Below are 72,089 nucleotides of genomic sequence, written 5' to 3'. Positions count from 1 at the left end.
CTACAATGCATTTGTGGCAAAAAATATAATTCATACAAGTGTAGTGCAGGAAGATTTGGAACAAATTGATGCAAACGAACTGGAGGAACAAATTAATGCAAATGGCAAGCTGCAATGTTGGCATTTAGAAGCAAGAGGTTGTATAACCGAACTGGGAGATCATCCTTTTCTAGGCCAAATGATCGAATAGGATTTGATAAATCAAAGGCAATATGTTACAACTGCCAACAACCAGGACATTTTGCTAGAGAGTGTAATCAATCAAAGCAGTTTGGTAATCAAGTCAATCAAAACCAGTTCTATCAAAATCAACAACATAATTACCAGGGATCTCAATAGAGAAATAAGATGGTTAATCAAAATCCTTACCAAAATCAGAACAGACCCCAGCAACAACAGGTCCAGCCTCAAAGAAACAATCAACTACAGATTCAGAACAACCAAAACAGAGGAAATACCAATGTGGTGAATCAAGCAAGAGACCAGGGAAATGTTGTTGTTACAAGGGGACCACAGGATGGGGATTTCAATTGGAGCAACCATGCTGCAAAAATGGAAAAGGCAAATGTTGTTTTTATGACAAAGGTGCAACAGAAATGAGAATATTCTAAATCAAAGGTACATTCGGAACTTTCTATTTCCGATCTTCTATTAACCATTGATGAACTAAATCAGGAGATTGGAAAGTGGAAATCGGAGTATGGAAGGAAAGAGTCTATCCTGAATGCATTTGAGTCAAATGAAGGCACATATGAAAATCAAATCAAGAGTCTAGAAGAAGACTGTATGCAAGCCTACATGACTCGATCTAGAATGAGTGTTGAGATTGATGGTTTAAAGAAGATGTATGCTGAAGAAAAACTCAAGAATGTAGAGTTATTGACACAAATGGACTTCTTAAAGAAATTGGTGTCAACTGGTAACATTGTTGGGTATGTGGAAAAGATGACTGAAGAGGAAAAATACAAGAAGGTACCACCATCTTTTTGTGACAAATATCCACTGAAGGTAGATAAGGAATGCAGGAATGAATACTTGAAACAGTTCAAGAATGTGTTTGAGGACAAACCTGAGATTGTGAAACAATATGAGAATGTAACTATGAGCAAAGATGAAGAGTTTGTCATGAAAACGAATGAGATGTCAGAGGAAAAAGAAGTGAAAAAGGTTGGAGAAAGAAGAGATGGAGTGAATACTCCAATGAAGGGAGCATATGCAGCTGCAGCAGTGACAAATCTTCAAATGGCAAACAAAAGAAGAAGGATTTAAACAAAAGAAATGATAACAGAATTCCAAACTTGCCAAAAATAACCCTTAAACTCAAGAAACATTATGAAAAAAAGAGGAAAGAACATGTAGTGTTTAATCTTTGTGACAGATCTGAGATCATGAAAAAGACTGATGTATCAAGAAAATCGTCATATGATCAAACCCATCCTCCAATCTATCCAGTTTTTTCAAACCATGAACTCTTTGACATTGGGGATGTTGATTATGTGCCTATGAGAAGATATGAAATAAAGCAAGAGGTAAGCCCTTCAAGAACTCCATCTAAGTTGAAGAAGATTGTGTTTGTGAAAGAAAAGTATCCTCTAATACCTGATATCAGCAAGCTTATCAAGATGGACTTTGCCACTTCTTTATGCCCCAAAACCTCCTTAGGTTTTGACTTTCCCAAGCCCAGTGACAAGATTAAGGACAAACAACTAATTGAAGACATGGGAAGCTTTGCAAAAGTGTGGTGTAAGAAGTGTGATGCCTACGGATATCACACTGATTCCTGTTGGTTGGTGGAAGAGACATTCGAAATTCCTGATATTGTGAGTGGATTTGACATGAAGGATTAAAAGGAAATGTATGAGAAGTATCTGAATGGAGAAACGAAATCTTCTAATGGAGAGGACAACAGATTGACCCTGGAGAAAAGGTTAAAATCTGTGCTGAAGATCAAGAAAGAACCAAATGTCTCAAACAAAACTGTGAAGAGCAAAAGGTCTAGTGATAAAGGAAAAGCAAAGTTGAGATCTGATGTTCTAAATGGTGATGAAAAATTCTTGCTAAAACAAGGATTTGAACCAAGAGGTTATCAGTGGAAGTCTAAGCAAGAATTGAATGAACGGAAAGACTGTGTGCTTGATCAAATTGAAAATAGCATCAAGTCACTAGTTGTGTCAGACTCGGATTCGGATGATGAATATGAAATAGTCTATGAAGATCCACTTCCAACTCCTGTTGAAACTCAAACTGACTCTGATTTGAAAACTGATGTAGTTTGTGACTTAGAAAGTAACTGATACTTTTGTGTATATTTGTTCAGGAACAGTCCATGAATTGTAATGATATATGGTATTTGAAAACTGATGTAGTTTGTGACTTAGAAAGTAACTGATACTTTTGTGTATATTTGTTTGATCCTCAAGCCTGAATTTGTCATTCCACCTGAGATGATCATGATGATGGCTCCAAGAAATGGGAACCTCTATGAGCTGAGAATGAATACAACAATCTCAAGAGGTGGTTCATGTTTTGTCTCCAAAGCCACTGAGAATGAAACAAAACTGTGGCATAGGAAGTTGTGTCATGTCAATCTGAAGAACATGAACAAGCTGGTGAAAGGTGAATATGTTGCGGGTGTACCTACAAGAGAATTCAAACTAGAAGAAAGATGTTCATCGTGTCTCAAAGGAAAGCAACATAATTCATCCCGTAAGAGCAAAATGAAAAATTCAATTGATGAAGTGCTAGAACTACCTCACATGGATCTGTTTGGTCTTGTAAGTGTTCCAAGCATTGGAAAGAAGAGATTTTGCCTAGTTATAACTGATGATTTTTCAAGGTTTACATGAGTCTTCTTCATGGGAAGCAAGGATGAAACTCCAAAGCTAATCAAGACCTATGTGTTGAAAATGGAGAATCAACTTGAGAAAAGGGTGACGGTGATTAAAATGACAATGGGACAGAATTCGAGAATGGACTTATGGAAGAATTCTGTACTTCTAAAGGAATATTTCAACAGTTTAGTGTCGCAAGAACTCTTGAGCCGAATGGTGTTGCAGAAAGAAGAAACAGAACATTGATTGAAGCTGTAAGGACCATGATAGCTGATGAAAATCTGCCAGTTACTTTTTGGGCAGAGGCTATCAACACTGCTTGCTATGTGCAAAACAGGGTTCTGTTGAACAAGACTCTATATGAGATAATCTTCAAAAGAACCTGATGTGAAGTTCTTGAAGCCTTTTGGATGTAGATGCTCGCTGCTGAACACAAAAGATTATCTCAACAAAATTCCAATCAAAATCATTGGAATGCTTCTTTTTGGGCTATTCATTCCATTCAAAGGCTTACAGAATCTATGTCAAGGAGCACATGGTGGTGATTGAATCCTCGGATACTATATTCAATGAAAATCACTTTAACAATGTGGAAAGACCCAAGTGGCTGTTTGATTTGGTAAAGATGTTCAAATCATTCAAAATCTACAATGAAGATTTTGTTGACAACATGTTCATCACAAGCATTGAAGAGAAAGAAAAGCAAAGGCAAATTGACCTGGACAAGCTGTGGTCAACTGTTGCCTCAGAAAACCAAGGATTCAACTTCGAAAGAGGCAATGGAAGACCAACTGAAACAGAAGTGACTGATCAAGAAGCTGCAGTCGAAGTGTCAAATGAAGGACCAAGTGAAGTGGAGAATGAACCACTGATGATTCAACAGCAGAGTCAACCTGAAGAAACAGACAGATTTAAGGACAAATTTCAGTCTTTGTTTGATTCTCTTCAGATTGGAACTAATGAAGCATCCTCATCTGCAGATACTCTACACCAAGAGACTACTGAACTTGAAGTTATGCCTCAGAATGAAACTGCTGATGTGGATATGACAAATCTTGAATCAGAAATGAGTGCACATCAGATTGTTCAAACGACTTCTATTGAAAAAAATCATCCAGTAGAAAACATAATTGGTGACCTGCATGAAAGAAGGAAAAGAACTTCTTCTGAAAGAGCAAAGATATGTCTTTATGCATGTTTTCTATCCCAAGTTGAACCAAAGAATATCAATCAAGCTTTAAAAGACAACAGCTGGGTGGAAGCCATGCAGGAAGAGTTAGCTCAATTTAGAGACTTACATGTTTGGGATTTGGTTGACAAATCCTGAGGAAAATATGCAATTGGCACCAAATGGGTTTTCAGGAACAAAAATGATGAAAGAGGAATTTTCATCAAAAACAAAGCAAGGCTGGTAGCTCTAGGGTGCTTAGAAGAAGAAGGAGTAGACTTTGAAGAAGTTTTTGCTCCAGTTGCAAGACTAGAAGCAATCAGAATCTTTCTAGCATATGCAGCATCCATGAACATCAAAGTCTATCAATTGGATGTCAAGTCTGCATTTCTAAATGGGAAGATTGATGAAGAAGTGTATGTGACACAACCACCTGGATTTGAAGATCCAGTCTATCCCAACAAGGTGTACAAGCTAAGTAAAGCATTGTATGGATTACATCAAGCTCCTCGAGCTTCATATGATGTGCTGTCAAATCACCTGTTGGATAATGGATTCTGCCGTGGAGCAATAGACAAGACTCTGTTCTACAAGAAATGGAAGAAAGATCTACTGCTTGTACAAGTGTATGTTGATGACATCATCTTTGGTTCAACAAATGAACAGATGTGTAAGGACTTTGAACAAGTGATGAAGTCAAAATACAAAATGAGTTTTATGGGAGAAATGAAATTTTTCCTTGGACTACAAGTACAGCAGAAAGTAGATGGCATTTTCATAAATCAATCAAAGTATGTTCAAGATGTTCTCAACAAATTCAAGTGCCAGGATTACAAGATAGTGTCTACACCAATGGACACACATGAGAAGATGGTACCTGATGAAATGGGGGAGCCAGTGGACCAGCATGAGTATAGGGCCAAGATAGGATCATTGATGTATTTGACAGCATCTAGGCCATATATTATGTTTGCCGTCTGTGTCTGTGCAAGGTTTCAAGCTAATCCAAAAGTCTCCCACATGTTGGCAGTGAAGAGAATATTCAGATTTCTTAAAGGAAAAACAGACTTAGGAACTTGGTACCCAAAGAACCCCTCGTTTGACTTGATGACCTACACAGAGAGTGACTAAGATGGTTGCAACATGAGTAGGAAATCAACTTTAGGAGGCTGCCAGTTTCTTAGAAACAGGCTGGTGTCTTGGCAATGCAAGAAGCAGACTACGGTGTCTATCTTAACTGCTGAAACTGATTACATTGCTGCTTCTGCCACTATATACAGGTTTTATGGATCCAAAACCAACTGCTGGACTATGGTCAGAATTTCTTACTTACTCCTATCTTAATTGATAACACTGCTCCCATGTTTATTGTCAAAAATCTAGTACAACACTCTAAGACTAAGCACATTGAAATTAGGCATCACTTTACTAGGGACTGCAGTGAAAAAAGCTTGATAGAAATGAAAAGGGTAGATACATCTGACAACTTGGCTGATATATTCACCAAACCATTAGATAAAACCAGGTTTCATTTTCTGTTAAAATGCCTAGGTATGATAAATGCTGATGAAATTTGGTTGATGATGTGTGCCTAAGTGAGCTACTTACTAACTATCAATTTGATGCTCACAACGATTGATTGCATGATTTGTTGAAATATGCTTAACTGACTATTATGAGTGTACAATCATGCTTGTTAATTTTTATGTGTGAAATATGACATTTGATGACTACTCATGTTTTGGGTGCTTGAATGTGTGCTTACTTGATATATATTATTACTTTTAAGTGCTCCAAGCATGAATCTGTGCTTGAACTTGCTTTTGTTGCTCCTCAAGCACAAGAAATATGACTTGAACATCTTCTAGGTATATCGAGCACAGATGTCATGATTCTGATGATCGAGTATAGATTTATGCCTCGAAAATCTTCTTAAGTAATTCGAGCATAGATCTATTGCTCGAGCATAGTATTATTTGTTTAACTTGTTTCCAAGTGCTACGAGCACATGTGAGTGTTGCTCGAGCACAATGAGTGAGTTGGACTTTATTGAAGTTCATCAAGCACAAGTTTTGAAATGATGTATTCCAAGTATGCTCGGAAGGATACTTGTGTGCTCGAGTGAAAGTTCATTCAAATTGTATGAGTTTGCTAGTTGTGTGAAGGATTAATTGTTGTTTGTCAGTCATGTTTCCTTAAATGACAAACCGTTTTTCAAAATCAAGAATAAAAACAAACTTTCAAAGAGAGTGATTTGTTAAATAGTTCTAATGTTTTTGATCTTACAAACAAAGTTTTTGGTGATCTCATTAAGAGAAAAGATAATATTATTCAGTTACAAGATTTGAAGAAGCTTAAAATGTTTTAAATAGAGATTGAATCCAACCTTTGGGAAATGATAGTATATTGGTTAATCTCCTAACCCATGGATTATAGGCTTAAAGAACTTCTGATCAGTAACTTGACATTTTGTATGGTATCCTTTCATTAGTGTAGTGACATAAATGATACAAATATAATGATCATGCTAAGTCTGACGTGGTTACACATTTGAAGAACAAGGTACATTTCCTTGCACATCTCCCCGAATGATGGGCAGAAAGGTAAGTATCTAATCATACACGAGCCCGTTGATGTCTTGGCCTCACAAAATTATTTTAAAGAGTATTTGAGCAGCCACAAATATAATGCTATGTAATATCTTAACAAAAAAATATATATTATTATATATATACTAGTAAAATAAATAAGTTATAACATATCAAGACTTTAATGGGCACTAAGGGAACTACAAGGGTGGGGCATACAAATAAGTCCTAAACACCCTGAATGTAAGGCATGTAAGTCCGAATAGCAAGTAAGTCCAACGTTCAACCTTAAAGTCTGATATATATAAATAAATATACATATAGATAAATAAAATCTGCTCAAATTATCAAAATCATTTTTGACCAAGGCATCAGGGGGTTGAAGTCAAATTGGGGTGCTTGGAGAAAGCTAAATAAGCCTTAAGAAGAGATTAGGAACAACCTGAAGTCCAAAATGTAGCCATTCTAACTAATGCAACTAATTGAACTCTAAGTATATCACAAAAGTCATAAGAATCATGCTAAGTGCTACTACCCAAAGTCAACCTGACCTAAGTTATAATAAGGCCGAAAATGAAATGGTGTGAAAGTTTTTAAACAATCTGATCCCATGTTGAGATCTTTCTAAAATGATTTGAAATGAATTTTTGACTAAATTTTGATCTCTTATTCACCTTAAATTTATGCTTAAGTCGCAACAATGTTTTCAAATGACTTATCTTCTGAATTTAAGAAAGGTTTGAGTGTGGTATCTGTCTAGCCTGCTAGACAGATGATGTTTTTGTCTTTAAAATAGAATCTGATTTGATCTGAGTGATTTCGAATATATTCTAGGTGTTAGAATGTGGTTCGAGCTTGCTTTCACTTGTGAGTGTCATTTGTTGCTCTTCGAGGACAATGATATGCTTTTAAAACATTGATAAGTGTTTCGAGCATAGATATCTCATTTGTTGCTCTTCGAGCACAATGATGTGTTTTGATAACTTTGATAATTGTTTCGAGCATAGATATCTCATTTGTTGCTCTTCGAGCACAAAGATTTGCTTTGAATACTTCTATTAAGTGTTTCGAGCATAGATATCTCATTTGTTGCTCTTCGAGCACAATAAAATGCTTTGGAAACTTTGATAAGTGTTTCGAGCATAGATATCTTTTTTGTTGCTCTTCGAGCACAATGAAATGCTTTGAAAACTTTGATAAGTGTTTCGAGCATTCAATGATCATACAGTTAATGTTTCGAGTATGTGTTTATACTTGTTGCAAGCATTGTTACCTTGTTCGAGCATACAAATAGACATGATGAATTTTTTAAGTTGTTCGAGCATTCTTGTTCACACGAGCATACTGAGATCATATCTTTAGGTTGTATCTGATTTGAGAAAATCTCGAGCATGACCTTATGCTCGAGCATGTGTGGCCACTTTTTGGGAAAGTTTGATGTTGAGTCTTGAGCATAGGTGTACTCGAACACAGTTGAAATATCTAGGGATAAACTTTTTCTTAGTTTAATCGAGTATACTTACTTTAGAGCAAACCATAAATGAGCATTTCTTTTAACGTATCCAAAAGTTTTATTGTACGTCGAGCATGTACTAAGATAAGTACTCGAGTACAGTGGGAGACAACTGTTTATTTGGTCGTATACTCGAGCAAGGGTGGTACAGTTAATTTGAATTAAATGACAACTGTCGTGCGCTAGACGACAAAATGGTACCGTACCATCCAAACATTAGGTATAAAAAGGGGACTTGGAAACTTTTTCAACTATTTTTGTTTCCCACTTTCTACCTCAAACGAAAACCCTCTTGCTCGTGTATCTCCTGCTCACTCGAATTATTATTTGTGCTTGCTACTCTTTCGAACTTAGCCATTAGCTCTGTTTCGACCTTGGTAGAATATCGTTTATCGTTATCGTCACCCCAAGTTACGAAATTTATATCGTCACTTTACTGATTGATTACTTGATTTGTGTAGGTACACATACGACTACGGAACAGGTTAATGAAGACGATTTTCTTCTTTAAATAACTAGCAACCACTGATTCTGTGTTTAAGGGTAGTGACTGTTCTTCTATTTTGCAGAACTAATGGCATTGAAATTCAAAAAGCGACATAATATGTGTGCCCGATTGGAGGTGGACGATGTAAATAGGGAGTTGGAACTCATCATCAACTTTCTACATAACTCCAATCTACAGGTGGCATTAACCGAAAGCTCAATCATATACAGAAATCACATCTCAGATTTCTTGGGCTCAGCCACCTACGTCAATGACATCAATGGGAAGAGAATTGAAGCCTCTGTCCTAAATCAAGATATTGAAGTCACTGAGGCATCAATCAGAGAGGCACTACATTTAAACGACAATCATGAGGTGCAGCCGTCGTATTCGGTCCCAAGACTTATGAGAATCTTTCAAGAAACCATGGGATATCAAGGTGGTGTACATGAGGGACAATTTCAGAAACGAAGCTTTCCATTGATCTATAGATTCATCATACATAATGTTATTCAGTCCCTGTCTCCAAGGAGAGGGACTTGGATTTTATTGAGCAGAGAGCTTGCCACCATGACTGTAGCCATCTTATATCAACAACCATTCAACTTCTCAAGATTTCTCTTCAATGGTTTAGTTTCAAACACTGAGAAGGAGGTGGATCAGAGATTTTTAATGTACCCAAGATTTCTCCAGATTCTCATCAACAGATCTTTGTAAAATCTGCTACTGACAGGAGAAGTTCTCAGATTACAAGACCCTAATATTTGTCAAAGATTGAAGGATGCAAGGAGTAAATTTACTGATAATGAAGATTGGGATACACTCCCCTGGTTACTTGTTCCGGGTTTTGGAGTAATTGATGTACCACTCACACCGAGTCATGATGAAGATGAAGATAACAATGATGAAGGTGAAGATGATGCAGCTGTATGAGGAAATGATGATGATAATCCAGATGATGGAAATGACGTGCTGCTAATCAGCCTATTATTGAACCAGTTGCTCCAGAGGCTGTAGATGTAAATCTTAAGAGTTATAATGTTGGGATGAATGAATCTGTTGATGATCCTGTTGGGAATGAGATGGACATATTTACAGATGCTGGATCTAACATTCACATGGAGGATCCAGAGAGTGATAGAGGACCAACAATTGAAGTTACTAAACCGGTTGATGATCCTGTTGTGGGTCCTAGTAACATGGAAACTGATCATATGGATGATGATGTTTTTATAGCCAATGTGGTATCAAATGTGACTGTAACTATTCAGCAGATTACTCCACCAGATTCACCAAACCTGCAGAAAACAATGATGATATTGACTCCATTGATTCTGATCCTGCTAATGATGATATTCCCTCATCACATGCCACAACATAACCACTAATTTCCGAGCCTGAAACAATCCATGATACATAAGTTCCAAGTCCACCCAACTCTCCTATACAAGAAACACATATCTCATCACCACCTTTGTAACCACCAGCCATAACTACCGAAGAAATACACCTCTCCACACCACCAACCTCACCTCTAAAAGAGACTATACCTATTGTAACCATTCAAACTTCCCAAACCATTCCTAATGAACCTGAACCCTAGAAACTACCCTCACCAAGAAACCTCCTCACCCGAACCATTCTCAGAACCAGAACCTAAACCCTCTCAAGAAACACCACAATCAAGCACAAACATTTATGACATCATTTATTAAAATGCAGCTTTGGAATTTGAAAACATTATGCTGAAAGAGAAAAATGCAATTCTGGAGATAAGGAACAAAGCACTTGAGACTGCCCTAAAATAGGATTTGTTGAGAATTCAAACCCTAGAGCAGTCTGAGGATGAAAAAAACCTCAGATGCACCAAAACAGGGGGAGAATACTGAAATCGTAGAAAATGGCCTAAAACTAATTTAAAGCATATATGACAGTTCAAGTGATGAAACTGCAGAAGCTGGAACCTTAGGAGTTGCTAGAGATTAGGGGGAGTTAAAAAAGAAAGAGAATGATGAAGAGACCCCTGATCCAATTGCCTAAAGAAAATTAAAAGGAAAAGGGGTGGCTCTAACTGATGCAGACCTTCTTCCAAAAGCTACTCAAAAAGTAATATCTGGTGAGGAAATCTTGGAGAAGGGTGATGATATGGATAAAGACATGGCTGAAGTAGAATCTTTGAAAACAGTCATGAAACTCATAAATGAAGATCTGGCCATAATGATTATAGATCGTGTTAATGAAGAGGAAGTTCCTCAAGAGGTGCTGGAGGCACTGATTGAGATGAAGAAGAGAGAAGAGGAAGAAGAAAGGTTGAAAGAAGTAGCTGATGAGGCTATAAGGGCTGCAATGGAGGCTCTAAAAGAAAAACAGTTTGATTGCACAAACAAATGATAAGCCCGAGCCTACATAATCTGAACCGGAGCTTGAAGAACCTGAATCTAAATTGCCAAAAATACAAGAGCTCGGTTTGGGTCTAATAAACCAAGTAGCAGGTGAAGAAGAAATGATAGAACTGTCCTATGGATCTGTTGTTAAATTGGTTGTTTTAAAGACTATGACAGATATTCTAAAGAATCCTGCAAGGCATGATCCTGACACTGTGAAAGCTGCTGAAAAGGCCCAAAAGGATTATGAACAAATAAGCAGTATACCAGAACTAAGAGTAGAAGAGGTAGTTGAGACTACAGAACCAATAATCAAGGAGATTGTTCATGATGAACAAGAAGATGTGACTCACGAGCATATGGCAACTAAACCAATTATCAGTGAGCAAGAGACTGAGGATGAGGGGGGACTGAAAAGAAAAGAAACATCAGAATTAGAAATCCCCAAAGCCAAAAGACAAAAGTCAGTCTATAAAAGAAGACAAAAATCCAAGTTTGTGTTTAAAACACTCAATACTCAACCTGAAGAACCAATGATTGAGGAATTATACAACTTGGATCAACATTTGGAAGAAGAAGAAGATGAGGAAAGGATAAAGAAAAATGATGATAAAGAAAAGGAAGACAGAGCCTACCTTCTAGGCCTTAAATATGATGAGAAATATCTACAGACACTGTCCAAAGAAAATATTAGACAAGAGGCTGATGGGTGGAGAAGTGGGGAGTCAAAGAGAGAATTCTTGATAAAGGCTAGACACAAGCCTGCCTTTTTAAACCAACAATCATTTGACTCAATTGACAAAATATACAAGAATGCTCTAGTAGATGCTGCTACAAACTTTGTAGAAAAGGTAAGCAAGAAGAAGGAGAAGGGAGAGAAGCTGTTGAAAGAATCTGACCATAGCAAAAGACAAGGTGAAAAGAAAGTAAGAGATGAGACAGAGTATGAAATTTTGAAAAGCATGCACAAAGACATAAAGTTTCTGTTGGGTTTTAACAAGATTATCAAAGTAATACAATCCCAATTTTACAAAAAACACAGCTGAAACAGATTTAAATCTTGTTAGTTTGTGGTGCATAAAACCGATTTTACACATGCAAAACCCAAGCTCGGATCAATATACGAAATACATACTATCAAACAAACGCATGTCACTATAAGTCCATGCATGTTAAAGCTACCTTTCAAATCCAAGGAAGAAAAAGAGATGATGATAAGGAAGGTAAGAACTTGAATATGAAGCTCCTCAATCTAGCATACCCCAAGCTTTCCAACGAACACCACTTTTAGCTAGGATTTAGTAACACTTGACAATTCCTCCTTGTTCCTTGTTCTTGGCCGTCCTATAGAGAAAAAAGAGGGAGAGGATTTCTCTTCTATTCTTGTTTTGTGTTTTGTGTTATCTTGAGAGAAAAGAAAGAAAGAATGAAAATAGTCTTTCAAAAAATGGCACCACCCAATTCCACCAATGAACTTCCATGCTTGTACCTACTGAAGAAAAATAATAATATAAAAATGAAGATGCAAGAGAGAAGGGAGGGGGGGTGGCCACCCTCTCACCCTTTTTCAAAATCATATTATTATTATTTTTTTCTTTAAACAAGTTTTATAACATAAAACTCACAATATGTTATTTTCTAAAATAAACATAACACAATGTAAGTAACATTCTTGGTAACCATTTTCACATATTGTTATTTAACCAATTTAAATAACACTATGTAATGTTCACTCACAAAATGTAAATCATCCCATATGATTTATTTGTTACACAAGTACAATGTATTTAGAAACCCTTTTTCCAAATAACATAAGTTTCAATATTTATTTACTTATGATCATATCATATATAAACAAATATTATCGGTGTTTGTCTAGCTTGTTATTGGGTATGACCCGACTTTGATCATGACGTACTAGCCACATCAATAATAATATGTGTCTTGGGCATACCGAGTCCAACAATCTCCCACTTGCAAAAGATAAATAGAAGATTGATGCAAGTTGCAAATACCGCCTAACTACGGTTTACTACCCCTAATACGCATGACGAAGTGCCATTCAATTACATCATCCCCTTCAAGTCCCTTGCTTGAAATGATTTAGGTGAATCTATCATTTATCCTTTTGCCTCAGATGTCATGTCAAATCTAGAGACACAGAGTGATCATTCTCTGTTGATTTAACTTATCAGGCCTTAGACATCTTACTCTCAACGAATAAGAGGGACAAATCCCCTTTTGACTACATACGTCTCTCACAATCACCTTGTACTAAACATGATCTTAGCCTTATGTACTGTCATGTTTCAGAGCAGTGAAGAACTAAGTCAAAGCATATTATTCGGTGAATATCAAGACCCAATATGTATCTCAGGTCGGAGGATACTATGACATTCGCCTTTACTCAAATTTACTTATGATCAATCACAAGGATTCCATGTAGTAATATTTGAGAGCGGGTCAGTCCAATATTTATATCCCATAAATATCTATGAACCTTGGCAGCAACCCTTGCTCTATATTCATTCCTTATGAATATCCACCAATCCAAGTTCATAATAGTCTTACCTTCATATTTGCTCCCACAAATATGAGCGACTATGGACATTTAGAATAATTAACTTATTCATTGATTTAAACATGCTAAAATGGAACATAACTCAAAATGTCATAATCATAATCCATAATCAAATGAATTAGTCAAAATAACAATTGTTCTGATATCCAAATACAAAATTCGATCATATCCAATCACTAGAATATTGAAGTCCTAGGGCACAAGTATGACCCTCATTCTTTGGCCTTTCAAGGAGCTTCGTGAGTGGATCCGCAATGTTTTGATCGGTGTGAACTTTGTGAATACATACTTTTCCTTTCTCAACTTCATCCCTTATGTAATTGAACCTCCACTCAATGTGCACGAGGTTCCTTAATTTGAGCAATCGCACCTCGTTGTCACAAAAGATCTCTAGAGGGTCCTGAATGGTACGTACCACCCCCAGGTCGGCAATGAATTTTCTTATCCACGCAGCTTCTTGAGCTGCCAATGAGGCGGTGATGTATTCCGATTCCGTGGTGGACAATGCTACCACATATTCTTTTGAGCTCTTCCAAGAGACTGCCCCACCATTCGTAACGAAAACATATCCCGATTGTGAGCGAGAATCGTCTCGATCGGTTTGGAAACTCGCTTCCGTGTAACCCTTTACAACGAGTTCTTCCTCACACGAACCGTATATTAGAAACATGTCCTTAGTCCTTCTAAGGTATTTCAATATACTCTTAACCGCCATCCAATGGCTACTTCCCGGATTATCTTGGAATCTACTTGTCATGCTTAAAGCGTATGATACATCCGGTCTAGTGCATACAACTGCATACATGATGGATCCAATAGCCGACGCATATGGGATTCCATTCATCTTCTCTTGCTCATCCTTTGAGCTTGGACATTGAGATGCACTCAATATTGTTCCCCTTTGAATAGGTACCAAACCTCTCTTAAAGTTCTCCATCTTGAACCTTTTCAAGATTTTGTCAATGTATGCACTTTGGTTTAAACCAATAGATCTTTATTCCCAAAATATAGGTTGCTTCACCAAGATCCTTGATAGAAAAACAACTTCCAAGCCATACTTTTACACCTTCCATGGTTGGAATGTCATTCCCAAATAGTAGTATGTCATAAACACACAATACTAAGAAGGTAATGATGCTCCCACTAGCTTTCTTATACACACAAGCTTCATCACCATTTTTGATGAATCCAAATTTCTTAACTTCTTCATCAAAATGGTGATTCCAACTTCTAGATACTTGTTTCAATCCATAGATTAATTTCTTTAACTTGTATACTTTGTTAGGATGTTGTGGATCGACAAAACCTTCAGGTTGAACCATATAGACGTCTTCCTCAAGATGCCCAATTAAAAAAGCGGTTTTGACATCCATTTGCCACATCACATAGTCATAATATGTGGCTATGGCAAACAATATCCTAATAGACTTTAGCATTACTACGGGAGAAAAAGTTTCATCATAGTCAACCCCTTGAGTTTGAGTGAAACCTTTTGCTACAAGTCTTGCTTTATAAGTATCCAAGTTTCCATGCATATTGGTTTCTTCTTGAAAACCCACTTACTTCCAACCGGTTTGGAATTAAGAGGTGGTACAACCAAATCCCATACTTGGTTATCACGCATGGATTGCATCCCAACGTTCATGGCTTCAAGCCATTTGACACAATCGGATTGTGACATTGTATCACGGTATGTGGTGGGTTCATCCGAATCTACCACATAGCATCCGTCCATGAAAAATCAATATATTTCGGGTGGATGACTAATTCTACCGGATTTGCGAACGTTTTCTGTGTTTTGATCAACCATTTGATCATTATCAACAACATCTTGTTGATTGCTAGTATCAACCAAACGTGTATCGTCTTTTGGTTCTCGATCCTCCTCGAGTTCCATCGTTCTACTAGTACCTTCCATAAGGAATTTAGTTACCAAGAACTCGGCCTTTCGAGCAACAAATACCTTTTGCTCAGTTGGATTGTAGAAATAATATCCCATGGAGTCCTTGGGATATCCTACAAAGATACAATTAGTGGACCGACTATCAAGTTTGTTTTGGGTGTTGTTCTTGAAATAAGCCTCACAACCCCATACCTTTAAATATGATAACGATGGAGCCCTTCCATTCCATATTTCAAAAGGTGTCTTGTCCACTATCTTGGTTGGGGCCATATTTAGAATACGGGCCACGGAGAGCAAAGCGAAACCCCAAAATGATAGAGGCAATGTGCTTCTAGCCATCATAGATGGAACCATATCCAATAGAGTTCAATTCCTCCTTTCGGACACACCATTGTGTTGTGGTGTTCCGGGTGGAGTAAGTTGTGAGATGATCCCACAACTCCTAATATGATCTTGGAAAGCATCACTTAGGTATTCTCCTCCTCTATCCGAACGAAGTACTTTGATGGTTTTATCGAGTTCATTTTGTACTTGATTTTGGAAGACTTTGAACATTTCAAAGGCTTCATCTTTGTGTCTTAAAAAGTACACATACCCATAACGACTATAATCGTCAATAAAATTAATGAAGTATCTTTAACCATTCCTTGTCATTGCCTTAAAAGGACCACATACATCCGAATGTATGATACCCAATAAGTCTTTTGCCCTTTCGTTTGTTCCACTAAAGGGGTCCTCGGCCATATTTCTAAGTAAACAAGACTCACACTTATCAAATGAATCATCTTCACTTGATTCCAAAAGACCATTCTTTTGAAGTGTATGTATACGATCTTTGTTTATGTGACCAAGGCGACAATGCCAAAGATAAGTCTTACTCAAATCCATTTTAAGTTTCTTGGTGCTTGATTGGTACAACATGTTATCAAAGGATGTGTTATCATGAACTAATTCATAAATGCCATTAGACGACATTGCTTTAAAATAAAGGACATTATCCATGAAAACACAAATACTTTTGTCTACAAACATTAAATCAAAACCACATTGGCTTAACAAAAAAACGGAGATAATGTTCCTAGTCATACTAGGAGCATACAAAACATCAATCAAATAACTTCCAAACCATTTGGAAGCTTCAATGTGTAGTCTCCTTGGGCTTCGACAACAACCTTTGCTGCGTTGCCAATGAAGAGACTAATATCTCCTTTCTTGAATCCATTATTTCCTTTGAACCCCTGCAATAAATTGCAAATATGAGTTCCACATCCGGTATCCAATACCCATATGTTATAGGAAATAAGATTAAGATCAATATGAATCATGAAAGTTGCACCCGAGGTTTTCCTCGCATCCCTCTTAGCTTTCAACTCTTTGAGAAGGATTGGACAATTCCTCATCCAATGGCCAATCCCCCCACATCCAAAGCATGGATCCTCCGAGCTAACCTTAAGCTTCTTTGGTTTGGGTGGTTCCACTTTAGCCTTTCGCTTGAACTTACCCATGTGTTGTCCCTTGCCTTTGGCAACCTTTGCCTTGGGTTCCGGGTGATGCCTCTTCCTATTGCCTCCCTTGTTGATCATGAGAACGGGTGTCACAACCCGACTAGCACAATGCTGAAGCGTAAAACGGGAATGTAACAGACACCTCTGGTATCAACACATTGTTTCTAAAAAAACATTACAAACTAATTTACATTATATTACATTTCTTTGTTCTATCATTGTTTTACAGTCTAAGTGATACAAACAAAACTAGTTCGTTAACTATACGTTCTTACTACTAACACCCTTGCCTCTATTCACATAGCATCAACCGCACACCTTGCGCAAATAACAGATCACCGAATCATTCCGATTTAGGTACACCTGAAAATCAGTTTAAAACGGGTCAACTACTAGAGTTGGTGAGTTTCACGAGTTTCAAGAAATCAGTAATGAGTATTCACAAGTCAACACCTGTAATCATGAAATAAGTATGTACGTATGTAAATGATGTAATTATGCTAAGCTACAGTGAAGCCTTGACTGTATGAGCTGCGTGCATCCATTTCCCACGCTCCATCAATCACTTTGGCCCCTTTCCGCCCACAACATGCCCCGGTAGCTATGTCTAACACTACATAGCCTGTTTGAATAAATATGGTCATGTGCAAACGGCGCTATGTGACACAGCAACCAGGCCGATTCTGTTTGGGTTTGTCAAACCAATAGTACCATTCACAAGCCACCGGCTCGAAGTAAATCACTATGATCGTGGGGACTTTCGTGTGTTAGCACTTAGATAATTCACATCAGTATATGTTTCAGGTATGTATATGTAATCAAACATGCTTTTCACCCCAAAAGTTCGTAAAACAGTTTAAAAGTGGGGTCATGAAACTCACGGTTTAGTCGATAATCAGTACTGTATCAGCTCGTGGTTTGTTTGGTCTGCTATCGGTAGTTCCTATAATCAATACTATAATAATATTAATATTTTAATATTATTACAATCTCAATACTAATCTGGGCTGTATAACTAATCTGGGTGTAGCTGGAACGCCCAGAAAGTGGCAATAGGCTTAGGTTTTGATGTTGTTCAATGTCTAATACTTAGAACTGAACTTGGCTCAGATTCCCGTTTTCCCAGCTGGGCCAGGTTGTTCGTTTACACGTTCAGAAAACAGTTATGGGAAAATAAGCTTGGGTAAATGTATTGGTTAATAAAATGATTAAGTTATAAAAAAGGATCACATACTGGGGTCCCGGATTAGCCACAGGGCCCGTTTCCGTTTATTCAGTTTGATTTGAGAAGAAACGCACACAATCCACTCGGATTGTCCAGGTTTCTCATGGAAAAGTTCATTTTCACTTAATTAGTCCAAAAAATATGATTTTTGATCACTCTTGGTGTTTTGATATTCCCGCAGGTTCGTTAGTCGCAAACTTGCCGGTTTTTATAAAAATTGAATTTGTTTAATATTCAAATTAGAATAACTAATTAACCGTTAATCATTAAATTATAAAAATTTAACCACTTATCAAATAAAATATATAGATTTTCATATAAATATTTCTGGAATTTATTTACTGATTTATTAATTTATAAAAATTCATTTTATCAGCTATATTTCGCTTGAAAATCGTCCGTTTACCCCAAACAATTTCCAAAAATTCCACAAAAATTCCTGAATGCTCAAATCAGGTCCCAAATCAATCTGTATCAATTCTAAAATGTAAAAAGTTCGTGCAATATTCTTTTCAGCCCAAATTCGGCCATAAAAATTCACACGAATGCATATAAACAAAACACCTTTAAACATCTCCAAATGATCCCAAAAATCATATGTGATCAAAATACATCAAATATGAGTTTCCAGAAAATGTTCATAATTTGTGAAGTATTTTAGCTATTTTTCCCAAATAAACGTCCCAATTCGGTAATAAATTCGCTAAATATTCTCGGATGTTCGAAAAATTACCAAATTTGAGTAGGGACTCATTGAGATGGTGCCTGATGTCCCTGAAAAATTTCAAGTCATAAAAATATGCACATCACAACCTTAACCTAAATAGCCCGTAAGCGAGTGTTTCGGCATTACCTTAGCGGGTTTGGCTCGTTTCCGTCTTTTTAATCAAGTTTTCAGGTTCTTGTGCTTCTAAGCAAGCTAGGTACAAGTCCTATATCACAAACCAAGCAATTTTTCTTCAACATAACAGCCCTTAGCTTAGGGTTTCGGCTAGTTCACAAAAACGAACTTTTGAACTGTAAAAACGCCGTTTCAACCCTTTAATCCGTGTTTATAGCCAAAAAAAACTATCAAAACAGGTTCCTTACCGTGTTTATGATCAAAACATGTTAATAGACCATTTTTAGGATTTTTACACGGTTAGAAATGATTTTTAGTAACCAAGACATGTTTTTATGGTATTAACTAAGGTTAAACAAGTACAAAAGCTACTTATTTAAGCTCCTTACCTTAGGGTTTGAAGGTTTTCTTGAAAATCAGCTTGCAGCTGCTTGGACCTCAGTTTTTATAAACCAAAAGGAATAACCAAACTTCGAAAACAAGTTTTATAAAAAGAATGGGGGTGGGGGTGGGCTTTCCGATCGAAACCCCATGGGCCTCCCCCATGGGCTGTTTTGGCTCAATAATCTGGTTTCACAAGCCCAATAACGAAAAGACCGGTCCAAATTTAGTTCGGGTTCGGTTTTTGGCGTGAAAAACTTATCGGGTGCGTTAAACAACGCGAAAACAAGTGTTTTTCGGCTAGTTTTGTGTAAAATTATAAAAACATACTATATGTTTGTAAAAATCAAAAATATTTTCACGGATTGCTTAAAGCATTTCAAATAAGTGTTTGGTAAGTCTTTTTCGGCTTAACGGATGATACAATGCTTGGTTTGTAACTATCTTTCGCGTTTAAATCTATAGCGGGTAGTTAAACGAGCATGTTTTCGTTTAACTTGTTTGCTATCAAACAAAGACCATATTTCTAATATTTTAGCTTGTATAGATCGTATATCACTTATAGATGGTCCCCCGAGATATCTGGGTCATAACCCGACCCGTTCGATTAATCGTTCGTTTGTTACGCAAAAGGCGTTTATTTGCTTAATCGGTAAATACGTACTGAGGTGTATACTGTACACTTGGTGCCATACAAATATTGCCTCCAGATCTTGAGCGCAAAAATAACTGCTCCCAGTTCCAAATCATGGGTGGTATAATTCTTCTCGTGCACCTTTAATTGTCGAGAAGCGTATTCTATGACTTTGTTTCTTTGCATAAGTACGCACCCTAAACCTTTCTGGGACGCATCACAATAAACTACCAGATCATCAGTTCCCTCTGGAAGACTTAGTATCGGGGCTTGGCATAGTTTCTGTTTTAGCAACTGAAAAGCCGCTTCTTGATCTTCTCCCCACACGTAAGCGTGATCTTTTTGAGTCAAAAGGGTTAAAGGTTGGGCTATGCTTGAAAATTTAGCAATAAAACGCCGATAATACCCAGCTAAACCCAAAAATTGGCGGTTTTCTTTTGGTGACTTTGGGGCTTGCCAATTTTTGATGGCTTCAATCTTACTCTGGTCTACATGGATACCGTGTCGGTTAACAACATGCCCTAGAAATTGTACTTCTTGTAGCCAAAATTCACACTTTGACAGCTTGGCATACAAATTTTCCTGCCTCAATAGCTCCAAAATAGTTCATAAATGATGCTCGTGTTCCTCCTTGGTTCTCGAATATATCAAAATGTCATCAATAAACACGATAACGAATTTGTCGAGGTACGGTTTACAAACTCGATTCATAAGGTCCATGAAAACTGCGGGAGCATTAGTCAGTCCGAACGGCATAACTAAGAATTCGTAGTGGCCATAACGAGTTCGGAATGCCGTTTTAGACACGTCTTCCTCTTGGATTTTAACTTGATGGTAACCGGAACGAAGGTCAATTTTCGATAAATAGTTTGACCCTTGAAGTTGGTCAAACAAGTCATCTATTTGTGGAAGAGGGTATCGGTTTTTGATGGTAACTTTGTTTAATTCCCGGTAATCAATGCACATTCTAAAACTTCCATCTTTCTTCTTTACAAACAATACCGGTGCTCCCCAAGGAGAATAACTGGGACGTATAAAACCCTTATCTAACAACTCCTGTAACTGGTTGGATAGTTCTTGCATTTCAGAGGGTGCCAGTCGATAAGGTGCCTTAGCAATAGGGGCTGATCCTGGAATTAAGTCAATGCGGAATTCAACCTGTCGGTTCGGTGGTAATCCGGGTAAATCGTCAGGAAAGACATCAGGGTATTCACGTACAACGGGAATCTCTTCTATGCATTCCTCATCAGGGTTCTTTATAGTCACGTTTGCCAAGAATGCCATACAACCTTGGCGTAAACATTTCAACACTTTGAGATGAGACACAACAGGTAAAATCGAACCAGACTTCTCTCCCTGTACCATAAGCATTTCACCATTCGGAAGTGGAATTTTAACCGTCTTGTCAATACACACAATCTCCGCCTTATACTTGGTAACCAGTCCATGCCAACGATTACATCAAAACTTCCTAACTCTACCGGGAGTAGGTCAATAAGGAATGGGTGGTCATTAAGAATAATGGAATAGTTTTGGACTATTTGGTTGACAGTTATAGAGTTACCGTTAGCGAGTTCTATAGTATAGGGATTTGTTAGTTCACTAACTGGCATATTACCCAGGGACACAAAACTAGAGGAAACAAAGCTTCTATGGGCACCAGTATCAAATAACACAGAAGCATATTGATCAGAAACAACAAATGTACCTGTTACAACGTTCGGGTCTTGTCGTGCTTCTCCAGACCCGATAACAAACGCGCGTCCCCGAGACGCACTTGAATTCGATGCTTGGTTCGGTCTAGTAACTGTTCTAGGATTCAACTTGGGGCAGTTTCTTCTAATATGTTATGTACTGCCACATTCATAACAGGCACGGTAGGTTGTTGCGACTGAAGTTTGTTGGATAGGTTGTTGGCGGATTGGCTGAGGTCTGGGTGGCGGTGGACGACGAGGTTGAATTGTTTGGGTTGGTCGGCTCACAATTTCTGCACCTGCTCTGCCATTAGGGGCATAATGCCCAGTTTGACCACATTTCTGGCATACCGGGAATCTGCACTCTCCCACATGATGGTAATTACATCTGTCGCACTTTGGCAAGGGTCCCTTATACCTGTCTTGCTTCGTATCGGAACCAGTTATAGCATAATTTTTGATTGTCGGACGTGCACGTTTGCTTGATTGTCCTCCTTGTGCTCTCGTCCCGTAGTCAGTTCGTTTCATACCCACTGATTCTCCGGTCATTCTCAATACTCCCCTTCTTACCAAATCAAAAGTCACAATTCCGACTTGGGTCACAGCATTCTCAAATGATGTGTGCCCCACGGAGTTAACCAAACTCCTCACTTCCGGGGCTAAACCCCAAATATAACGTTCAACTCTTTTATCTTTAGGAGTTACTAACCATGGTACTAAGCGAGCCAATTCATTGAAGCGGTTCGTGTACCCCAAATGATCCGCTCCTTTCATTTCCAAACTCCAAAGTTCGTGTTCTAACCTTTGTATTTTGTTCTTTAGGCAGAAATGTTCCAGCATCAGTGTTTTGAGTTCAGCCCATGACATGCGGTTAATTGTATCTTGCCCTTTTATCTGTACCGTAGTGTTCCACCACATTAATGCGTGATCAGTAAATGTAGAGGCAACATACTTGACAATGTTTTCGGGTGGACAATTGCTGATATTGAGGACAGATTCAGTCTTTTCGATCCATTTAATCAGCCCGTTTGGCCCTTCAATACCTTTGAAATCAATTGGTTTACAGGCCATAAAGTTTTTGATCGAATATTCCCTTCGAGGGGGATTAGGGTTGTTATTGTTATTGTTTGGGTTCGGTAGGGGATTATTGTTGTTGACATTATTTGCATCAGGTGGGGGATTATTTGGATTGGTAGGGGCATTTGTATTAGGTGGGGGATTATTATTTGTAACTGTTTCATTGTTGGTTGGGGGAGCATTATTGTTTTGTTGTTGGTTTGTTTGCATATTTGCATTTACACCGGCAGTTACTTGTGTTACGATAAGTGGGATCACTGCCTGCATTTGCCGAGCAATCATCTCGGCTATTTCTGCCTCAGTCATAGGGTTTGCTTTTTCTTTGGGGCCATTCTATAATGATAAACAAATATAAGCCAATTAGTACTAATTCCAGTCTACGCACTGTGTGATAATAATCACAATAAATGCTGTGCAGGTAAACCAAATAACATACTAACATTTTACAAATTGTTCTGTACATTGATAATAAAAGGTATACAGACTTAGCCTGATGAAGGCCAGTGCTTGCATGTATATATCAAAATCTGTCACTAAGTGACTGTTAGACTTAACCCTATAAGGGTCAGTGCTTGTAATAATGTACAAAATTGTGCTCCACGTTAACATAACATACAACTATGTACATACATGGAGTATCAAAAGATCATGTACACATTATTGTAATATTCCGCATCTATCCATACAGACGATAGGCTAACCACAAACATAAAAATAACAGCACCGTAATCACCCAGTAACAGTTCCACAGCCGAACTGTCACCCTATCCAAACACCAGTGGTGGTAGGCATCTGACTGCTGCAAGTTCAGTACTATCTGATGTAATGTCGATAAGTACTGGGTCACATCCCTCCTCTCCTGGTTAATGTTTGCTATGGCTATCGAGTGGTCTATCACACGGTCAGTCAGGACAGCCATCCAAGAGTTGTTTCCTGCGTTTGGGAGGTCAGGGCTAGGGGTAGGTATACTCAATGAACGGGAAGATGAAGTATCTGCCCTAGGGCGTGAAGGTCCTCCCCGGTCGTGGGTAGATCTGAATGGAATCGAGGTAGGGTCAATCGGGGTTACCCGAATATGAGCAGTCTGTCGGACTCGCGCAGTAGCTGAAGTCGTCGACGACAGGTGTATAGGTGGAGTGGGTGATCGGGCTACTCTAGCAGGTGAACGATACTGACTGTTAACTTCGTCTTGATCCCTGCGTGGTGACCTGGGTGGATAACTATAGCATCTATAGCCAGATAGATCAGGCACATTCCTGGGTAGCTCTCTTCAGATAACTTCTTCTTCCACCTCTTCCTTCTCCTCCTCCGTCTCCTCTTCTGGGTCCTCCTCTTCTGGATCTTCCTCTTCTGAATCCTCCTTTGATTCTTCCTCGGGATCCTCCTCAACAGAGATTACCAGTTCTTATTCCGGTACGTACTCGTTATTCCTTGACTTGACTCTGCACAAAGGTTAGTTATAAAAATAATATCTATTGCTAGCGCTAACTATTGTCGAGGGGACTATTTAATTAAACCAATTTAATGTTAATTATATTAGAATATAATATTAGTTTTATTAAGATTTTAATTATTATTATTATTTAAATCAATATTGAATATAAACGAATATAATATTCATAGTAAAATTTACCGTTATCAACAGTATCGTACGTACACGTATTCATACACCTTGTTAAACATAAGCACGTATGAGTGTTACATATATATATATATATATATTTTCACATTACCTTTTATACACATATGTTGTCACTTTTACCTAACCACACGTTCCGCGACTTCTCCCCGAATTCGCTCGTACAAGCAAGTCTGTTATTATGTTCCGGACCACAATAACTCACTTGCCCTACAAATTCATCCCGACATCCATCAGTATATAATATTAATTTATTATTTAATTATTTTCCCAGAGTTAATTAAGCCTACGGTTATATTTTAGGTACCTTAAGTGATAACCTAATCCTTTATATAACAGACACCAACTTCTCTCACACCCCGACTAGAACAATGCGGAAGCGTAAAACGGAAATGTAACAGACACCTCTGGTATCAACACATTGTCTATAAAGAAACATTACAAACTAATTTACATTATATTACATTTCTTTGTTCTATCATTGTTTTAGAGTCTAGGTGATACAAACAAAACTGGTTTGTTAACTATACTTTCTTACTACTAACATCCTTGCCTCTATTCACATAGCACCAACCGCACACCTTGGGCAAATAAAAGATCACCGAATCATTCCGATTTAGGTAAACCTGAAAAGCAGTTTAAAACGGGTCAACTACTAGAGTTGGTGAGTTTCACGAGTTTCAAGAAATCAGTAATGAGTATTCACAAGTCAACACTTGTAATCATGAAATAAGTATGTACGTATGTAAATGATGTAATTATGCTAAGCTACAGTGAAGCCTTGACTGTATGAGCTGCGTGCATCCATTTCCCACGCTCCATCAATCACTGTGGCCCCTTTCCGCCCACAACATGCCCCGGTAGCTATGTCTAACACTACATAGCCTGTTTGTATAAATATGGTCATGTGCAAACGGCGCTATGTGACACAGCAACCAGGCCGATTCTGTTTGGGTTTGTCAAACCAATAGTACCATTCACAAGCCACCGGCTCGAAGTTAATCACTATGATCGTGGGGACTTTCGTGTGTTAGCACTTAGATAATTCACATCAGTATATGTTTCAGGTATGTATATATAATCAAACATGCTTTTCACCCCAAAAGTTCGTAAAACAGTTTAAAAGTGGGGTCATGAAACTCACGATTTAGTCGATAATCAGTACTGTATCAGCTCGTGGTTTGTTTGGTCTGCTATCAGTAGTTCCTATAATCAATACTATAATAATATTAATATTTTAATATTATTACAATCTCAATACTAATCTGGGCTGCATAACTAATCTGGGTGTAGCTGGAACGCCCAGAAAGTGACAATAGGCTTAGGTTGTGATGTTGTTCAATGTCTAATACTTAGAACTGAACTTGGCTCAGATTCCCATTTTCCCAGCTGGGCCAAGTTGTTCGTTTACGCGTTCAGAAAACAGTTATGGGAAAATAAGCTTGGGTAAATGTATTGGTTAATAAAATGATTAAGTTATAAAGAAGGATCACATACTGGGGTCCCGGATTAGCCACAGGGCCCGTTTCCGTTTATTCAGTTTGATTTGAGAAGAAACGCACACAATCCACATAAATATTTCTGGAATTTATTTACTGATTTATTAATTTATAAAAATTCATTTTATCAGCTATATTTCGCCTGAAAATCGTCCGTTTACCCCAAACAATTTGCAAAAATTCCACATAAATTCCTGAATGCTAAATCATGTCCCAAATCAATCTGTATCAATTCTATAATGTAAAAAGTTCGTGCAATATTCTTTTCGGCCCAAATTCGGCTATAAAAATTCACACGAACGCATATAAACAAAACACCTTTTATCTTCTCCAAATGATCCCAAAAATCATATGTGATCAAAATACATCAAATCTGAGTTCTCAGAAAATTTTCATAATTTGTAAAGTATTTTAGCTATTTTTCCCAAATAAACGTCCCAATTCGGTAATAAATTCGCTAAATATTCTCGGATGGTCGAAAAATTACCAAATTTGAGTAGGGACTCATTGACATGGTGCCTGATGTCCCTGAAAAATTTCAAGTCCTAACAATATGCACATCATAACCTTAACTTAAATAGCCCGTAAGCGAGTGTTTCGGCATTACCTTAGCGGGTTTGGCTCGTTTTCGACTTTTTAATCAAGTTTTCAGGTTCTTGTGCTTCTAAGAAAGCTTGGTACAAGTCCTATATCAGAAACCAAGCAATTTTTCATCAACATAACAGCCTTAGCTTAGGGTTTCGGCTAGTTCACAAAAACAAACTTTTGAACTGTAAAAACGCCGTTTCAACCCTTTAATCCGTGTTTATAGCCAAAAAAAACTATCAAAACAGGCTCCTTACCGTTTTTATGATCAAAACATGTTTATGGACCATTTTTAGGATTTTTACACGGTTAGGAATGATTTTTAGTAACCAAGACATGTTTTTATGGTATTAACTAAGGTTAAACAAGTACAAAAGCTACTTATTTAAGCTCCTTACCTTAGGGTTTGAAGGTTTTCTTGAAAATCAGCTTGCAGCTACTTGGACCTCAGTTTTTATAAACCAAAATGAATAACCAAGCTTCGAAAACAAGTTTTATAAAAAGAATGGGGGTGGGGGTGGGCTTTCCGATCGAAACCCCATGGGCCTCCCCCTTGGGCTGTTTGGCTAAATAATCTGGTTTCTCAAGCCCAAAAACGAAAAGACCGGTCCAAATTTAGTTCGGGTTCGGTTTTTGGCGCGAAAAACTTATCGGGTGCGTTAAACAACGCGAAAACAAGTGTTTTTCGGCTAGTTTTGTGTAAAATTTTAAAAACATACTATATGTTTGTAAAAATCAAAAATATTTTCACGGATTGCTTAAAGCATTTCAAATAAGTGTTTGGTAAGTCTTTTTCGGCTTAACGGATGATACAATGCTTGGTTTGTAACTATCTTTCGCGTTTAAATCTATAGCGGGTAGTTAAACGAGCATGTTTTCGTTTAACTTGTTTGCTATCAAACTAAGACCATATTTCAAATATTTTAGCTTGTATAGATCGTATTTCACTTATAGATGGTCCCCCGAGATATCTGGGTCATAACCCGACCCGTTCGATTAATCGTTCGTTTGTTACGCAAAAGGCGTTTATTTGCTTAATCGGTAAATACGTACTGAGGTGTATACTGTACACTTGGTGCCATACAAATATTGCCTCCAGATCTTGAGCGCAAAAATAACCGCTCCCAGTTCCAAATCATGGGTGGTATAATTCTTCTCGTGCACCTTTAATTGTCGAGAAGCGTATTCTATGACTTTGTTTCTTTGCATAAGTACGCACCCTAAACCTTTCTGGGACGCATCACAATAAACTACCAGATCATCAGTTCCCTCTGGAAGACATAGTATCGGGGCTTGGCATAGTTTCTGTTTTAGCAACTGAAAAGCCGCTTCTTGAACTTCTCCCCACACGTAAGCGTGATCTTTAATAGTCAAAAGGGTTAAAGGTTGGGCTATGCTTGAAAATTTAGCAATAAAACGCCGATAATACCCAGCTAAACCCAAAAATTGGCGGTTTTCTTTTGGTGACTTTGGGGCTTGCCAATTTTTGATGGCTTCAATCTTACTCGGGTCTACATGGATACCGTGTCGGTTAACAACATGCCCTAGAAATTGTACTTCTTGTAGCCAAAATTCACACTTTGACAGCTTGGCATACAACTTTTCCTGCCTCAATAGCTCCAAAATAGTTCATAAATGATGCTCGTGTTCCTCCTTGGTTTTCGAATATATCAAAATGTCATCAATAAACACGATAACGAATTTGTCGAGGTACGGTTTACAAACTCGATTCATAAGGTCCATGAAAACTGCGGGAGCATTAGTCAGTCCGAACGGCATAACTAAGAATTCGTAGTGGACATAACGAGTTCGGAATGCCGTTTTAGACACGTCTTCCTCTTGGATTTTAACTTGATGGTAACCGGAACGAAGGTCAATTTTCGAGAAATAGTTTGCCCCTTGAAGTTGGTCAAACAAGTCATCTATTTGTGGAAGAGGGTATCGGTTTTTATGGTAACTTTGTTTAATTCCCGGTAATCAATGCACATTCTAAAACTTCCATCTTTCTTCTTTACAAACAATACCGGTGCTCCCCAAGGAGAATAACTGGGACGTATAAAACCCTTATCTAACAACTCCTGTAACTGGTTGGATAGTTCTTGCATTTCAGAGGGTGCCAGTCGATAAGGTGCCTTAGCAATAGGGGCTGATCCTGGAATTAAGTCAATGCGGAATTCAACCTGTCGGTTCGGTGGTAATCCGGGTAAATCGTCAGGAAAGACATCAGGGTATTCACGTACAACGGGAATCTCTTCTATGCATTTCTCATCAGGGTTCTTTATAGTCACGTTTGCCAAGAATGCCATACAACCTTGGCGTAAACATTTCAACACTTTGAGATGAGACACAACAGGTAAAATCGAACAAGACTTCTCTCCCTGTACCATAAGCATTTCACCATTCGGAAGTGGAATTTTAACCGTCTTGTCAATACACACAATCTCCGCCTTATACTTGGTAACCAGTCCATGCCAACGATTACATCAAAACTTCCTAACTCTACCGGGAGTAGGTCAATAAGGAATGGGTGGTCATTAAGAATAATGGAATAGTTTTGGACTATTTGGTTGACAGTTATAGAGTTACCGTTAGCGAGTTCTATAGTATAGGGATTTGTTAGTTCACTAACTGGCATATTACCCAGGGACACAAAACTAGAGGAAACAAAGCTTCTATGGGCACCAGTATCAAATAACACAGAAGCATATTGATCAGAAACAACAAATGTACCTGTTACAACGTTCGGGTCTTGTCGTGCTTCTCCAGACCCGATAACAAACGCGCGTCCCCGAGACGCACTTGAATTCGATGCTTGGTTCGGTCTAGTAACTGTTCTAGGATTCAACTTGGGGCAGTTTCTTCTAATATGTTCTGTACTGCCACATTCATAACAGGCACGGTAGGTTGTTGCGACTGAAGTTTGTTGGATAGGTTGTTGGCGGATTGGCTGAGGTCTGGGTGGCGGTGGACGACGAGGTTGAATTGTTTGGGTTGGTCGGCTCACAATTTCTGCACCTGCTCTGCCATTAGGGGCATAATGCCCAGTTTGACCACATTTCTGGCATACCGGGAATCTGCACTCTCCCACATGATGGTAATTACATCTATCGCACTTTGGCAAGGGTCCCTTATACCTGTCTTGCTTCGTATCGGAACCAGTTATAGCATAATTTTTGATTGTCGGACGTGCACGTTTGCTTGATTGTCCTCCTTGTGCTCTCGTCCCGTAGTCAGTTCGTTTCATACCCACTGATTCTACGGTAATTCTCAATACTCCCCTTCTTACCAAATCAAAAGTCACAATTCCGACTTGGGTCACAGCATTCTCAAATGATGTGTGCCCCACGGAGTTAACCAAACTCCTCACTTCCGGGGCTAAACCCCAAATATAACGTTCAACTCTTTTATCTTTAGGAGTTACTAACCATGGTACTAAGCGAGCCAATTCATTGAAGCGGTTCGTGTACCCCAAATGATCCGCTCCTTTCATTTCCAAACTCCAAAGTTCGTGTTATAACCTTTGTATTTTGTTCTTTAGGCTGAAATGTTCCAGCATCAGTGTTTTGAGTTCAGCCCATGACATGCGGTTAATTGTATCTTGCCCTTTTATCTGTACCGTAGTGTTCCACCACATTAATGCGTGATCAGTAAATGTAGAGGCAACATACTTGACAATGTTTTCGGGTGGACAATTGCTGATATTGAGGACAGATTCAGTCTTTTCGATCCATTTAATCAGCCCGTTTGGCCCTTCAATACCTTTGAAATCAATTGGTTTACAGGCCATAAAGTTTTTGATCGAATATTCCCTTCGAGGGGGATTAGGGTTGTTATTGTTATTGTTTGGGTTCGGTAGGGGATTATTGTTGTTGACATTATTTGCATCAGGTGGGGGATTATTTGGATTGGTAGGGGCATTTGTATTAGGTGGGGATTATTATTTGTAACTGTTTCATTGTTGGTTGGGGGAGCATTATTGTTTTGTTGTTGGTTTGTTTGCATATTTGCATTTACACCGGCAGTTACTTGTGTTACGATAAGTGGGATCACTGCCTGCATTTGCCGAGCAATCATCTCGGCTATTTCTGCCTCAGTCATAGGGTTTGCTTTTTCTTTGGGGCCATTCTATAATGATAAACAAATATAAGCCAATTAGTACTAATTCCAGTCTACGGCACTGTGTGATAATAATCACAATAAATGCTGTGCAGGTAAACCAAATAACATACTAACATTTTACAAATTGTTCTGTACATTGATAATAAAAGGTATACAGACTTAGCCTGATGAAGGCCAGTGCTTGCATGTATATATCAAAATCTGTCACTAAGTGACTGTTAGACTTAACCCTATAAGGGTCAGTGCTTGTAATAATGTACAAAATTGTGCTCCACGTTAACATAACATACAACTATATACATACATGGAGTATCAAAAGATCATGTACACATTATTGTAATATTCCGCATCTATCCATACAGACGATAGGCTAACCACAAACATAAAAATAACAGCACCGTAATCACCCAGTAACAGTTCCACAGCCGAACTGTCACCCTATCCAAACACCAGTGGTGGTAGGCATCTGACTGCTGCAAGTTCAGTACTATCTGATGTAATGTCGATAAGTACTGGGTCACATCCCTCCTCTCCTGGTTAATGTTTGCTATGGCTATCGAGTGGTCTATCACACGGTCAGTCAGGACAGCCATCCAAGAGTTGTTTCCTGCGTTTGGGAGGTCAGGGCTAGGGGTAGGTATACTCAATGAATGGGAAGATGAAGTATCTGCCCTAGGGCGTGAAGGTCCTCCCCGGTCGTGGGTAGATCTGAATGGAATCGAGGTAGGGTCAATCGGGGTTACCCGAATATGAGCAGTCTGTCGGACTCGCGCAGTAGCTGAAGTCGTCGGCGACAAGTGTATAGGTGGAGTGGGTGATCGGGCTACTCTAGCAGGTGAACGATACTGACTGTTAACTTCGTCTTGATCCCTGCGTGGTGACCTGGGTGGATAACTATAGCATCTGTAGCCAGATAGATCAGGCACATTCCTGGGTAGCTCTCTACAGATAACTTCTTCTTCCACCTCTTCCTTCTCCTCCACCGGTTCCTCTTCTGGGTCCTCCTCTTCTGGATCTTCCTCTTCTGAATCCTCATTTGATTCTTCCTCGGGATCCTCCTCAACAGAGATTACCAGTTCTTCTTCCGGTACGTACTCGTTATTCCTTGACTTGACTCTGCACAAAGGTTAGTTATAAAAATAATATCTATTACTAGCGCTAACTATTGTCGAGGAGACTAATTAATTAAACCAATTTAATATTAATTATATTAGAATATAATATTAGTTTTATTAAGATTTTAATTATTATTATTATTTAAATCAATATTGAATATAAACGAATATAATATTCATAGTAAAATTTACCGTTATCAGCTATATTTCGCCTGAAAATCGTCCGTTTACCCCAAACAATTTCCAAAAATTCCACAAAAATTCTTGAATGCTTAAATCATGTCCCAAATCAACCTGTATCAATTCTAGAATGTAAAAAGTTCGTGCAATATTCTTTTCGGCCCAAATTCGGCTATAAAAATTCACACGAACACATATAAACAAAACACCTTTAAACTTTTCCAAATGATCCCAAAAATTCATATGTGACCAAAATAAATCAAATCTGAGTTTCCAGAAAATTTTCATAATTTTTGAAGTATTTTAGCCATTTTTCCAGAGTAAACGTCCCAATTCGGTAATAAATTCACAAATATTCTCGGATGGTCGAAAAATTACCAAATTTGAACGGGGACTCATTGAGATGGTGCCTGATATCCCTACAAAATTTCAAGTCATAAAAATATGCACATCACAACCTTAACCTAAATAGCTCGTAAGCGAGTGTTTCGGCATTACCTTAGCGGGTTTGGCTCGTTTCCGACTTTTTAATCAAGTTTTCAGGTTCTTGTGCTTCTAAGAAAGCTAGGTACAAGTCATATATCACAAACCAAGCAATTTTTCATCAACATAACAGCCCTTAGCTTAGGGTTTCGGCTAGTTCACAAAAACGAACTTTTGAACCGTAAAAACGCCGTTTCAACCCTTTAATCCGTGTTTATGGCCAAAAAAACTATCAAAATAGGTTCCTTGCCGTGTTTATGATCAAAACATATTTATGGACAATTTTTAGGATTTTTACACGGTTAGGAATGATTTTTAGTAACCAAGACACGTGTTTATGGTATTAATTAAGGTTAAACAAGTACAAAAGCTACTTATTTAAGCTCCTTACCTTAGGGTTTGAAGGTTTTCTGGAATATCAGCTTGCAGCTGCTTGGACCTCAGTTTTTATAAACCAAAATGAATAACCAAGATTCCAAAACAAGTTTTATAAAAAGAATGGGGGTGGGGGTGGGCTGTCCGATCGAAACCCCATGGGCCTCCCCCTTGGGCTGTTTTGACCCAATAATCTGGTTTCTCAAGCCCAAAAACGAAAAGCCCGGTCCAAATTTAGTTCGGGTTTGGTTTTTGGCGCGAAAAACTTATCGGGTGCGTTAAACAGCGCGAAAACAAGTGTTTTTCGACTAGTTTTGTGTAAAATTATAAAAACATACCATATGTTTGTAAAAATCAAAAATATTTTCACGGATTGCTTAAAGCATTTCAAATAAGTGTTGGTAGTTAAACGAGCATGTTTTCGTTTAACTTGTTTTCTATTAAACTAAGACCATATTTCTAATATTTTAGCTTGTATAGATCGTATATCTCTTATAGATGGTCCCCCGAGATATCTGGGTCATAACCCGACCCGTTCGATTAATCGTTCGTTTGTTATGCAAAAGGCGTTTATTTGCTTAATCAGTAAATACGTACTGAGGTGTACCTTGTTTTGGCTCAAATGTCACAACGGGTAAAACCTTTTTACCCATTCCCGTCTCGGCCGTCTTGACATTGCATGAAGCTCAGCAATGCTCTTGTCCCACCCATTCATGTTATAATTCATAAAAAAAGTCTCAAACTTCTTAGTTAGCCCAATTAGGATCAAATCCGTGGCTAACTCTTTTGAGAGGGGACAATTAAGGCGCTCGAGACGATCAATGTGGCTTTTCATCTTAACCACATAAGATGAGACCGATTGGGTTTCTTCCATACGATATGCATGAAGCACTCGAACCGTTTCGAAGCGTTCCACCCTAGCTTGTGTAAGGAACATTTCCTTAAGTTGGGTGATCATGTCGTATGCCCCATGAAGTTCAAAATCCTTTTGAATCTCGGGAATCATAGTTCCCAACATGAGGCAAGAAACTTGCACAGAATCCTCATTGTGCTTAACCCAATCATTATGGTCTTGGACATCGTCAACACTAGGTTCATCGAGAATAGGATCCTCTAATACGTAGTATTTATTTTCTTGCTTGAGAAAGATTATCAAGTTTCGATACCAATCCATAAAGTTGGTATAGTTTAGACGATCCTTATCGAGAATAGATCTTAGTAATAGGTTATTAACGGATGGGATAATAACGTTAGGTGGATTGTTGATTGCGGCCATCTACAAAAATAACAAAGCTCAATTTTAGTATTTTCGATATCAATTATTTTAATCGTTAATACCCTTTATGTCTCCAAGACAATTAATGATTAAAATCTAGAACCCAACGTTACATTCAAATAGTAGTTAGGTGACCTTTATCCTACTATTTAAATTAACAAGGTAGTCAACGATTGATGATTGTAATCCTTTGCAACTTCTAGTTTTATGGGATTGGTTAAACATCTTATGTTTAGTCGGCATGTTAAATTCCATCAACACCATTGTACGCCATGCTTCGGTGACCCTATTCACATGATTTCCAATTTAAGTCGTCCTACTTATACACATATGTGAGTTTACACATTCAAGCGGTTAGGTGACCTTTATCCCACAAATGTTGTAAACCCACCTCAAACTAACAAGTTTCCTCCAATGCAGTTAGGTGACCTTTATCCCACATCGAGTTCCCAAGTGATTTGAGTATTGTATAAAAGGATGGTGTTCAACTTATTTCATAAAAGGGATTTTTAGTTTTCTAAATTCTAGATTGGAAAACCTTTTATGTACCTTCCATTTGCATGCATTCAAATGTATGGTACTTAGTTGAAAAACCCATTTTCAAAGTTCCTATTAATAAAACCCATTTTATTATGAAATCATTAGCGTTTAATAAAACCAAATTTATTACCTAACGATTTCTAAGGAACCAATTTTATGCTAGTTGATTTTAAGTTGTTAGCAAACCACATGCAATAACACAAACAAAAGTAAATCAACCATGCAAGCATAAAACATACAACCACAAGTTCTTAACCATAGCCTCCTAATGTTGACTACATTTGTTGACCGAAGACAAGTGTGTCAAAAGGTCTCTTCTAAGGGACTCAAAAGGAGATGTGCTTGTGTTGGTGAACTCCCACTTGATCCCGCATCCAAATGCTCCAAGTGTTCACCCCCGTGTTGTGGTCTCCATCATTTTATTTGGGCTCTCTTCCTTGCATCATCTTTTACAAAACATATCCTAATACATTTTTCTAGTAAAAGAAATACACCTAATCTACTTATTATTACAAACCAATTGAAAGAATAAATAGATTACAAACCCAAATAAATATTACAACCATATCAAATGAACAAACAACCATTTGAATGAAAAAACATAACAATACAAACATTCAACCAAACACAAGGCCATGGCTAGGTTATGAACATCTATTACACATACAAATATGTAATAACACAAGACCCAAATGGTTCCCCTTGACCCCTTGAAACTTTCGGCCCAAACTTGACAAAACCGAAAGTTTCGGGTTTTGTCCAAAAAACACAATCAATCACCCAAATGACTTAGTTTTTCAAGATTACCACATGCATGTAAAGTATAATCCTAAAAAACCATGGGGTAACCAAAACCCCTAAAATTTTCGGCCTTATGGTAAAACCCCACCATAAACCCAAAAATTTTTGGGTCTAATGAAGCATGCATCCGTATAAGCGGCTCTTGATGCCATTGTTGGGTTTTAAACAGATTGTCAAAGTCATAAAATCCCAATTTTATGAAAAACGTAGCAGAAATAGATTTAAATTTTGTTAGTTTATGGTGCGTAAAACCGATTTTACACATGCAAAACCCAAGCCCGGATCCATATATGAAATACATACTATCAAACACATGCATGTCACTATAAGTCCATGCTTGTTAAAGCTACCATTCAAATCCAAGGAAGAAGAAGGAGATGATGATAAGGAAGGCAAGAACTTGAATATGAAACTCCTCAAGCTAGCATACCCCAAGCTTTCCAACAAACACCACTTGTAGCTAGGGTTTAGTAACACTTGACAATTCCTCCTTGTTCCTTGTTCTTGGCCGTCAAAGAGAGAAAAGAGAGGGAGAGGATTTTTCCTCTATTCTTGTTTTGTGCTTTGTGGTATCTTGAGAGAAAAGAAAGAAAGAATGAAAACAGTCTTTCAAAAAATAGCACCACCCAATTCCTCCAATGGACTTCTATGCACGTACCCACTAAAGAAAAATAATAATATAAAAATGAAGATGCAAGAGAGGGTGGGGGGCACCCTCTCACCCTTTTTCAAAATCATATTATTATTTTTTTTTTCTTTAAACAAATTTTATAACATAAAACTCACAATATGTTATTTCCTAAAATAAAACATAACACAATGTAGGTAACATGCTTGGTAACCATTTTCACATATTGTTATTTAACCAACTTAAATAACACTATGTAATGTTCTCTCACAAAATGTAAATCATCCATATGATTTATTTGTTACACAAGTACAATGTATTTAGAAACCCTTTTTCCAAATAACATAAGTGTCGATATTTATTTACTTATGATCATATCATATATAAACAAATATTATCGGTGTTTGTCTAGCTTGTTATTGGGTATGACCCGACTTGGATCATGACGTTCCACATCAATAATAATATGTGTCTTGGGCATATCGAGTCCAACAATTTCTTCAATTACATGGCTACAACTATGATTCAGTGAAAAATCTTTCTCTTGAAGAGCTGGAAAAGAAAGTGCTGATGGTCAAAGATTCTTACAAGGATTAGAAACGCACTATAGATTGCTTAAGAGAAAAGGAATTGAGAATGAGGCTGGAAAAGGAAAAGAAAGATGCAGAAAAGAGAAAGGCAGAGGTCACACAATGGTTCAATGATCCACAAAGAGTACAAACATTGAAGGACATTGTGATGAATATGGGAATGACTGAAGATCAATTCAATAGCATGCCTCATGATCAATTGCTTGACATATATCATAGAGAGCAGAGGCTGTACTTGGAAACACAAAGAAAAATCTTGGATGATAAGAGAAGAATGGAAGAAGAAGTAAGAGCAGAAATGATGAGTGCCTTACACAAAAGAGGTGCTAATATGGGGAGATTAATGGTGCAGTATGATGAAACCATCAAGAAATGGTTTGAAGAATCAGAAAAGGAACAAGCAAAGAAAAATACTTCAATAAGCTCAAGCAGAATTGCCATAAGGTCAGAGATTGTGAGGCCTAAACCTTCAAGGAACTTGAACCTGCCCACACATCTCTACTTTGATAAAAGATCAAAGACCTTAAGAGTGATAACTGAAGACAATGAAGAAAACTTGATAATTTTCAGAGATGATTTGAGAAGTTTTTCATCGGAACAATTGCAGAAAATGGCTGAACTAGACCAGTATGACAATCAAGAAAGAAATTAACTTGCAGGACAACAGAAAAATGACCTCTCAAATTTTATAAAAGAACAATCTGAGAAAGGGTTCCCATTTCACAAACAGAAGAGGAGAGTAGCACGAAGTGAGGCTGAAAGGGAGAAGAAAAGGAAAAGAATCAATGAGGTTCACACTCTAGAGCTCTCTTTATGGGACTCAAAGAAAAGAAAAACTCATCAGGCAAGCATCTCTAGTGGCAAAAGAAGAACTTTGAAGGAGTGCTTAGCCATGAGAAGAGAGATGATGGAGCCAAATTCTGTTGTGCAACAAAATGGAAAAATAGTCCATCTCACCTACAACAAAAGCAAAGACTTAATATCACTCAGAAATGCATCAGGAGGAACAATTGCTGTGATTGAATACGATGAGGATCTACAGTAAATAAACGTCCAAGATTTACAAAACATCATCAATGAAAATTCTCCTTTTTATTCTCAGGATGGAGTAGAACTTGACATGTTCAAGCAAAAGGCTGCCTTTGTCAAACTAAAGAAAGAAAAAGATGCTGCAAGGAGCCAAATAAGAAGATAGCAGAATGGAGCTAAATGATGATCATCTTATTTCTGTTTTATCTTTGTATTTTGTTTTATGATTTGTAATTTGACATGTAAAATTTGATATGTTAATGCCCAAGTGGCAGAATTCCCTTGTGTAATGAAATGACAGTTATACTTAGATTGATTATCTTTAGATAGCTTATACATGTGTAACTGTATGCAGGTATGTTTTGGGGCATCTGAGCTTGTTCCAATCAAGGGGAGATTGTTGAGTCGGATATTTTCTAAGGAAGATTGGAATCTTCTCAACCTCCTATGGAAATCGGCTAAGTATGGACTACGAGCAAGCTTGGACTATCGAGCATGGTTTACTACCTCGAGCATGGTCTTCAGAACCATTTCCGATGAATTCTTCTAACTGTTTAAGGTTTTGAGAAAGCTACACTTCAACGAGCAAGAGTGTTCTTCTATCGAGTATGGATTGCCAATCGAGCAAACAACTTGATCGTTCAAGTTTTAACCAAGTGATCCGAGCACAGGATGTCCGAGCACATTGGTGACAAGCATGGACTTCGAGCATGGTTCAGTCCCCCGAGCAAGATTTACATCCAAGCATGCTAAAGACTGTTCAATAAGTCTCAAGACAGGATTTAAGACATCAAGAAGAATGGGCTTGTTCGATGGACTAGTTCAAGCAAAGCAAGGATTTGTTAAGAAGATTGAAGCTTGCTAGAGGAGAATATTTTCTCGGTGAAAATATTCTAAGTAAAGTATGCTCGAAGATACTCATCGAGCATATATTGCATATTGAGTCTGCTCGAGCAAGATATATATCATGCTCGAAGACTATTACACTTGTATTTGTATTTGTCTTTCATTATGTAATGCTTAAGGATTCTAGAAGGAGTGTCAGGGTAAGACCCCGAATCCCAGGAATCCTACAGTTGGTGATCATTCCATAAACTTACAAAATTCTTAAACTCAAGACAGTTCATTTCATTTCAAAAATCAATTCAGAGTATAAATCAGCGGAAAAATCATAATTATTAAAACAAGTCCCCAAAACCCGGGAATTATGCCCAAAACCAAGTTTTCAATGTATTTAGTAATAATTGAAAAGAACAATGTTCAATAATAAAACTCTTCCGACTAGGTATGCCTCCCACTGTCCAAGTAGCCTCTAGCACGTCTAAGTGGTAATGCATCCTCCTCCTAACCTGAAACTCACACTAACATACACACAAAGTCAGCTTGAGCTGAGTGAGTTCAAGTTTTAATACTTGACATTTATAATAATCATTCCAAGAGTTTTAAAATAAAACAGGATACGAACAGTTAGGCCATCATCAACAATAAGTAGTCATACTTATATATATGTAAATCTATATAATTATATCACTATAAATACATCCAAGTAATAACATTAGGTTCGAGCACACGTACAACCCAAACACGTAACATCTCATCCAACGTATGCAAACACAAAGTAGGCATACGCAAACATCCTTAGTCGATAACAACTAATTAGCATCACCAATTATTGGCCATACAGTAATACATTTATAAACATACATCCAAACATACAATAATATCATCCCAAGGCCTACTCTAAACAATTAAGCCCATATAAAATAATTTAAACTGTTCATCAAGCAAAATCGCTTAAGTGTGTATGCTAGTCCAAAACTTGAAAACAGTAAAAAGGGGCATCATGAACTCACTTGACACAAGGCACGAATTCACCACGAGCTAGAAAACCCCTAAGTATCCCCACGACTCAAATGCCTGTCATTTTACATACAATCATTAGTAATGACACCGAAAGGACTCGTTTATCCTACGAGACATTCTAACACGGATCGAGTTTCCTAAGGCCTCGACCTCATCAAACTCAATCATAACTGCCCCCGGGGCCTTACATGTACCAACACGACCCTTAGATACTCCCGGGAATAAGGAATTCCCAAATTACCCTCGGAAGCACTAGGTGATACTAACATGCGCGTTTAGGAGTTGTTTAGGAGATTAACATCCAACACAGCCCCGTGTGGACCCGTTATGATAAATTCACAGCCAACGAGTCCACACGACGCTACACGAGTCGAATGGGTCGGTAATTCGCAAGTACAACGCACTAACTATTCAATAAACGGGAATACGCGTTGTACCGACTCATTTGAGTAACCGACAACCAATTCAGCCCCATTACTTATAAAAACAACTTTCCAACAGCCCATACATCAAACCGAGGTCACCCGAAATGAATTGGTAGTTAATTACCTCAACCCTCGCGTTAAACGCAACAATCTACCATTCTAGCCAACCGAAAACTATCTTTCAAACTACAACTAGTTGACCAATCAAACGAACACCAATGTGCATAATTTTAAAGTATGTTATACTAGACATACCTAAGAAGATGTTGGTGCAAAAACCTCCACCAAAACAGTCCCGAAATTGCTCAATTGGGCAGCCACCCGGTTAGCCTAGAACAAGCCATTTATCGATCAATACGCGCGATATAATGACCAATTAAGGTGTAAAAGACTTGGGGGAACATAGAACTAACCTTCAATTGAAGTTTTAGACCTTGGGAGCGGCTGGAAAAAAGAAAAACGAAGCTCTTGTGGCAGCTATGGGGGCCGATCGGCTGAAGGGGGAGCTAGGGTTTAGTTTTATGATATAAAACAACAAGTTACACTCTAGTCCCCCATGTATGATGTGTGAAGCAACTTGAGTGGAAAGTTAAATGAATTTAACGTACCAGAAAGAAGATAAGGTCATCGAGGAAGGCCGATAGCTCCCGAGAAATATACATACTTTACAAGCTTTAAATCTTTGAACCGAAAATTAACGGGCGTTACAGTCAGGGTCTATAATAGCATCCTAGGTTTCCATTTTAGGAACGCTGGCATCGCACGCAATACGAGAGCAAAACATTCCAAGAATATTCCTTTTGTTTCCTCGTACCGCCGCCGCCACCGTCACGAAACCCTAGACATTCCTTCACTGTTTCATTAAATGTTATATTAAATGCAGTGAATCTTTGTCTTTGAATATGTTCTTACTGAATACTATATTTATCGTTTCGTTGTTATTCTATCACACCTCGTTCCCATCCGTTGAATATCCTGATTCCGCCGGGATATTTGATAGGCCTTTGGGTTATTGGATCTGTGTGCTCTTGTCGACCTACCTAAGGTTGCACCCGATCTTCGGTCCTTACAAACAACTCAGAACGTTAAAATTTTCTCTTAAGATTGGTATTACTACACAAAGATAAGGTTCCATTTTAACAAAAAAAAAAGATAAAATAAATAGAAGTTGTATAAGGCTTTAACAATCAGGTCGGATAATACCATATTATCGCGCGGAGAAAGTCTGAAGCTTTATACGAAACACCAAGAAAATAATGCAGTGTATCCAACTTCAGGTTGGATATTCTTATCACGCAGGAGAAGATCCAAGATTTGAATAAAAATAAAGAAAAAATCAAACTGAATTTCTTTGCAAAATAAAAAGAAAAATAAGCTGAATTTCTTTGCAAAATGAACACATACACACACAACATTCTTTAAACTTTCCATTTTCTTGAAGCAGATATTAACTAAGCTTCAAGATGTTAATCCACTAGATTCGGCTGTATTAAGGTTTATATCACTTAGTTTTCCATACTTGTTTGTTTTAAAGGCCTACCAATGCACTAATACAGTTAAGCATACAGCCTTTTATGGCTAATTTTTACTGAATTTGGGACCAGATGATCAATGTACTATCATCTTCCCTTTTTGCTTCAAAAACTCGTTTTTGGTTTTATTATTATTTTTTTATATATTTTTTTACTCTCTAAAATGTTTTTGAATTTTCTCAAAATTTTTACTCCCCCTAAAATAAAAAACATTAATAAAAATAAACTTGACTGTTTGATGTGGTCTACAAATACTTTTAGAACAATTTTAGTTAATCACAATGGCAGCCTCATTAACAAGAATAAACAGTTAAGCAATTCAAAATGGACATGAAAATCAAACTATAATGAGCTCCATCTTTCCAGATTTCCCGTGTTTGCCCCGCCCTCCATTGATTTGGCAACGTTTAGAACAACCAGGCTCCAATGATAGACATTATGACTTATAGGAGCCCCTGCACACACAATTTAAGAAAACAGAGAAATCCAAACCCGCTTGGTCTTGGACCTCATGACATTTTCAAAATTCTCAACATTTTCAGAAGTTTTAGACAAATTTGTTACAACAGAATGCTTACTGTCTGAACACTCAGAATTAACATTTAAACCATTTAATTTTTCTGAAGTTTCGGATTTTACAGATCTGACAATGTTATCCGAACTTTCAGAACAACACTCTTTTTTCTCGATGATCTAATGATATAACTTTGATTTGATTCTTTTCACATAAAATTTCAAACTTTCAAACCTTTTTGCATCACACTCTTTCAAATCAAAAACCTCAACAAATTTAGGTTTCACGTTTAAATTCAAATTTGATTTGACACTTAAGCTCATATTTTTATATTTTGAATTTTGAAATTTTTCTTTTTCTATTTTAAGAACATCTTGGTTGATTTTAGGTGTAACAACATCTGATTTTGGAATGTAAGCGAACTTAGGACTCTTCTTATAACAAGAAGATTCCCCAGTTTGTTTACGTTTGACTTTTTGAACAATGAAACCCTTATTGGATTAATTTTGATACTGGATTTCTTTATCACTTTCTGATGTTGTACCATGTACAAATTCAACCTTATTAACCAATTTTTTGCGGTTACAATGATCGTGATTATAATGATTAGGACACGTAAAGGACACATGCCCTACTTCGTTACAGTTGAAGCATCTCCTCTGGTCAACAAACTTTCGAACCGGAGGTTCTTGAGCACGATCACGTACACTTGTTTCCAATTTTATTGGCTCAGGGAAAATTGGGGTTTGAACTTGCTTATACCACAAACCATGATTATTATAACCATGGACAACTTTCCCAGATATTTTATCTTTACCTGTCGGTATGGGGAGAATATTGTCTATGACAAGAGATGCTGCTTTGAAACTGTTAAGCTTAAAATCAACCTTTTCATTAACAGTTTTTGACATCAAAATTGAAGCTTAGCATGTTTGAAGCTTAGCATAAGCTTCCTTAATATGTTTAAGCTCATTTAGTAAAGAGTCATTGTGAAATTTTAACAATTTATTCTCCAAATCTTTTTCTAAACATTCTTTATGAAGTAACTCACAATTTTCACATGACTTTACGTTATGAATGTTTAACGACTCATGATTAGACTCTGATTTGATTTTAAAATGATAATAAGTATAAGGTTCCGAGTATACCTCGAATAACTTAGCCTGTTCAACTTTCGCAGTCGGGATGTCTGAAATTTCTGTTTTAGCTTGATTGATAATACGTTCAGTTCCCTTAGCTCCAGCAGCAGCTTCCTCAGCTTCATCCTCAACCTTAATTTCCCTCATTTCCAACTTCAGAGGATCCCAAGTAGACTGACACCATGATTCCAAAACCAATTCTTCATCAAATTCTGAATCACCATCATTATCGAACTTAGGAGTGTTCTCAAATTCTAGCAGTGATGGTTCTTCATATTTGACAATCTTTTCAGCAAGTTGATTAATCATTTTAAACTTTTCAGACTAGTTTTTTTGAACTTTAATTTCATCATCAACCTTCACAACCTTCTCAGAATTTTCAATTACCACATGCATCGTTAGCTTCTCGATGAATTGGGAGAGATTGCGACTACTGTATGTGTTGGGGTCCGATAGTATTGACAAAATGTTTATACCCAAATCTTTAGGTGAAGTTTCAACAAGTATATCGGACAACCTGTCAATGTATTCGAACTCTCGTCTCTCAATCCCAATATGTTTCATTTCGCTCACAAGCTTGCAATATCTTTCGATTAAACGATTCTCCAGTCATCATCTCAAAATCATCAAATTCTTTCTTCAAAACGTTAAACAAACTCGAAAATTCCATTTTGAAAATTTTCAAGTTTTTGTAATTTGAATTCAACAAATTTCAGCAACTTTTTGACTTGTTTAGGCTCGTTTATCAGCAAATTTCAGCAACTTTTCTGGTTTGATTTAGCTCGTTTACGGACTTAAACTGTTCGTTTCAGCAATTTCAGCGCAAAAATAGCGCGTTTCAGCAAATATTAGCTCGTTTTAACCAGTTTTTCAGAAAATCAGCAACAAAATCAGCACGTTTCAGCAATTTAAGCAACTTTCAGCAATTTCAGCACGTTTCAGCGCGTTTAAACAGCAAAGTTAAACAGCACGTTTAAGCATGTTTTCAGCAATTTTAGCAACTTTCGGGTTCGTTTCAGCTCGTTTCAGCACGTTTTTGGCCCGTTTCAGCAAAATTTGACGCAAAAACAGCAACCTTCACCTCGTTTTAACCAGTTTTTTCAGCAAATCAGCAAGTTCAGGTTCGTTTCTGCAATATTCGACAAAAAACAGCACGTTTTGAGTTTGTTTCAGCACTAAAATAGCGTATTTCAGCACATTTCTGACTCGTTTCAGCTCGTATAACAGCAGTTTCAGCACGTTAAACAGTCCGTTTCAGCAACCGTTTAACGCAAAAAAACAGTAAATTCAGCACGAAATCAGCGCCTTTTCGCCCGTTTTGACAGCAAATCAGCACGTTTTTGCGCGTTTTCGGCCCGTTTCAGCATGTTTCAACAGCAAAATCAGTTCGTTTCAGTGCGTTTTTGGTTCGTTAAAACAGTAGACAGCTAGTTCAGGTTCATTTCAACCTGTTTACCATGCGAATCAGATCTTAACTCGAATTTTTTACGTGTTTAAACTTCTGATCTGAACCGAACAGCACCCAACACTCGTTTAAACTTTAATTTCTGAAAATGAGTAAATTGCCCCTGATCATAAAGCTTCCAAAACAACCTTTGATATATTGCAGCAAACACAAACATGAACCGAAACACTGAATGAAGCGAAACGAACACCAAAAACAACTCATGAACTTGCAACTCGAACTTGAATCAGAATGATAGGAGCACCGAATGAAATCGAACTCAAATCGAACAACAAATGCGAACTCGAATCAGAATGATACAAAAACCGAACTCGAATTTAACACCAGAAAAGTTATTTAGGCAGCCGGGTTTTTCAGTTATGGTGGCCGGAGAATATGGTTAGACTTGCCGGAAAAGCGTTTATGGCCGGAAAATTCGCCGGAATTACGTGAAAACAGCCGGAAACACACCGGAAACTTCAAAAGCTCAACCGGATATCAAACTAATCGCAGATTTGAATAATGATTGAGCTCGCCGGAATAACAGATTCTCCGGAAACACTTCGTCGGAAAAACGAAATTTGCCGGAAAAGTTTGTTACACCACCATGAAAACGGTTATTATGGCCCGAAAACACGAAAATCTCACCGGAGATCAAATTGAAAACATAACTGGATTCGAAATCACTCATAGATGAATACGAGTTGAGAAATAGATCGATTATTGACGTGAAACGAGTGTATCTGGTTATTTTCTTCGATATCGAGTACCAAAGATCTGATACCACTTGTAGGAACGTGTTCGTGTCGTGAACAAGACGTAGATCGATATCTATAATCAACGCGAAGGTGCGGAATCCCTAAACGTGATCAAAAACAACAAGGTTTCTCATAATCTTCTTTCTATTTCTTATATATCTCAAGGTTTACAACAAGATATGACAAATGTCAGTACATATACGTTCTAGACCAAAGAGTTATGAAAACATATGTCAAAATCACTATTTATAGGGTGTTTGGAGCATTTCTGGCGCATAAGTCTTCAACCAGCGCATAAGTCTGGTCAACGTATAAGTCTGGTCAACGTATAAGTCTGGTCAACGCATAAGTTATGCTCCAGCAAACCAGAAAACTGTTTTGCTCATAACTTATTTGTTATAGCTCTGTTTTACGTGCCGTTTTCGCCCACGTGCTCGTATTCAAATTCTCTATCACCCCATATCTTAATATCTTCATTTATACTCCATCTAAAATGATCAACCTTTTAGCTCCATTAAAGCTCCGCTCTCCTTCATTTGACAAAGACGAACACAACAAATGTATGCACTAACATAAATTTGTCATCTTGATCAATTTTTAACTTGTTTAAACATGTTTAATTACATATAAACATAGTTTGATTACCAAAAATCACTTCTAACCATGCAAAAACTCTAAAAATGGTCCAAAAATATATTTTGATCTTACACATGATTAGGAACCTGGGGTGATCAGTTTTTTTTTGCCATAAACACGGGTTAGAGGGTTTAAATAGCGTTTATACCGTTCAAATGTTCGGTTTAAATCCCTAACCGAAACCCGAAGTTTCAAGGCTGGTATTTTGACGATACATGCTTGGTTTGTGAAATAGGACCTGTACGTAGCTTACTTAGAAACACAAGAACCCGGAAACTTGAATAAGAGAGCGAAAATGAACGAAAACCGTAAAGGTAATGTCGAAATGTTCGATTACGGGCTGTTTAGACCATCCGAGAGTATTTGGTGAATTTATTACCATTTAAGGGCGTTTATTTGGGAAAAATACTTAAAATGCTAGTAAAATTATGAAATTTTGTTGAGAACTCAGATTTGGTATAATATGATCACCTGTAACATTTGGGTTTATTTGGAAAACCCTAGCTATGCTTTGTGGATTCGCGTTTATTTGCATTTTCATAGTCGTTTTTGGCTCGAAAAGGATATTTGGAAAGATTTTTAGCTTCTGGAAATTTTACAGGTTGTGTTGGGAAGTATTTTGATCACCTAGGAATTTTTCTGGATTTTTCAAAATTTGTTTGGTATACACGAACGATTTCGGGCTAAATATTGTATATAAAATGTATTTTTATGAATTAATAAACCAGGAAATAATTCCAGAAATATTTTTATAAAAATCTACATATATTGATAAGTGTCTAAATTTTCATTATCTAATCATAAACAAATCATTAGTTTTGCAAATTTCAATATTAAGCGAATTCAATTCTAATAAAAACCGACGGTTTGTGATTAACGAACCTGTTAGAATTTTAGAACATCAAGTGTGATCAAAAAGCATACTTTCGGATTAATTATGTAAAAACGAACTTTTTGTGAGAAATCTGAACAATTTGGATATATTGTGCGCGTTTTTCTCCAAACCAAATTGAATAAACGGAAATGAGCCCCGTAACGAATCTAGACCCCTAAACTATGATCTTTCTTTATAACTTAATCATTTTATCAACCAACACATTCACCCAAGTTTACATACTCATACCTGTCTTCAAAACGCATAAACGTTCAACTTGGCCCAGCTGGTGAAACGTGGAAACTAAGCCAAGTTCGATTTTAAATATTAGACATTGAACAAGTTCACAATCTAAATCAATTGACACTTTCTGGGTGTGACAGCTATACCCAGACTAACTATACAACCTAGTTTAGTATGCGGATTATAATAATATTAAAATATTAATATTATTATAATATTGAGTATAGGGACTAAGTGATAGCAAGCGAAACGAACCCGGGCTTACGTCGCACTGAGTACCTACAAAACCGTGAGTTTCATGACCCCTCTTTTCAAACTGTTTATAAACTTTTGGGGTGAAAAGCATGTTTACATACGTTATCTATCTGAAAACGGTTCTGGATATAAATTAACCGAACGTTCTTATACGAAAAGTCTCTATAAACATAATATTCACTACGTGCTGATGAAAGGTGAATAGCATTGTTGATTGATAAATTAGATGAAGACAGTACGAATGCCAAAACATTATGAAATTACACGTGATTATTTGTCTATACAAACACACTATGAAATGTTAAACCTAACAAATTGCGGGTATAACGTTGTCGATGAAGGCCATGAGGCTATTATGGGCGGAAGGAGGGCCATAATAGTAACAAACTAAAGTTGAGTATGGGCTATGTGACAAGTTCTGATGCAACTTAATAAACCAAGTTGAGTATGGCCTATGAGCCAAGTTCTGCTTCAACATAATAAACAAAGTTGAGTATGGCCTATGAGCCAAGTTCTACTGCAACTTAATAAGCTAACGTTGAGTATGGCCTATGAGACAAGTTCTGCTGCAACTTAATAAACTAAGTTGATTATGTCATGAATGCTAAGAAAATAATGTGGTTGTATATATGGTGGGCGGAAGGGGGGCCATAGTGATTGATGGTATATGGGAACTACTTGTGACATTTGTGACAAAATCGAGTATGACTAAGCATTTGTTTATCAAATAAGCGATTAACAGCTTATTGCATATCGAAAAAACGATTAACCGAACGGGTCTGGTTATGACCCAAATATCCTGAGGGGCCATCTATAAGTGATATACATCTATTATAATTCAACATATTGATATTAAGGCCTTAGTATGATAGCAAGCAAGTTAAACGAAAGCATGCTCATTTAATTACCCGCTATGGATTTAAACACGAAAGATAGTTCCGAAACAAGCATTGTATCATCCGTTAAGCCGAAAAAGACTTACCAAACACTTTTTGGAAATGTTTTAAGCGATCCATGAAAATATTTTCGATATTACAAACAAATACTATGTTTTTCTAAATTTACAACAAAATAGCCGAAAAACACTCATTTTCGCACTGTTTGGCATACCCAATATATTTTTCGAGCCAAAAACCGAACCCAAAATAAATTTGGACTTGGAATTTAACGTATGGACTAGTAAATTATGAGAAATGGATCAAAACAAGGCCCGGGGGGGGGCCTAGTTCCGTACGCAAGAAGAAACATCCTCCCCTAAGCCTTATATTTTTTATATACATCCTAAGTTAGATATTTTGCCATGGTTTCTCTCAAAATTCTGGAGTTCCCTGCTGATCATCATAAAACACAATCAAAAACCAAGGTAAATCTATTTATTTTGGCCATTTAATCTTGGTTTAATCATGCTTAATCTTATATAAACATAGTAAGATTACTAAAAATCATTCCTAACCATGAAAAAAATCCTCAAAATGGTCCAAAAACATGTTTTGATCCTACACATGGTTAGGAATCTAGTTTGAATATTTTTTTTTGGCCATAAACATGGATTAGAGGGTTTAAACGACGGTTTTACGGTTCAAAAGTTCGGTTTAAAGCCCTAACTGAAACCCTAAGTTTCGAGGCTGTTATGTTGATTATACATGCTTGGTTTGTGATATAAGACCTGTACCTAGCTTATATAGAAGCACAAGAACCCAGAAATTGGAATAAGAGTGTAAAAACGAACCAAAACCGTAAAGGTAATACCGATTTACTAGATTACGGGCTGTTTAGGATTCCATTATGACTTGCATATTTTTAGGTCATAAAATTTTGCAGGGACATCAGGGACCATCTCATTGAGTCGCTGTTCAAATTTGGTAATTTTTCAAACATCCGAGAATATTTGGAGAATTTATTACTGAATTAAGGCGTTTATTTAGGAAAAATAGTTAAAATGCTTGAAAAATTATAAAATTTTGTGGGGAACTCAGATTTGATATATTATAATCACATATCAAATTTGGGGTCATTTGGAAAACCCTAGATATGTTTGGTGCATTTGCGTTTATTTGGATTTTCATAGCCGTTTTTGGCTCGAAAATGATATTTGGCAAGATTGTTAGCTTCTGGAATTGCTACATGTTATTTGTGGGAAGTGTTTTGGTCACTCAAGAATTTTGGAGAATTTTTTGGAAATCATTTGGTATAAATGAATGGTTTTTGGTCTAAATATAGCATATAAAATGATTTTTTATAAATTTATAAATCAACAAATAATTACAGAAATATTTTTATAAAAATATGCATATTTTATTTTATAAGTGTCTAAATTTTCATGATCTAATGATTAACGGATATTTAATTATGCTAATTTGAAGATTATATAAATTCCATTCCAACAAAAACCGGCAAGTTCGTGATTAACGAACTTGTTGGGATATCAGAACATCAAAAACGATCAAGAAGCATATTTTCGAATTAATTACGTAAAAACAAACTTTTTGTGAGAAATCCGGACAATTTGGGTTGATTGTGCGCGTTTTTCTCCAAACCCCTAATTCATGATCTTTCTTTATAACATAATCATTTTATCAACCAACACGTTTACCCAAGTTTACTTCCCCATAACTGTTTTCCAAACGCATAAACGAGCAACTTGGCCCAGCTGGTGAAATGGGGAAACTGAGCCAAGTTCGATTTTAAACATCAGACATTGAACAACATCACAATCTAAGCCTATTAACACTTTCTGGGTGTTACAGCCACACCTAGACTAGCTGTACAGCCCAACTTAGTATAAAGAATATAATAATATTAAAATATTAATATTATTATAATATTAAGTATAGGGACTAAGTGATAGCAAAGGAAACGAACCCCGAGCTGACCTCGCACTGAGTGCCTACAAAACTGTGAGTTTCAAGACCCCTCTTTTCAAAATGTTTAGAACTTTTTGGGGGTGAAAAGTATATTTATATACGTTATCTAATTAGAAACGGTTCAGGATATAAATTGTTTGAACGTTTACATACAAAAAGTACTTACAAATATAACGATTGATTACATGCGAATGAACGGTGAATAGTATTCTTGAATGACAAATTGAGTGGATATGGTACGAATACCAAAACATAATGAAACTACACGTGACAACACATTTATACAAATACGCTGTGTACTATTAAACGTAACAAGCTTGTTGAATAACGTGGTCTGTAATGGCCATGGGTGAATAACGTGGTCTGTAATGGCCATGGGTGAATAACGTGGTCTTTAACGGCCATGGGGAAAAACGTGGGCTTTAACAGCAATGGGGATAACGTGGTCTGTAACGGCAATGGGAATAACGTGGTCTGTGATGACCATGAGGATAACGTGGGCAGCGGAGGCCAAGAGTATATTGTGGGCGGAAAGGGGGCCACAGTGTTTGGTGATACATGATAAATACTATGTATGTGCATAAATATATATATGGGTGTCTACATTGTAACGCCCGTTAATTCCGGTTTCAAGAATTAAAGATTGTAAAGTATGTATAATTCTCAGGATTTATCCGACGTTTCTCGGAAGCCTTTAAGTCATCCCGATACGCCTAATCGCTTAACAATTCTTCCAAGTTGCATTATTATAAAATTCCGGGGGCTAGAATGAAAATATTTTATAATATAACACTAATAAAAAAAACCTAACCCTAGAGAAGCTGCAGCAGCAATCGGCCAAAGAGACCAGCCCCCTCCCTTCCTCGCTTCGACTTTTTGATCGATTCCAAGATCCTAGAAGTAGTTCGAGGTATGTACTACAATACCCAACACTCTTTTTGTTCACCCCTAATCGTTTTGATGCTCAATTTTCCCGAAACTTTTCGTTAGACAGATTTTCGGCCAAGGTGTAATTGACCCACTTCCCGTGGATAAAAATTAGAGTTTCTGGTGTAGAAAGATCCCCAGGTATGGCATTTACATCATATTAAAATTTCGTGGCCATTGGAGGTATTTAGGTCGGTCAATCGATTTTAGTTCGAAAACTAGGGTTTATCGGGTGTAGAATTGTAAATTGTTGAGTTTGATGCGTTAATCGGTTGGATGACCAACCGAATCAGTTTGCATGCCCTAGGGGAGTCTAAGGGCTGTGGGAAAATTATTTTTTTGATGCTCGGGGCTGTTTTGGTTAGTGCTTCGTCAATCGAGTCGGCGGTGCACGAATTTTCGTTTAAGTGTTAAAGTGAGAGTTGTAAAAAGGAACCGTCAACCCTATCAACTCGGGTGACATAATCATGATGAATGAATAGATTAAAATGGGAATTTGGTCCATTTGGGGCTGATTCGTTTAACAAATGGTTTTAAGGTTTATTACGCGCGTATTCGACTCGATTTGATTAGCCTTGGGCCAAGTGTTGGGCCTTGGGCTAAGTTGCCAAGTTGTTGGGCCTTGGGTCAAGTTGTTGGGCCTTGGTTCAAGTTGTTGGGCCTTGGGCCAAGTTGTTGGGCCTTGGGCAAGTTGTTGGGACTTGGGCCAAGTGTTGTGCCTTGGGCCAAGTTGATAGGCCTTGGGCCAAAGTGTTGGTCTTGAACAGCCCATTAGGAAAGAGTGTTCTTACGGTCTAGTTTAGTAACGCGTTGTGTATAAATTACAGGCCTTCGCTTGTGATTGTGCACTTAGGGATTTTCTAGCTCATTGCAGGTGTTCGATTTGTTTCAGGTGAGTTCATGATGCCCTTTTTAACTCTTTTTAAATTTTGGGCTAGCATGCACACCTAAGTGTTTTCTAACATGATGAAATGTTTTAAACGATTTTATATAGGCTTGCTAGTATATGGTAGGCCTTGGGATGCTAAATATATATATATACACATTATTTGGCGATGTTGTAGTCGTTTCGACTACTGATGTTGCGAATGCCTATTTTGTGTTTGCATGCGCTGATGTTACGTGTTTGGGTTGAATGTTTGCTCGACCCTGATGTTATACGTGGATGTTATATATATATATACTGTTATATATATAGGGATGTACTTGAACGGATGTTTACATATACATTTTGTATATGTATGTATGAGAATGTTTAGTTTTCGGTAATGATGATTTAATGGATGCACCCTTTTACTTTAAAAACTTTTGGTATGACTATCATAATTGTTACTACTGATATTATTTACTTAAAACTTGAACTCGCTCAGCTCAAGCTGACTTTGTGTGCATGTTAGTGTGAGTTTCAGGTTAGGAAGAGGATGCCTTATCGCTTGGGCGTGCACGAAGCTACTTGGATGGTGAAGGGCATACGTGGATGGAAGAATGTAATTTGAACAAGTTTATTTTAAATGGTTTTATGAATTATATTTAAAGTTGGTTTTGGGCAAAATTCCCGGGTTTTAGGGAACTTGCTTCACTATTTATGTTTTCCGCTGAATTTACACTCTAAGATGTTTGTTTTAATGGAAGAAACCGTTTTCAAGTTTAATTATTTTCATAAGTGTTTTATATGAATACCAACTGTGGGGTTCCCGGAGTTCGGGGCCTTACAAGTTGGTATCAGAGCCATGGTTCGAGAGATCCGAGCATCCCCGAATGCTTGGACTCGAACTGTAAGAAAAGAGACTGGTATGCCCACCGCGAGTAGTTGCACGCCAAGAGGTAACTTTAAATTATTAGTCATTCATTTAAATTTAAAAGTATCCAGTATGTGATTAACTGTCTAAGTGTTAGATAGAAGGCTAACGAGGTTAGGGGCAGGGGGTGCTTAGGACGCGCGGGTAAAGTAAACGACTAATTACACTTGATCAACCTCATTAGCAGTTTACCCTTACCTTACATGTTCTAAATGCCACCTGTACTTAATCGTGTTAAAATTCTGTCTTTGTAAGGATAAGTCATGGTTAATACTCGAGCAGCTAAGAGAGGTGGTCCTAGTGTTCGCGGCCGTGGCCGTAAGCCACGTGCCGAAGCTGAGAGTGAGATTCCTACTCCCCAGCAGGAAACCCCGATTCATGAGGAGGGGGATAACCCCGCCTTAGATCCTGCTATGCGCGCGGCTATCGCGGATGAGGTATACCAGGTGCTCCACAACGCCATACCCGAGATCGTTGCTGAGGCCGTTAAGGCCATGGAGGGGTCACTGGTTGGTAAAGGTTTTGATAAGGGAAGGAAGAGTAAAGAGGTGCAGGTAGAAGAGGAAGAGGAAGTGTATGTGTTGAGTCGGGATGAAGATGAGGTGCGGACTATTAGTGTATCTACTCGGGGTTGCTCGTATGGTGACTTTAAGAAGTGTGACCCCCTTCTTTCGATGGTACTAAAGATGCATTGGCAGCACATCAGTGGGTGAGAGAGATGGAGGCTGTTCTGAGGGTTAGTAAGTGCAAGGGGGATGACATGGTGACTTATGCTACTGCCTCGTTTCGTTCCGAGGCACTATGTTGGTGGGATAACTTGGCGCAGGCTATGGGTGATCGTTTGATTAGGAGGATGACGTGGGACGAGTTGAAGAAATTGGTTCTCGATCAGTTTTGTCCTCCGCATGAATTGGATAAGATAGAACATGAATTCTTGACCTTGGAGGCTGGTACTATGTCGCATCGGGAGTATACCACAAAGTTTAACAAGATGGCTCGTTTATGTCCCGATTTGGTTACTTCTGAAGCCAAGAGGATTAAGAAGTACATGAAGGGGCTTCCGGTGGATATTCGTAGGGGTGTGTTGACTACTAACATGAACTCTTTTCACTCGGTGGTCACTCTAGCAGGTACGCTGTATGATCAGAGGGAGAAGTTACCGCCGACCGAGAATAGGAAGGCATGGAACTCAAATTCGTACGGTAAGCGGCACGGGGGAAGCAATTTTAATTCGTCTGAGAAAAGGGTAAAGACTGGGACTTCTGAGTTTAAAAGGGATGTGGTGTTCGGTAATTGCAAGAAGTGCGGGAAGCCGCACAAGGGGGAATGTAGGATTGGGTCTAGCACCTATTTTCTTTGTGATAAGGTAGGACACCCCCATTTCGAGTGTCCTACATTGACCTGTTTCCGCTGTAAGGGTTCGGCTCACTTGGCATCAAACTGTCCTTCCAGTAAGGCGGGGGGGGGGGGTCTGGGCAGGGGATTTCCTCGAGGGGGAAGATGGATGAGAAGCCGAAGGCCAGTGCGAGGGCCTTCAACATCTCCAAGAAGGAAGCGAAGGAGGATGCGGATGTCGTTTAAGGTATTTTTCCTTATTTAGCTTTCATCCCACCGTTATAATTTCTTATTCCTTTGAAATCTTATGTGTTGACCGTGTAGCTAAGCAGTAGTATAATATTGTCCTAGGTACCTTTCTACTTGATGAATTACAGGCGTCAGTCTTATTTGATTTGGGCGCCAGTAGAAGTTTTGTGTCTACCGCTTTCTGTTCCTCGTTGAATAAACCACCCGAGCGCGTAGTCGATGTGTTTGAGGTTGAGGTCGCCGTAGGAAAATCCGTATCCATGTCTAGGGCTATTCAGGGTTGTTCCATCTAGTAGTCTGGGTATAGATTTCCGGTGCGGTTGTATTTGATGCCGCTTGGTTGTTTCGATGTGGTGCTCGTGATGGACTGGCTCGCGAGTGTTGATGCTCAAATCATTTATGGTCAGAAACTTGTTCGTCTGCGGGCCCTGAATGGGACCTAAATCACTGTCTTCGGTGATCAGAGTGGTGCGACGCCACATATCATATCTATGCTAAAGCAGGGAGATTGATGAAGTGGGGTTACGGGGCGTATCTGGCGTATGCTATAAATATGAAGACCGAGGTGGCTACCGTCGATGATGTTCCTCTTGTTCGGGATTTCCCGGATGTATTTCCAGATATTTGTCAGATGTCCCGCTGGACCACGAGGTCGAATTCCAGATAGACCTTGTGCCGGCTGCAAAACCCGTTGCTCGAGCCCCTTATCTTCTAGAACCGAATTAAATGAAAGAACTTATAGCCCAGTTGGAAGACTTGCTCTACAAGGGCTACATTCGACCGAGCATCTCACCTTGGGGTGCCCCGGTCCTGTTCGTTAAGATGAAAGACGGTAGCATGCGAATGTGCATTGACTACCGTGAATTGAATAAGCTCACTGTTAAGAATCGGTACCCTCTTCCAAGGATCGACGATTTATTTGATCAGCTCCAAGGAGCTAGTTGGTTCTCGAAGAACGACCTTAGGTCCGGGTATCATCAGTTGAAGATTCGGGAGGAAGATATTCCCAAGACTGCCTTCCGCACTTGTTATGGGCATTATGAATTTCTTGTGATGTCTTTCGGTTTGACCAAAACCTATTCTGGTGAAATCCTACCAGCTTATTCTCAAACCCGACATTTTGAAACAAATAGCCAACATCTAGAATGAAGCGTTGCAGGTGGAATGGATTATGTCAGAACGTGTTTGGGGTCAGGAGAAATTGTTGGAAGACGTCGATGACGGGGTGAAGTATAAGGATGGTCGTTTATGGGTTCCGATGTATGGGGGATTCAGAGATAAAATTTTGGATGAGGCACACAAGTCGCGTATTCTATTCACCCGGGCGCGACCAAGATGTACCAAGAGTTGAAGAAAAATTATTGGTGGCCTGCGATGAAATTTGAGGTGGCTCAGTACGTGAGTAAGTGTTTGACGTGTCTACAAGTTAAGGCCGACCATCAGAAGCCGTTTGGGAAACTTCACCCTTTGGAAATACCCGAGTGGAAATGGAAGCATCTATCTATGGATTTCGTGACTAAACTGCCTCGTACTCCTAGGGGTAATTACGACACCATTTGGGTAATCGTGGATAGACTGACCAAGAGCGCTCACTTCTTGCCGATTCGAGAGACTTTTAATTCTGAGCAGCTGGCCGATGTGTTTATTCGTGAGATTGTCTCTAGGCACGGGGTTTCGGTATCTATTGTTTCGGATAGGGATACGCGTTTCACCTCCAGGTTTTGGAAAAGGTTTCACGAGGAGATGGGCACCAAACTCCTCATCAGTACTGCTTATCACCCGCAGACGGATGGTCAGTCCGAGAGGACCATTCAGACTCTCGAGGATATGTTGCGGGCTTGTGTTATCGATTTTGGTGGTAGTTGGGACCGTCACTTACCGTTGGTAGAGTTCTCGTATAATAACAGTTATCACGCCACGATTGGGATGCCACTGTTCAAGATATTGTATGGTAGGAGGTGTAGGACTCCAGTCTGTTGGGGTTCCATTGGTCAAAAGCATTTGGGTAGTTTGGAGGTGGTCGAGGCTACGACTGAGAAACTCGACAAGATTAAAGCATTTATGAAGGCCGCGCAGGATCGTCAGAAGTCTAATGCAGATAAAAGGCGAAGGCCTATTGTGTTTGAGGCTGGGGATCGGGTTATGTTAAAATTTTCTCCCTGGAAGGGCATTATTCGTTTTCGTAAGAGGGGGAAGCTCAGTCCGAGGTTTATTGGCCCGTTCCGTATATTGGCCCGAGTCGGTGAGGTAGCATCTAGGCTGGAATTGCCCGAGGTGCTCGCGGGAATTCATCCTACTTTTCACGTGTCCCGTCTGAGTAAATGCCTAGCGTTTGAAGAGGCCCATGTGCCACTCGATGATATTGAACTCGATAGTAAGCTGAACTACGTTGAACAACTGATTGCTATTCTTGACCGTCAGGAGAGGTGTTTGAGGAATAAGGTGGTTAGACAGGTGAAGGTGTAGTGGAAACACCGTAGGGGTTCCGAGGCCACTTGGGAGTCCGAAGACGAGATGATAAAGCATTATCCGTAGTTATTCCCGTCGCATCGGGATTCGGGGACGAATCCCATTGTAAGGGGGGGGGGTGGACTTGTAACGCCCGTTAATTTCGGTTTCAAGATTTAAAGATTGTAAAGTATGTATAATTCTCGGGATTTATCCGACGTTTCTCGGAAGCCTTTAAGTCATCCCGGTACGTCTAATCGCTTAACAATTCTTGCATTATTATTAAATTCCGGGGGCTAGAATGAAAATGCTTTATAATATAACACTAATAAAAGAAAAACCTAACCCTAGAGAAGCTGCAGCAGCGATCGGCCAAAGAGACCCGCCCCCTCCCTTCCTTGCTTCGACTTTTTGATCGATTCCAAGCTCCTAGAAGTAGTTCATGGTATGTACTACAATCCCCAACACTCTTTTTGTTCACCCCTAATCGTTTTGATGCTCAATTTTGCCGAAACTTTTCGTTGGACAGATTTTCGGCCAAGGTGTAATTGACCCACTTCCCATGGATAAAATTAGAGTTTCCAGTGTAGAAAGATCCCCAGGTATGGCATTTACATCATATTAAAATTTCGTGGCCATTGGAGGTGTTTAGGTCGGTCAATCGATTTTAGTTCGAAAACTAGGGTTTATCAGGTGTAGAATTGTAAATTGTTGAGTTTGATGCGTTAATCGGTTGGATGACCAACCGAATCAGTTTGCATGGCCCTAGGGGAGTATAAGGGCTGTGGGAAAATTATTTTTTGATGCTCGGGGCTGTTTTGGTTAGTGCTTCGTCAATCGAGTCGGCGGTGCGCGAATTTTCGTTTAAATGTTAAAGTGAGAGTGGTAAAAAGGAACCGTCAACCCTATCAACTCGGGTTACATAATCATGATGAATGAAAAGATTAAAGTGGGAATTTGGTCCATTTGGGGCTGATTCGTTTAACAAATGGTTTTAAGGTATATTACGCGCGTATTCGACTCGATTTGATTAGCCTTGGGCCAAGTGTTGGGCCTTGGGCCAAGTGTTGGGCCTTGGGCCAAGTTGTTAGGCCTTGGGCCAAAGTGTTGGGCTTGAACGGCCCATTAGGCAAGAGTGTTCTTATGGTCTAGTTTAGTAACGTGTTGTGTATAATTTACAGGCCCTTGCTTGTGATTGTGCACTTAGGGATTTCCTAGCTCATTGCAGGTATTCGATTTATTTCAGGTGAGTTCATGATGCCCTTTTTACTCTTTTTACTTTTGGGCTAGCATGCACACCTAGGTGTTTTCTTTCATGATGAAATATTTTAAACGAATTTATATAGGCTTGCTAGCAAATGGTAGGCCTTGGGATGTTAAATATATATATATGTATATACATTATTGCTTGGCCTATATCTGGCGATGTTGTAGTCGTTTCGACTACTGATGTTGTGTATGCCTACTTTGTGTTTGCATGCACTAATGTTATGTGTTTGGGTTGTACGTTTGCTCGACCCTGATGTTATACGTAAATGTTATATATATATATATATATATACTGTGATATATATAGGGATGTAATTGGAAGAATGTTTACATATACATTGTGTATATGTATATATGAGGATGTTTAGTTTTCGGTAAGGATGAGTTTGATGGATGCACTCTTTTATTTTTAAAACTTTTGGTATGACTATCATAACTATTACTACTGATATTATTTACTTAAAATTAGAACTCACTCAGCTCAAGCTGACTTTGTGTGCATGTTAGTGTGAGTTTCAGGTTAGGGGGAGGATGCCTTATCGCTTAGACGTGCACGAAGCTACTTGGACGGTGAAGGGCATACGGGACTTGAAGTTTTACTATTAACCATTTATTTTTAAAAGTTTTTATTTAAAAATAACTATGTTGATTTTGGGCAAAATTCCCGGGTTTTGGGAACTTATTTTATTATTTATGTTTTCCGCTGAATTATACTCAGAATTGCTTATTTTAATGAAATGAATCATTCTTAAGTTTAAATATTTTTACAAGTGTTTTCAATGATTACCAACTGTGGGGTTCCCGGGGTTCGGGGCCTTACACAAGAAGAATGAGCTTGCTTGATGGACTAGTTCGAGCAAAGCATGGATTAGTCGAGAGGAATGAAGCTTGCTGGAAGGGAATATCTTCACTGAAGATATTCTAAGTAAAGTATGCTCGAGTACATTCATCGAGCATACGTAGCATAGTGAGTCTGCTCGAGCAAGATTGTTACCTTGCTCGAGGACTCAACACTTGTATTATTTTGTATGTCATTATGTAATGATTAGGAACTTCTAGAAGGAATGTCAGGGTCTATAAATAGGGTCCTAGGTTTCCATTTAGGGCACGGTTTTAGACAGCCTGGCACACACGGAATACGAGAAACATTCTAAAGGAATATTCTATTTGTTTCCTCGTACAGCCGCCGTCGCCGTCATACACGAAACCCTAGCCATTCCTTTCACTGTTTCATTAATGACTCATTTAATACAATGAATCTTTGTCTTTGAATGTGCTTTTATTGATTATCTTTTATTGTTTCGTTCTTGTTATTTTCACTCCTTCGTTCCCACTCGTTGTATATCTTGATTCCGCTAGGATATTCAATAGGCCTTTTGGGTAATCGAGTCGGTGTGTTCTTGTCAACCTTTTCGAAGGTTTCTCCCGATTCACGGTCTTGACACCTGTTTCACCGACTGTTACGTTGGTGACTAAAACATCCGTTGATCTGAGGTTTGCATCGATATCTCAGAAAGTTCTGTCTGCTATGCCGAGTCCATAGACGCAGATGATGACTCCAGTTAGTCCATCGGTTACGTTGCAGAGGTCTGAGCATTCATTTATGACTTTCAATTATCCTCAGGGCCTGATGCAACCTGTCCCTCCCCATTTTTATCACATGTCACCTCAAGGTCAGATATTCCCGTTACTTAATTTGATTCATCTTCAATAGAATCAAATGGCTGTGGACCGAGCTTTCCAAGAACAGATGAGGTTGATCAGCGGAATATGTTTTGGCATGTTCTATTCATTCAGCGAGAAAACAGGGAACTTACCGCGAGGCGCGTGACTCACCAGGATCCAACCATTCGTCATACCAAACCAACATGTAAATTAATTTAAAAACATAGTTTAACCCTCGTTAAAATACGAATTTCAAAACAACCAAATCAAATCAGAATTTTTGCGGAAGCGTAAAGAAAACAGTTTTAAGAAAACACAAGTATCACGTGCCAAAACATGCACAACCCACAATACTTAAAAGAAACCAACTGAAGTCCATGCAAATAATAAAAACTCCAAGCAAGCATGCTACGTGCTCCCTAGCACTACCTAGTGACCTGGGCAAGTATCAATACTAAAGTGTCAACACAGGGTTGGTGAGTTCGCATGTTAGATAAAAAATAATTACAATAAGTAAGTAGATTTTCCACATCTCAAATTATATCAGGGTAGCTAACCCATTTACAAGCTACTAGACGGTTGAACCGAAGCTGACTGTATGTATGCCTTCTTACCAGGTCTATCACCAACACTGGCGTATAAAAGTTAGGTAAATATCACACTCGTTTTACCACATCACAGCCGTGCTAGCGCGACTAGCCCGAGTGGGGTTTGTCAAACCCAGTAGTACTACTCAATAAAACCCTGCGATCCCATCCTATCGGTTCAAAGTAAAGTAAGGACTTTAAGTGATAAAAGGGCATCTAGTATAAACTTGTGATATAAATAAGAAATTTCCAGAAAAATCCAAAGTATTCCACTGTATTTTCCTCCAGAAAACCAGTATAAGAGCTAATCAGTGTTTTCTCCCGGAAAACATGAAAAAGGAAAATAGTTGGTGTTTTCTCCCCAAAAACAAGTTTACCAAATCAGTTGGTACTTTCTTCTAGTAAGAAAGTATAAAAAGTATGAACTCACCTTAAGTATGCAAACGAGATTCCCCAAACAAGCTTAACAAAAGAAGGTGTGCCCGTCTAACCAATACCTAGTACAAGTATTAAGCTATGAGGAGGTGTTTAACAATACGACACCCTAGTACTCACGTAACGACCCACACAAAAACATGGACCTGACCCGATAACTCGTTGGTGATATATAATAACGTCAATAGTTTCAAATTACTCTTAACATGCATCCCATGACACCATACCATCCAAATATCAAGCAATTATCATTTACAACCAATTTTGTCCATGAAACGTTTGAGACAAATTTCCGCCCGCACAACCTAATTTATTCAACTAAGCATCCTTTTGAAATAAATTCCACAAAAATAACCACAAAAGCACGTATGAATTAGGTTTCTCAAGATATTTTATTATATTTTTATTTTGTGTACAATGTTCACAACAATTCAATCATTCCAAGTAGGTAAAAATTATTCATCAGTCTGCGCAACAAAATATATAAACTTGGCTAGACCTATAAATCAAAGTAAATCAAGCAAGGCCAAATGGGTTAGTTTGCTAATGGAAGGTATGAACCTCCACAAGTGGAATTAGCCCATTTGGCTTTGTCATCATCAAGTTATGATATCGTGAACATAGACCAATATTCTGCCTAACAAATCAGATTCGACCTTCGGTTTTGTAAAATCTTAAAATCTGTCAAGAACTCTACCAAAAATTACATAATACAAGTTTTTGAAAACTAGACTCAAATTAGTACATCATCAAGCCAAGATTTAATAAAAAATAAGCAATATTTATCAAGTTACAAGCAAAATCGTAAGCGAGTGAAATTCTGTCCAGAATTCAATCTATCTTGAACCCTAACTAAATCATGTTTACGTGAACAACAACGTTCTAAATCATCAATTATTGATCACACATGTCTTATAATGTTTATATCATTGAGATTCTCATACCATGCATCACTTAAAATCAAAAGAACATGCAAAGAATCAAGAAAACAACGGTTAAGAGATGGATACTTACAACTAACAATTGCTATTATGTAAACACAACCCCTAGCACTTCCAATGCACCCCTATGCTTCCCAAATGACCCAAAATCTCTAGGGTTTTGTCCAAAAACGGCAGAGGTCGATAATATGAGCTCTAGGGTTTTTAAAGTCGTTTTAAATAATTTTCACGATCTGACAATCACCTGCGCGGCGCGAGGGATCTAGCCAAATCCTACGCGCCCCTCAGGGCGCTTTAGGGGTATATATATATATATATATATATATATATATATATATATATATATATATATATATATATATATATATATAATATTCAAAGTATGAACACGCAAAGCAAGTAATCACATAGCACGCACATGTATTCGTTTACGAGATTGAAATTTATCACCAACGTGTACGGACCGACTCTTGTGTGTGACTCGTTACCGACTCGTTAAATGTTATGCAAGAATGTCTAAGGTAATGAAGTATGTGTTGACGAAGTTAACCTGAAAATGCGGGGTGTCACATAAAGCCCTAGTTGCTGCTCAGGGGGAGCGGATAGATAAACAGGATCATATCATTCTCTAGCTTACATGTAAAGAAGATGAGTTAAAGAAATTAAAAGGATATGATCACGATTAAGATCCTGATGCAGCTGGAAGTGGTGGTGATCAGCAACCAGGCGGCAGTGCATCATTGTCTAGTAAAGTTGCAGCTAGTGGTAGTGATAGTGGTTTGCAGATATACATCTATAAGAATTATACAAATGTTAAGCCTGTAAACATGATTAAGGTTAACATGATCTTATTTGTTGACAAATATGGGGTTGTTAAAAGTGTGGTGAACACAAATGAAATTGAAGAAGGCGTGTTTCTTGACCATTCTTTATCAAAACAACAGATCACCTTGCTTCTTGGTCTAAACAAGGATGAGGTGGATGAGTTGGGAAAGAAGGATGATGTGGAAGTAGAGTTTGGTGATAATGTAAGTACTGATACGAATATTCCATCTAGGAATATATCGTTTGATTTTGAAGAGGTTGAGGTAGAGGATGTGACGACTGAGGAATATCCTGATATGTATACTAGTAATAACTCTGGTGAGGGAATTCCGTTCTTCATGATAGAACATTTTCAAGCAGCCGAAGAGCGTCTGAGACAGGACAAAGGGAATGAGAAAGAAAAGGAGGTTGAGAGAAAGAAACCATGATCTTCCGATGGTATGCTCGGACATAAGGTACAGAAGATGAACAGGATGATCGAGACTTTACGGTACAACGAGCGTGAGTACTACAAACAAGTGAAGGTTCGAGCATCGGCATACCAAATGAAGAAGTATGTAAGGCCCCGTTCCCGGTAACCCTACTTTGGTGTTGGATTTACTCATAAACACAGTTCTAAAATCAGAGTTAATTTAAACTTTTGCGGAATAATTTAAAACTTCAAACACCACATTACAAACATTATTTTCGTCTTAACATACAAGTTGTCTTTTCATAACATAACATAAAATAGTCATGACACTTCTTCATAGATGCCTGTTTCTTTAGCTCATGCCATGTGTCCCTCCTCAAGCCAGCTGCCTCAACCTATCTGCCTGCGTGCATACTAAAAATCAGCTACGCTGAGTGAGTTCTAGTTAATCAATTTAACATACAATACATTCTTATCCTTACTCATACGCGTCCGAAGATACGTATTCATACCTTACTTTGCTGTTACTTCTTTCACACATACTTTATATACATGCATACGTACTTACATACTTTCTTTCATAAAACCCTATGGTATACCATAAGCTATTCTATCTTAAACATCTCAGATATTATAAGGGTCTGGTCCCTAACATCTCAGATATTACAAGGATCTGGTCCCTATCATCTCAGATATTATAAGGGTCTGGTCCCTATCATCTAAGATATTATGAGGATCTGGTCCCTATCATCTTAGATAATATAAGGGTCTGGTCCCTATCATCTCAGATATTATGAGGGTCTGGTCCCTATCATAAGCGCATACTTTACTTGTCTTATGCATATAATATTTACATACACATTCATTCACATAACCATCCTATAGCAATAACTTTCAATGCACAATCATACACGTATCATATACCTATCACTTAAGATAAGCCTTTTAACTGCCACTTAGAAGTATGCACACAGCCCCGAAAACATAACAAGGAAATGGGGCTAGAACTCACCTGGAGTCGGTTTCTCTCGCCGTTAATGGTAATGCCATTCCTTAGTTGAGCACGGCTAACTGTACAATACATTACGCATGTCAATTATCCATTACTACTACTTCCTACATCTAAGTTAATGAAACTCTCATCTAATAGGGGTCTGGGGGCAGCTCCCCTGGTAGCAGGGTCCAAGGGGCAGAGCCCCTGGCTGGGGTTGAGCTGCTTAAACAAAAACGCATCAGAAACGCATTAGAAAATTAATCGGGTCACAGCTTAAACAATTTCGCATGGGAGGTTTTTTTTCGCTTCGCATGGGAGCGTTTCTCTTCGCATGGGAGCGCTTTGTTTCGCATGGGAGCGTTTCGCTTCGCATGGCTGAGCGAAGCGAAATGCCTGTTTCGCTTCTCAAGGCTGACCGAAGCGAAATGCCTTCCTTTCTTCGTTTTTACCATTTTAAAGCTATTTTACTTCGTGGCTCTTCCTCAGGACCTGATTTTTACTCTTTCCCAACTTTAGACACATTCTGACCCCATGCGCCTGATCCTGAACCCATCTCTCAAAGTCCAAACACCACCTTTTTATCACAAAGTGCACCCGAGAGGTTATAACTTACCAAGTTTATATTTTTCTTACATTTCACAACCCGATCTATCATTATATCTATTTGCATGCCGATTCTAACCATAAAACTTAACCATTTAAACCGAAACCTACCATTTTTGCTTCGGGTTCGAGTTCAGATCGGGACAACACGCAAGATCTTCCAAACTTTTCTTGTTGCTCGATTACGTTGAACACGAGATTCACCTTTCTTTTGCTCAGATTTGGATCCGGGTGTTTGAGAGAAGAAGTGTGTGTGTTTTTAGTGTGTGGGGAGGGAGACAAAATGGTGAAATGGTGGGTGGGTTGGGTTTATATAGTGGGTTATGGGTCCCACCACCCACTCACCATTCCCATTTCAAATCCTTAACCAAACATTTGACACACGACTAACTTAACGACACACAATTAATAACAAAACTTTCCGTCATTTATTATTTAACAAAAAGTTGGATGTTACAAAGTACGTGAGTCCAAAGACGGTGAAAGGTAATATTATTTCTTGGATGCATGATTCGGAGCTTAAGTTTGTATAGTCAAATGGAAGCAAGGGATACAGTACTTCAGATGTATCATTGACGTGTTATCTATGCCAAGATGGGATGTGAGAACATTGGCGAACAGACCGTTTATTAATCATGGTAACAATAAGTGGCTTGATTAGTTTTATCAACACTTGTTACATGAGGTGCAGTTTGGGTTTAAGTTTTTCCAACCATGGGTGCTGATTCGTAAGTACATTGATGAGGTCGATCCTCGCACCGGTTGGAGGAAACTGGTTTTGAAGGTCAAAATACCTCGGATGATGAAGAAAGCCCCGGTTAAAACATTTCTGCAAAGTTTTTTCACGACATTCAACAGGTGGTACTATGACAACAACACTTGTGAAGCGGTAATTGTATTAGGATCGAGCTTGAAGATGGAATTATCTGAGTGATAGATCCGATGTGGCTGGTCAACTTTTCTGAATCTGATAACGACACGCTTTATACTAATCAGTTTAGATGGGCAGACGTTAAAGATTATGATTTAGTGATGCAGTTTCAACGCGCTGTTCGAGTGTGCTATGCGTTTGGGATTCACAGTTGCAACGATCGGAAGACAAGTCGATTCAAGCGTTAAAGTATTTTTGAAGATACAAGGTGCTTGAGACGAGGGGGAGTTTTTTAGTGCATGGTTATGCATCTCGGTCTTTGTTTAATGTATTATTATATTAGAATTAATGTATAGGGGAATTTTGGTAATTTTTATGTCACGAGCATGACTTATTCGTTAACTTGTAGGGCACATTCGTTATATCTTTTAACGAATGTTACCATTCGATTTTGTAATGCCTCATTCGTTATCACTTATAACGAATGTGAAGATGAATGAGCCCTTTCATATAGATTAACGTATGAATGTAATGAATGAGGGTTCTCTCATTACGGATGTGTAACCAATAAACCTCATCCTCTATAAATACCCCCTGTAATGTTATTTCTGAATAAAAGAAGTTTTATTTGAGAAATTGCACTGTTACTCTGTCCAATTCTCTCTGACCTTGCTTCCATAATAGTATTCACTCATGAATCAACATATTATATCTAAGAACTAGATCTAATCTTCTAATGAACATGATGAACGATCTCATGCTCTCTCAATATTGAAGATTCGCATGGTATTCTAGAATGAAGATATATTGTGTGAATTCATTGGGAAGACTGAAGGCTAAAGACCTAAGACCGAAGACAAACAAAAATCTACGAAGCTATTGTCAAGGGGGAGTCTGTTGGTGCATATTCTGTGTGACAACGGCTTAATAGATAGGTCATGTATGTAATCGAGTCTATAATATGGTTATGTTTGTAATAGAAGAAGTTGATTGAATGGAAGCGAACTTAACCAGTGAAGTTGTTAAGTTTGCTTCTAATGTGCTAGGCGAACTTGTTTGGCTATATAAAGAGAAGTTCGGTTTAGGTTTTAGGTTAGACTTTCTGCCATTCCATTATCCATATTTTGTGCCAAGAGAACTCGGTGTTCTAGAGACGTTATAGCTAATGGTTATTCATCATAATCAGTAGAAGAGAAGAGTTAAAAGTGATCTCAATATTGTTATATTCGTTAATTACTCGTTAGCGTTAATCAGGCGGATTCCTCACCTCTGTTAGAACGTTTCAATCTCATCAAAATCCATTCCAGAGGTCGATAGTTAATGAAATAATACTACTACATCTATATATTTGTGTTTTGATTGCAACTGTTCAACCCATTATTGACTTTTTAATCGACTCGAACTCTCCGCATCTGTCCCTAGATCTTTCAAAAGGGAATAGATGTTGTAGATTGATCCTAGATCCGAGCTCGTTTATCACCGTTTTGCACGCTTCCACACTGATCTTGCATCTATTAATTAGTATCAAAGCCATGTCTGTGAAAGATGAACCCAGACAATAGATTAGTTAACCATCAACAACAAAAGTATCATTTTAATTTCTTATCTCAAATTTTATCAACAATTCTTGATAGGGATGGTCAAGATGTTTAGATCGAAAAGTTTTAGATTTCTCCTGCACTTGATTTTAAGACACATTCGTTAAAGGTATTGCAATGAAATTAGGGACTAAAATTATATGTTTTCATTGCAATATTTGGTCGAATCAAGTAGTAAACTCATTTAAATCACAAAATTCGAGTTTAATTCCTTTTGTGATTTCGGATTGACTCGAAGTCGATTATTGGAGTTAACACTTTGTCTTATGTCCATACATTTGTATCCAAAGTTGATAAAATGCTAAACCAAGTAAAAAAGGTGAAGGACTGTGTTCGTGTCGTGAAAAAGACGTAAATCGATATCTAGAATCAACGTGAAGGTGAGGAATCCCTAAACGTGATCGAAAACAACAAGGATTCTCATTATCTACTCTCTATTTCTCATATATATCAAGTTTTACAATGTTTACAGAGTGTTTGACAATATCATAGCACCTAAACTTGATAATCCATACTCTCTCTAAGTTCTCTATCCTTCTCCCTATCAAATGACTGAAAAACGAACTCTTTGTTGTGTTTGGGGATAGATTTTAGCGATAAGTACTTATACTTCGTACAAGTGTACAACTTATACGGCGTGTAAGTTGTTATACGCCTTATAAGTTTACAACTTACCCGCCATATAAGTTTAAAACCTTTTACTCTGCATGAATATAAATTTATACTTCGTAAAAATGTTTCTGTCACACCCCGATCCAGGGCCTAGGAGTTCGACCAACAGTTGGTACCTATTTTGTAAACATATCAGATTAGCGGTTTCATTTTAGCGGAAGTCTTTAAATATTAAAATATTAATTTACATTATCAAAATTACTCGGGAATTAAACACCCGAGTTTCAGTTTTTACAAAACAGTGATATTAATAATACAAGGATTTATAATATTGAAAAACGAGCCATCTCGAGCGATCTTCTATGACTCTAATCCTTGTACACCATCTATTGTTATCTAATTACCAGCAAGGGTGGGAAAAACACGTCAGCTATATGCGGGTGAAACGTTGACTCGATAAAACATTTATAACAGTCGTTAAATACAAATATAGTTTTCTGTTTCACAAACTCAGCAGGAATACCTGTTGTAACGCCCGTTAATTTCGGTTCAAGAGATTAAGGCTTGTAAAGTATGTATAATTCTCGGGATTTATCCGACGTGTCTCGGAAGCCATTACGTCATCTCGGTACGTTAAACCATTTAACTTTTCTTCCATAATGCCTTATACTTCAATTTGGAGGGACTTGGATGTAACTTTTGTTTTTATATCATAAAACAAAACAAACCCTAACCCTAACTCCTACCAGCTGCGATCGGCCGAAGAACAGCCCCCCGCGATCTTCTTCTGTGCAGCCGTGTTTCAACCGTAAAAACTTCAATTCAGGGTCGGTTTTATGATTCCCCATGTCTTTTACCCCTTAATTAATCATATTAACGCGCTTATTGGTCGTTAAGATTGAGTTTTGATGATAACAATATGCTGACAGATTCGTATACATTTATTGTAGGGTCTGTAACGCGATGTTAATCCATTGATTTTTATCAATTCCTCTTTCCATGATGTTCTACTTTGAGTCTAGTTTCCAGAAAGATATAATACGTAATTTTTGGACGAGATTTGAATGGTTTTTATGAATTTATAAAATCAAGTGTCAAAGCTGATGCGGGATGACGGATTCTGGTCTGTCTTCCCGACGTTCAAGATATTTTTTTTCGACAGGTCCAAATTGGTTGGTTCCACTTTTGGAAGTTAGTATTTTGAGTTAGGAACCAAACCCAATTGGAATCATTTAATTTGGTTTGGTAATGAATTTTATAAAAATGAAACCATTTTGTTGCGCACTGAAATAGCTGCACGTACCTTGCTGTGTTGGAGGAATTTTTATAATTTTTGTGTCCGATAGAAAAATATAATAAAAATATTTTTATAAACCTATGTCATTTATTAAAGTCTGGTAAAAATTTAATAACTTATTTCAAAGGTTATCCTAGGTAATTAAATGCATCTTCTCATGCTAAAATCTACACGTTTTACTCATTATTAATCGATAAGTTTGTTTTAGGCTTAACCGGCGGATTTGGTTAGTTGAAAGGTTTTAGGGGCTGAGGTAAAGTAATTGGGTATGGGTTGGGCCTTGGGCCAAGTTGTTGGGCCTTGGGCCAAAGTGTTGGGCTTGAACGGCCCATTACGCAAGAGTATTCTTACGGTCTAGTTTAGTAACGCGTTGTGTATGATTTACAGGCCCTTGCTTGTGATTGTGCACTTAGGTATTTCCTAGCTCGTTGCAGGTGTTCGATTGATTTCAGGTGAGTTCATGATGCCCCTTTTAACTCTTTTAACTTTTGGGCTAGCATGCACACCTAAGTGTTTTCCTACTGGATTAAATGTTTTAAACGATATATTTAGGCTTGCTAGTATATGGTAGGCCTTGGTTTGTTATATATATATATACACACATTATTGCTTAGCCTATATTTGGCGATGTTGTAGTCGTTTCGACTACTGATGTTGCGTATGCATACTTTGTGTTTGCATGCGTTGATGTTACGTGTTTGGGTTGTACGTTTGCTCGACCCTGATGTTATTACTTGGATGATATGTATGTAGGTATATAATTATAAGGATGTTTATATATATATATATATATATATATATATATATATAAGGATGTTTACTTATTGTTGATGATGGCCTAACTGTTTTATCCCGTTTATTTTGCCTAACTATTTTATCCCTTTTATTTTAAAACTCCTGGGATGACTATTATGATTATTATTATTGATGTTATTTATTAAAACTTGAACTCACTTGACTTTGTGTGTATGTTAGTGTGAGATTCAGGTTAGGAGGAGGATGCCTTATCACTTGGACGTGCATGAAGCTACTTGGACAGTGAAGGGCATACGTGGATGAAAGATTTTATTATTGAACATTTTATTTTAAACCCGATATTTTGAAACAAATAGCCAACGTTCAGAATTAGGCTTTGCAGGTGGAATGGATTATGTCAGAGCGTGATTGGGGTCAGGAGAAATTTTTGGAAGACGTCGGTGACGGGGTGAAGTATAAGGATGGTCGTTTATGGTTACCGAAGTATGGGGGATTCAGAGATAAAATTTTGGATGAGGCACACAAGTCGCGCTATTCTATTCACCCGGGCGCGACCAAGATGTACCAAGACCTGAAGAAGAATTATTGGTGGCCTGCGATGAAGTTTGAGGTGGCTCAGTATGTGAGTAAGTGTTTGACGTGTCTACAAGTTAAGGCCGAGCATCAAAAGCCGTTCGGGAAGCTTCAACCTTTAGAAATACCTGAGTGGAAGTGGGAGCATCTTACTATGGATTTTGTGACTAAATTGCCTCGTACTCCTAAGGGTAGTTATGACACCATTTGGGTAATTGTTGATAGATTGACCAAGAGCGCTCATTTCTTGCCGATCCGAGAGACTTTTAATTCCGAGCAGTTGGCCGATGTGTTTATTCGTCAGATCGTCTCTAGGCACGGGGTTCCGGTATCTATTGTTTCGGATAGGGATACGCGTTTTACCTCCAATTTTGAAAAAGTTTCACGAGGAGATGGGTACCAAACTCCTTATCAGTACTGCCTATCACCCGCAGATGGATGGTCAGTCCGAGAGGACCATTCAGACTCTTGAGGATATGTTGCGGGCCTGTGTAATCGATTTTGGTGGTAGTTGGGATCGTCACTTACCATTAGTAGAGTTCTCGTATAATAACAGTTATCACGCCACAATTGGGATGCCACCGTTTGAGATGCTGTATGGTAGGAGGTGTAGGACTCTGGTCTGTTGGGGTTCCATTGGTCAGAAGCAATTGGGTAGTTTGGAGGTGGTCGAGGCTTTTATGAAGGCCGCTTAGGATCGTCAAAAGTCTTACGTAGATAAAAGGCGAAGACCTATTGTGTTCGAGGCTGGAGATCGGGTTATGTTAAAAGTTTCTCCTTGGAAGGGTATTATTCGTTTTCGTAAGAGGGAGAAGCTTAGTCCGAGGTTCATAGGTCTGTTCCGTATTTTGTCCCTTGTTGGTGAGGTAGCGTATTGACTGGAGCTGCCCGATGAGCTCGCGGGGATTCATCCTACGTTCCACGTGTCCCATCTGAGGAAATGTTTAGCCGATGAGGAGGCCCATGTGCCTCTTGATGATATTGAGCTGGATAGTAAGCTGAACTGTTGAGGAACCTATTGCTATACTTGACCGTCAGGAAAGGCGTTTGAGTAATAAGGTGGTTAGACAGGTGAAGGTGCAGTGGAGGCACCGTAGGGGTTCCGAGGCTACTTGGGAGTCCGAAGACGAGATAATGAAACTCTATCCGCAGTTGTTCCTGTCGCGTCGGGATTCGGGGACGAATCCCATTGTAAGGGGGTGGACTTGTAACGCCCGTTAATTTCGGTTCAAGAGATTAAGGCTTGTAAAGTGTGTATAATTCTCGGGATTTATCCGACGTGTCTCGGAAGCCTTTACGTCATCTCGGTACGTTAAACCACTTAACTTTTCTTCCATAACGCCTTATACTTCAATTAGTAGGGACTTGGATGTAATTTTTGTTTTTATATCATAAAACAAAACAAACCCTAACCCTAACTCCTACCAGCTGCGATCGGCCGAAGAACAGCCCCCCTGGCGATTTTCTTCTGTGCAGCCGTGTTTCAACCGTAAAAACTTAAATTCAAGGTCGTTTTATGATTCCCCATGTCTTTTACCCCTTAATTGATCATATTAACGCGTTTATTGGTCGTTAAGATTGAGGTTTGATGATAACAGTTTGCTGACAGATTCGTATATGTTTATTGTAGGGTCTATAACGCGATGTTAATCCATTGTTTTTGATCGATTCTTCT

This window comes from Bidens hawaiensis, unplaced genomic scaffold (genome assembly GCF_021521415.1).
Source record: "Bidens hawaiensis isolate Kalapana, Puna unplaced genomic scaffold, B.hawaiensis_p1.1 tig00009412_1, whole genome shotgun sequence".
NCBI classification, from domain to species: domain Eukaryota; kingdom Viridiplantae; phylum Streptophyta; class Magnoliopsida; order Asterales; family Asteraceae; genus Bidens; species Bidens hawaiensis.
The sequence above is the reverse complement of the archived record's forward strand: the minus strand, read 5'-3'. Positions refer to the sequence as shown.